The following is a 72,089-nucleotide window of genomic DNA, read 5'->3' as shown; positions in this document are numbered from 1 at the left end:
GTGACGCCTTGAGGGTATCCCTGAAGTACTTCCTCTGTCCAACTGGGGCTCACCTGCTGTTTCGGAGCTGAGAGGAGAGCACCTGCTTGGGGAGCCTTGTGTCAGTCATGGGGACGATGTACCCAGCCCATCGCAGCAGATTGGGGGCAGGGGGGTCAGTGCCTCAATACTGGGCATGTTGACCTAGTCGAGGACACTGGTGTTGGTGTATCTGTCTTCCCAGCGGATTCACAGGATCTTACACAGGCAGCGTTGGTGGTTCTGCTCCAGCACCTTGAGATCCCTGCTGTACACAGTCCGTGTCTCAGAGACATACAGGAGGGTGGAAACCACCACAGCTCTGTATACCATGAGCTAGGGGCTGGAGCTGATGTTGTTATCCTCGAACACCCTTTCCCTCAAATGGCTGAAAGCTGTGCTAGTACACTGGAGGCAGTTCTGGATCTCTTCATCAATATCCGCTTATGTCAACAGGACATTCCTGGAGGGATTGGAAGGTCCAAGGCTTCCCCATGGACATTGATGATCGGGGGGTTGCTCTGCAATGCCGGGCCGGGGGGGGGGCTTCATCTTGTGGATGTTCAGGGGAGACCCATTCTCTCACATGCCTCCAAAAAGGTACTGATGATGGTCTGGAGTTCATACGCTGGGATTGTATACTCACAAACACCATCCATGTCCTGCAGCCCCATGACACTGGGTTGCGGTGAGTTTGGTTTTGGTTTGAAGGCGGGGCGGTGGTAGGTTGACTAATTTCCTGCTGGTTCTGGAGGTTAGCCCGACTCCAGCAGGGAGCTTGTCAGTGGGGAGGTGAAGCATTGCAGTGAGTTAGATTGGGAACAGTGTTGGAGCAATGACACAGCTCTGTCTGATCCCGGTCCAAGCAGAGAATGGGTCGGTGATGGAGCCATTGTCATTACCACGACTTCCATGTCATCATGGAGCAGGTGAAGATTGGGGACAAACTTCACGGTGTAGCCAAAGCTGAGATGGACACCTTATAATGTTTTCCGGTTGATGGTGTGAAAGACCTTTGTAAGATTGAAGGTGGACCTGGACACGGGGAGGTTCTGTTCTCTGCATTCTCCTGCAGCTGTCACATGGTGAAAATCAAGTCCATTGTGCCCCTCCACAGCCGGAAGCCACACTGCGATTCTGGGAGGAGTTCCTCAGTTTCAGCGGGGAGATGATTGAGGAGGACCTTGGCGATGACCTTTCCATAAATCTGCAGCAAGTCCAACTTAGAAATGTAAGTTGCTTGTCCCAATTTTTCAACACAGTCCAACTGTAGAATTGGATATGCATCAGTCTTTGTAACGGTGTTGACTTTGCGATAATCCACACGTAACCGTTGGGTACCATCTGGCTTTGGCACCATGACAATGGGTGAGCTCCAGTCACTGTCACTCACTTCGATTGTGCCGTTTTGGAGCATGCGCTCTATCTCCTGAACCTGCGCCAACTTTAGAGGGTTGTGCATATCAGGATGTTACTTAATCAGAACAGCATCCCCTTCATCTACATCGTGCACAATTAGGTCAGTACTTAGAAAAAGAAAAGTACAGCACAGAACAGGCCCTTTGGCCCACGATATTGTGCTGAGGGTTAATCCTAACGTAAAATAAAATCACTTAACCTACACACCCCTCAACTCACCGCTATCCATGTGAATGTCCAGCAGTCGCTTAAATGTTCCCAATGACTCTGCTTCCACCACCACCGCTGGCAACACATTCCATGCATTCACAACTCTCTGCGTAAAGAACCTACCTCTGATGTCTCCTCTATACCTTCCTCCTAATATCTTCAAACTGTGACCCCTCATACCAGTCAATCATGCCCTGGAGAAATGTCTCTGGTTATTGACTCTATCCATGCCTCTCATTACCTTGTATACCTCGATCGAGTCTTCTCTCTTCCTCCTCCTCTCCAGAGAAAAAAGTCTGAGATTAGTCAACCTTTCTTCATATAGCAAGCCCTCCAGTCCAGGCAGCATCCGGTAAACCTTCTTTGCACCTTCTTCAAAGCCTCTGTATCTTTCCTATAGTAGGGCAACCAGAACTGGGCACAATATTCTAAGTGATGTCTCACCAGGGGCTTGTAGAGCTGCAGTAAACCCTCGCGGCTCTTAAACCTGATCCCCCTGTTAATGAAAGCCAAAACACCATATGCTTTCTTAACAACCCTGTCCACTTGGTTGGCGACTTTGAGGGATCTATGTACTTGCACACCCAGATCCCTCTGTTCCTCCACAATGCCAAGAATCCTGTCTTTAATCCTATATTCAGCATTCAAACTCAGCCTTCCAAAATGCATCACTTCACATTTATCCATCTGCCATTTCTCAGCCCAGCTCTGCATCCTGCCTATACCGCACTGCAGCCTGCAATAGCCCTTGATACTATCAACAGCACCTCCAACCTTTGTGTCATCAGCAAATTTACTATATCAACCCTCAACCTCCTCATCCAAGTCATTTTTAAAAACTACAAAGAGCAGAGGCCCAAGAACAGAGCTCTGAGGGACCCCACTCAACACTGACCTCCGGACAGAAAACTTTCCATCTACAACCATTCTCTGCCTTCTGTCAGCCAACCAATTCTGAATCCAGATAGCCAAATCTCCCTGTATCCCATACTTCCTGACTTCATGAATAAGCCTACCGTGTGGAACCCTATCAAATACCTTGCTGAAATCCATAGAAACGACATCCACTGCTCGACCCTTGTCAACCTGTCTTGTCACCTCCTCAAAAAATTCAATAAGTTTTGTGAGGCATGACCTGCCCTTCCCAAAGCCATGCTGACTGCCTTTAACCACGTTAAAAATCACACACCAACAGGTTTAATTGGAAGCACTAGCTTTCGGAGCACTGCTCCTTCATCAGGTGATTGTGGAGTACACAATTGTAAGACACAGAATTTATCGCAAAAGTTTACAGTGTAATGTAACTGAAATTATACATTGAAAAATATCTTGATTGTTGAGTCTTTCATCTGTTAGAATACCATGATAGTTTCACGTCTTTCATCTGTAAATCACAAAACATTTTTTAAAAGCTACATTCTCAGGTTAACTGTAACAATTGGTGTCAGCCAGATAATATGTTGAAGGTGTTAGCCCCCTGTGTTCCCTGTCTGTGCCATAATGTTTAGACTGATTCTAATCTAAAAAGTGAGTTAACAGTCTTACTTGGAAACATGCAGTTTTTGAGCAAAATACAATGTAACTCTGCAAGTACAAATTCACCCCACAAACGTCTATGTGTATGTGTGCATGTGGGGTTTTTGTGTGTGTCTGCCTGGGGTGGGGGATTGTGAGTGTGAGAGAGAGTGTATATGTGTGTGTATGTGACTGTAAAGTGTCTAAGTCTGTGAGAGGATGCATGTATGTGTGTGTCTGTAGGAGCGTGTGTGTGTGTCTGGGGTGGGGGATTGTGAGTGTCTGTGAGAGAGATTGTATATGTGTATGTGAGTGTAAAGTGGTCTAAGTCTGTGAGAGGGTGCATGTGTGAGTGTGGGAGTGTGTTCATGTCCACACTCTGACACGTCTTGCAGTGCCTACCGCAACAAGGTTACGGTACCATGTACCATGCCACCATGTACATTGTCTATCTTGTACGCTGTGAGTGCTTGTGTGCATATCTGTGTACACATGTATCCGTGTGTGTGTGTGTAGGAGTATCTGTGTGTGTGTATAGTGCAATGGTGATCACCTGTAATGTGACATGACCCCAAGGTCCCGTTGAGGCCCTCCCTATGGGTACCGAACTTAGCTATCAGTCTCTGCTCGGCCACTTTTTGCTGCTGCCTGTCCCGAAGTCTGCCTTGGAGGATGGTCACCCGAAGGTCCGAGGCTGAATGTCCTGAACCACTGAAGTGTTCCTCAACTGGGAGGGAACCCTCCTGTCTGTTGATTGTTGTGCGGTGCCCATTCATCCGTTGTCGTAGCCTTTGCTCGGTTTCCCCAATGTACCATGCCTCCAGGCATCCCTGCCTGCTGCGTATAAGATAGACAATGTTGGCTGAGTCACACGACTACCTGCCACGTACATGGTGGGAGGTGTCCCCACGTGTAATGGTGGTATCCATGTCCACACTCTGACACGTCTTGCAGCACCTACCGTGACAGGGTTATGGTACCATGTACCATGCCACCATGTACTTGGTGGGTACTCATGTGACAGGCAGCATCGAAAAGTGGGGCTCCGAAAGCTAGTGCTTCCAATTAAACCTATTGGACTCTAACCTGGTGTTGTGTGATTTTTAACTTTGTCCACCCCAGTCCAACACCGGCATCTCCAAATCATGCCTTTAATCACGCTATGCTTTGTCAAATAGTCATAAATCCTAGCCCTCAGACTTCTTTCCAAAACTTTGCTGACCACAGACTTAAGACTGACTGGTCTGTAATTGCCAGCGATTTCCCTATTCCCCTTCTTGAAAAGAGGAACAACATTCGCCTCCTTCCAATCCCCCGGTACGACTCCCGTGGAGAGTGAAGAAGTAAAGGTTCTCGCCAGCAGCTTAGCAACCTATTTTGTCACTTCCCGGAGCAGCCTACTTCCTAGTTTATTTCCACATATCTCCCCATGTGATAGTAATAACTCTTTTGGGTCATTTCGATTTTCATGTGGAAGGCAACTCAATACTTTATCCCAATTTTTGACAACCTCCTCATTGTCCAATTTGATTTAAGGAATGTCCAGTTCAGAACCCTCTGAACCTGGTCCTTCCTTCTGTGCTGTAATCAGTAACACCTTCTCCTCTTGCTTTCCTTCCCGATCAAAATACCTTTTGAGCATATTCACATGACACACTCTGTAAGGTTTCTTCCTGTCTGGAGACCCTATAAAGTAGTTCACCTCACTCAATCTCTTCTCGATGTGATACGGTCCACTAAACCTTGCTTTTAAAGGCTCACCTCTTACCGTAAGAAACACCAATAACTTCTCCCCAATTGCAAAATTGTGAATTTGTGATTTCTTATCTGCTTCCTGTTTCGTTGTACTCTGTGATACTTTTAAATACTGTCTGGCCAACACTCCACCTCTATTTAATCGTTCTCTAAACTTTGACACATGGTCCAATGGGTGGTCTCTGAATTCTGAATATTAACTTCTCCTGAATCAGTTTTAACGGCCCTCTTACTTCATGGCCCAATTGCAAAAAGTACAAATGGAACTCCCTTACCCCAGTCAGCTGGATAATCCTGACCATACGCCATTAACGTGGTCTTCACTGTTTGATGCCATCTCTCTCGTGCTCCCTGCGATTCTGGATGGTACGCAGCAGATTTGAATTGCTTTATTCCCAAGTTATCCATAACCTCCTTAAATAGTTTGGATGTGAAGTTTAAACCTTGATCTGACTGGATCTATATTGGCAATCTGTATCAAGTCAAAATTTAAGTAATTCTTCTACAACCCTTTATCTGTGATGTTGTGTAATGCGATTGCCTCTGGAAATCTAGTTGACACATCCATTATTGTTAATAAATATTTATTCCCACCTTTTTGTTTGAGTTAGAGGACTTATGCAATCAATCAAGACTCTTGTGAAAGGTTTCTCATATGCTGGAATCGGTATTGAAGGTACAGGTTTTATTACTGACTGTGGTTTTCCGATTAACTGACATGTGTGATACATACAACATAGAACATAGAACAGTACAGCACAGAACAGGCCCTTCAGCCCACGATGTTGTGCTGACTACTGATCCTCATGTATGCGCCCGCAAATTTCTGTGACCATTTGAATGTCCAGTAGTCTCTTAAATGTCCCCAAAGACCTTGCTTCCACAACTGCTGCTGGCAAAGCATTCCATGCTCTCACAACTCTCTGTGTAAAGAACCCGCCTCTGACATACCCTCTATACTTTCCTCCAACCAGCTTAAAACTATGACCCCTCGTGTTAGTCATTTCTGCCCTGGGAAATAGTCTCTGGCTATCGACTCTATCTATGCCTCTCATTACCTTGTATACCTCAATTAGGTCCCCTCTCCTCCTCCTTTTCTCCAATGAGAAAAGTCCGAGCTCAGTCAACCTCTCTTCATAAGATAAGCCTTCCAGTCCAGGCAGCATCCTGGTAAACCTCCTCTGAACCCAAAACACCATATGCTTTCTTAACAACCCTGTCCACTTGGGTGGCCATTTTAAGGGATCTATGTACCTGCAAACCAAGATCCCTCTGTTCCTCCACACTGCCAAGAATCATATCCTTAATCCTTTAAAAGCAAGGTTTAGTGGACCGTATCACATCGAGAAGAGATTGAGTGAGGTGAAAGTACTCAGCTTTCAAATTTGACCTTCCAAAATGCATCACCTCGCATTTATCCAGGTTGAACTCCATCTGCTACCTCTCAGCCCATCTCTGCATCCTGTCAATGTCCCAATGCAGCCTACAACAGCCCTCTGTACTGTCAACGACACCTCCAATCTTTGTATCGTCTGCAAACTTGCTGACCCATCCTTCAATCCCCTCATCTAAGTCATTAATAAAAATTACAAACAATAGAGGCCCAAGGACAGAGCCCTGTGGAACACCACTCACCACTGACTTCCAGGCAGAATATTTTCCTTCTACTACCACTCGCTGTCTCCTATTGGCCAGCTAATTCTGTATCCAGACAGCTATGTTCCCCTGAATCCCATTCCTCTTGACCTTCTGAATGAGCCTACCATGGGGAACCTTATCAAATGCCTTGCTAAAGTCCATATACACCACATCCACAACTTGATCCTCATCAATGTTTCTAGTCACATCCTCAAAGAACTCGATAAGGTTTGTGAGGCATGACCTACCCCTTACAAAGCCGTGTTGACTGCCTTTAATCAAGCCATGCTCTTCCAGATGGTCATAAATCCTATCCCTCAGAATCCTTTCTAACACCTTGCAGACGACAGAGTGAGACTGACTGGTCTGTAATTGCAGGGGATTTCCCTATTTCCTTTCTTGAAGACAGGAATTACATTTGCCTCCCTCCAGTCCTCAGGTACGACTCCAGGGGAGAGCGAGGATGCAAAGATCTTCGCAAGTGGCGAAGCAATTGCATTTCTCATTTCCCAAAGCAGCTGAGGACAAATCTGGTCCAGGCCTGACGACTTGTCAATCTTAATGTTTGACAAAATTTTCAGCATGGTAAAAACAATGACTGCAGATGCTGGAAACCAGATTCTGGATTAGTGGTACTGGAAGAGCACAACAATTCAGGCAGCATCCGAGGACAGGCAAAACCGAAGTTTCGGACAAAAGCCCTTCATCAGGAATAAAGGCAGAGAGCCTGAAGCATGAAGAGATAAGCTAGAGGAGGGTGGGGGTGGGGATAGAGTAGCATAGAGTACAATAGGTCAGTGGGGGAGGAAATGAAGGTGGTAGGTCAGGGAGGAGAGGGTGGAGTGGATAGGTGGAAAAGGAGCTGGGCAGGTTGCAAAAGTCCGGACAAGACAAGGGGACAGTGTTGAGCTGAAGGTTAGAAACTAGGATGAGGTGGGGGAAGGGGAAATGAGGAAACTGTTGAAGTCCACATTGATGCCCTGGGGTTGAAATGTTCCGAGGCGGAAGATGAGGCGTTCTTCCTCCAGGCGTCTGGTGGTGAGGGAGCGGCGGTGAAGGAGGTCCAGCACCTCCATATCCTCGGCAGAGTGGGAGGGGGAGTTGAAATGTTGGGCACGGGGGACATCAGCTTCCTCTACCTCTATCCATTCCAGCATGCACACCTGCTCTTCAAAGGTTTCATTCACTACAAAGATTGTTTCTTTCGTAAAGACAGAATCAAAAAACTCATTTAGGGCTTCCCCTCCCTCCTCAGACTCCACACACAAATTCTCTATGCTATCCCTGATCGGCCCTACTCTTTCTTTGACCATTCTCTTATTCCTCACATAAGTGTAAAATGCCTTTGTGTTCTCCCTAATCCGTTCTGCCAAGCCTTTCTCGTGCCCCCTCCTGGCTCTCTTTAGACCATTTTTGAGCTCCTTCCTCGCCTGCCTGTAATCCTCTAGAGCTGAGCTTGACCCTAGCTTCCTCCACCTTATGTAAGCTACCTTCTTCCTTTTGACAAGAAGCTCCACTGCTCTCGTCATCCAAGGTTCCTTTGTCTTACCCCTTCTTGCCTGTCTCAGAGGGACATATTTATTCATCACTTGCAACAACTGTTCCTTAAACAGTCTCCACATGTCTGTAGTCTGACAAAATTCAACTACATCTTTGTGTAATATAGGCAAGTAAAAATGCCTTTGTATTTTTACCTGTGCTTTTCTCACCCCCAAATGACCTCCAAATGGTAGCACATGCACCACTCGCTGTACCTCCTTTCTGTACCTTACTGGCAAAACAGTTTGATGAATCTCTGCTTATTTTTCATCTGATTGATTGTGTGATATTCTCCATTTTCTCATTAAGACATCATTTGCTAAGTAACATGCAGAAGTGCATTCAATTTCTTTCTTTGTAAATGTCTTTTGAAATAACTGTTTTAACTCCTCATCTTTCTGCTGTATTTCAATCAGTTTAATAGAGCTAAAGATGCTGGCATGTTTACCTATTTGCTCCTTCTCTGTCCCACTTATCTGGTCAAAAAAGGTTTCGGATAACACTATGTCAGTTTCCTTATCTGTGCCTTTTGATCTCTCCTGCTTCAACTTGTGCCTCTGATCTTGTGATCACACAATCTGGGAAAATTCCTGGATAAACATACTCCATGTCTTCAGTTGCCTGCGTCTCCACTGGCTTTTCAACTAGAGTAGGCAGCACACCTACCAGTGAATTAGCTATATTATTTACAAGGACAAATTGTATTCCTAGAGCTGAGAGTTTGTGCAGTACTCCAGTTTTCCACTCCTCTCTGGACTCTCTAGCCTCGCTTTAGATAACTGAGCACTTCGTCTCTCACCATGAATTCCTGTTACCAGTACCTTTTCTGGTAATAGTCCCTCAAGAGTACATATTTCCTCATCCCTCAGCATATTTATTGACAATAATGGATGTGTCGACTAGATTTCCAGAGGCATTCTCTCAGACTGAGAGGATCCTGTGTCCCTTAATATTGTAACCTTCTTACCTATTACTTCTGGCCTATGTGAATAAACTTTACCCTTGCATGTACATTTTTAAGCAGATCTGGCACTTCCCCCTTAACCAACCTTAGATCATCTTGTACACTCTGAGGCAGTTGTCTAACTTCCCTTGTTCTTTTTGTTACTAGTCCAACAAAACTCCCAGGCATGTCTGGTTTTCCTACACCTGGCTTTCTCCTAGCCCACCAACACTGTGATTTCCTGTGGCCCACTTTATTACATGAAAACACCGGAGCCTTTTATCTTCTTTGTCTCCCTCAAGAGTTTCTTTTTTCCCCTGTGGTAAATTATCCTTATGATCTTCACTGAGATCTACCATTCCCTTTCCACGTGGGGATTTGTCTTTGCCCCAATTTCTCTCCCTCATGGACTGACATTGATTCTTGAAGCCAAAATGAGTTTTATGGACCAGCTCATAATCTTCAGCCCCTTCAGCTGCTAACCTTGCTGTTTTAACTCCCTGCTCTTCCACATGAGTTTGCACTGCTTCAGGCAGTGAATTGTTGAATTTGTCCAAAATAATTACCTCTCTAAGGGCATCACAGGTTGCTCGATTTTTAAAGCTCTTATCCATCTATTGAAATTACTCTGTTTGATCTTTTCAAACTCAATATAGGTTTGACCAGGGCCCCTCCTTAGATTCCTGAAACATTGTCTCTATGCTTCTGGTATAAGCTCATATGCACTTAAAATGGCTTTTCTCACCTCCTCATACTCCCCAGATATCTCCTCTGATAAGGATGCAAATATCTCAGTAGCTCTACCTGCAAGTTTCGTTTGGATCAACAAAACCCACATTGCCACTGGCCACTGCGTTTGTTTAGCCACCTTTTCAAATGAGATGAAAAAGACTGCCACATCCTTCTCATCAAATTTAGGCAATGCTTGAACATACTTAATCAGTTTCTCACTCGGCTTCTGATTACCAGGGGCTTGCTCATCCTCACTCTCTTCCTCACTGAGCCTACCCTCAGTCTTTATTTCCAGCCTTTTAAGCTGACATTCCTTTTCAAGTGTCAGTTTTTGAAGTTCAAAAACTCTCTTTTTTTCCCCTCTCTTCTGCTTCTAATCATATCCCAAACTGTTTCATTTCTGCTGCCCCTTTCCTTATCTCTCACCTCTAATTCAAGCTGCTTCATTTACAATTGAATTCTTGCCTTCTCTATAGATTCTGATGGTTTCTCCAGCAAGTGTAAATGCTGTGCTACTGCTGTAATCATCTCTCCTTTCCTCACAGAAGCAGGCAGTTCCAATTCCAGCTTCTCTGTTAATTCCTGCAATTTGGTCTTAGTCACTTTTGGCAAAACTTCCAAAGTCACTGCATCCACATCCAGAAAACTCTTGGTGACTGAAAGAGCCCATTCCTATCCCAAACTTTGTCTCCCCAACCAAACCAACACCTGAAATAAAGACACGAGCACCTACCACTCCCTGTTTAAAATCCCGCAAAGAGCCCCCGATCTGTTATGGACCATTCCAGACCACTCAAAACATTCTTGAGCAGGCAGCCCTAGACCTAACTTTGCAATTTGCTTCAGTAAGTGTGCAGTGAAAATTATCCAGAGTAAGATAGCTAGGTTGATTACTATATTTTAAAACAGACAAATAATTTATTCACAAAATACAAAGAACAGAATAAAGAACACAACCGGTCCAAGTAGACTCAATAATGCTGTTCCGAATACACACAACAGCCCCAATAAGCAAACTCCCTTTAAAACCCAGTAGAAATGGAACACATCCAAACAGGTTGAAGTTGAAGAGCAGAAAAGAGAGAGTTTTCACACAGCTCCCTGTTGAACTTCCCAGTTCAAGACTCAACTAAAAACAGCTCAGCTCAGCTAGAGAGCTGACCACTCCCCTTTCATTATACAGGTCACTTCTAAAGCATGATCACTTTGGCCTGAAGTCTCATCTTGATTAGATTAGAATCCCTGCAGAGTGGAAATAGGCCCTTCGGCCGAACAAGTCCACACTGACCCTCCGTAGAGCAACCCACCCAGACCCAATCCCCTAACTAATGCTCCTAACACTACGGGCAATTTAGCATGGCCAGTTCACCTAACCTGCACATCTTTGGACTGTGGGAGGTAGCCGGAGCACACGGAGGAAACCCACACAGACACGTGGAGAATGTGCAAACTCCACACAGACAGTCACCTGAGGCGGGAATAGAACCCGGGTCCCTGGCGCAGTGAGGCAGCAGTGCTAACCACTGAGCCACTGTGCCACCCTATATAAAGAAAAACCTCTCAAAATACTTTTCATCTCTGTACCAAACCAAACTGATTGGAGCCCGGCCTGGTTTATTGCCCCTCTGAGAAAAATCATGGACAGAGTCTCCTTGAGCCAAGGAACAGCTTTTAGAAAAAAAGGGACCAGCTCTGTGACACCAGTAGAGTGCCACAAAGATCGATGCTGGGCCCTCTAATTTTTGTCATTTATATTGATGATTTGGATGTGAGCATAAGAGGTACAGATGGTAAGTTTGCAGATGACACCAAAATTGGAGGTGGAGTGGATAGTGAAGAATGTTACCTCAGATTACAACAGGATCTGGACCAGATATGCCAATGGGCTGAGAAGTGGCAGATGGAGTTTAATTCAGATAAATGCGAGGTGCTGCATTTTGGGAAAGTAAATCTTAGCAGGACTTACACACTTAATGGTAAGGTCCTAGGGAGTGTTGCTGAACAAGGAGACCTTGGAGTGCAGGTTCATAGCTCCTTGAAAGTGGAGTTGCAGGTAGATAGGATAGTGAAGAAGGCGTTTGGTATGCTTTCCTTTATTGGTCAGAGTATTGAGTACAGGAGTTGGGAGATCATGTTGTGGCTGTACAGGACATTTGTTAGGTCACTGTTGGAATATTGCGTGCAATTCTGGTCTCCTTCCTATCTGAAAGATGTTGTGAAACTTGAAAGGGTTCAGAAAAGATTTACAAGGATGTTGCCAGGGTTGGAGGATCTGAGCTACAGGGAGAGGCTGAACAGGCTGGGGCTGTTTTCCCTGGAACGTTAGAATCTGAAGGGTGACCTTATAGAGGTTTATAAAATCATGAGGGGCATGGATAGGGTAAATAGATAAAGTATTTTCCCTGGGGTCGGGGAGTCCAGAACTGGAGTGCATAGGTTTAGTGTGAGAGGGGAAAGATATAAAAGAGACCTAAGGGGCAACTTTTTCACGCAGAAGGTTGGACGTGTATGGAATGAGCTGCCAGAGGATGTGGTGGAGGCTGGTACAATTGCAACATTTAAAAGGCATCTGGATGGGTATATGAATAGGAAGGGTTTGGAGGGATATGGGCCGGGTGCTGGCAGGTGGGATTAGATTGGGATATCTGGGTTGGGATATCTGGTCGGCATGGACAGGTTGGACTAAAGGGTCTGTTTCCATGCTGTACATCTCTATGACTGTACATTATCATATCACTAGAGTGGATTGTGAGCAGGTAAATAAGCAGTTAAAAGGCTGCCTTGTCGCTGTCAGAGCAACAAAATGTGATGTTGATTGAGACGGCTAAAACAGTGCAGCAAAGATCTTGAGAGAGCGGAACAAATCCCAGCTCAACTTGCCCGTCGCTTGACAGCAGTGCAACATAAAAATGAAAGTCAGGTGCAACAATGGCAGGTTGATTGCATGGAAGTGTTTGGGTTATCAACATTAGATTAAAACAAAAATTATTGGAATTGCACATATGGTATTCATCGGACTGTGAAGATGAGTGGATTGAGGGGGAAGGACAGGGTGATGAGCTGGACAATGAATTAGCATCCAGCTCGTAATAAATAACAAAGCAAATCATCAGGGAAATCCTCCTGCACAGTACACACGTACTGTGTGAGACTATTCAATGACCAAGTTACACAACATGGGCAATAGAGATAGACAGCAGCTCAGCCAATCGTTAGTAACATGGGTATGTCATTGTGGGATCATGGAGCCGCTAACATCCAGATAACTGCAGAGAAATTGAAAAATATGAGGCAGCTGAGTACAGATCTTCAAATTAACAATGTCACTCAGAATACTCACAGTAATGCAAATTTGTTATGAAATGTGCAGTGGCAATTCAATACCAGCATCAATCAAACATGGATTGGGAAATGGGCTCTTTTTCCTGGATCGCTACACAGGAGAGTATAACTAAATTGAGGAAATTGGCTGCACAAACAGAGATATATAATCAAGACTTTCAGGGGCGCAATCAGGATGCACTTATAACAAGGATGAGAAGTTGGCTCGTAAGGTTCGGAACTCCACATTGGAGCATTTCACAACGCTTTGTTGACATTGTTGCGACAGCCCAAGGTCGACTAGTGGGAGAGGTAGTTTTGTTACTTGGACAATTAGAGGATGTGGAAAAATGAAAGGTGCCTGAGGGAATGAGAAAGTTGGAACACAGAGGGGGAGAGCCCTGAGGTGGTACTGGGCTTGCAAAGTGATGAGCAGACAGGGTATGTTTCTTTTTTTCATTATTTATTCATTTGTGGAATGTGGGTGTCGCTGACTGGACAGCAGTTATTGCCTGCCCCTGTTGCCCTTGAGAATGTGATGGTGAGCTGCTTTCTTGAGCTGCTGCATTCCAACTCCTGTGCATTGACCCACAATTCCAATAGGGAGAGAATTCCAGGATTTTGACCCGGTAACAGAGAAGTAAAGTCAGGATGGTGAGTTGCTTGGCAGGGAATTTGAAGATGGTATTCCCACATATCTGTTGCCCTTGTCTTTCTACATGGAAATGATGGTGGGTTTGGAAGGTGTTGCTTGTGGATCTTTGGTGATTTTTGCAGTGAATCTTGTAGATAATACATACTGCTGCTACTGAGTATCGGTGATGGAAGGAGTGGATTCTTGTGGATGTCATGCCAAGCAAACAGGCTGCTTTGTCCTGGATGGTGTCAAGCTTCTTGAGTGTTGCTGGGGTTCCATTCATCCAGTCAAGTGGGGAGTATTCCATCACACTTTTGACTTGCGCCTTGTAGATGGTGGACAGGTTTTGGGTAGTCAGGAGGCATGTCATTCACCACAGTATTCCAGTGTCTCCAACCTTGTCTTGATATCATGTGCAGTGAATCAAATTGGCTGAAGACTAGTACCTGTAATCCTAGGGATCACTGGAGGAGACCGAGATGGATCATCTACTGAACACTTCTGGCTGAAGAGTGGTGCAAAGCTTCAGCCTCAGTTATTGCACTGATGTACTGGGCTCTTCCACCATTGATGGGAATATTTATGGAGCCAGTAAGCTGTTTAATCGTCCACCATTCACGACGGGATGTGGCATAATTGCATTGCTTTGACTTGATCTGTTGGTTGTGAGATTCCTTAGCTCTTTCTATCACTTGCTGCTTCTGCTCTTTGACATGCAAGTCATTCTGTTTGGTCGCTTCACCAGATTGACACCTCATCTTCAGGTGTGCCTGGTGCTGCTCCTGGCATGCCCTCCTGCACTCTCCGTTGAACCAGGGTTGATCCCCTGGCTTGATGATAAGGTTTGAGTAGGGGATATGACTGGGGCCATGAGATGACAGATTGTGCTGGAGAGCAATTCTGTTGCTGTTGATGGTCGACAATGCCTCATGTCTGTCCAGATTTGAGCTGCTTAATCTGTTAGAAGTCTGACCCATTTAGCATGGCGATGTGACGACACAACATGATGGATGTTATTCTCAACATGAAGGCAGGACTTAGTCCTTGAGGAGACAATGTGGTGGTCACTCTTACTGATACTGCCATGGGCAGATGCATCTGCAGCTGATAGATTGGGAAGGATGAAGCCAAGTATGTTTTTCCCATTTATTGGTTCACTAACCACTTGCTGCAAACCCGGTCTGGCAACAATATGCTTTAGGACTGGACCAGTTCGATCAGTTGTACTGCTACAGAACCACTCTTGGTGGTGAACACTGAAATCCTTAACTCTTGCTATCTTCAAATCTTGCTATCCTCAGTGCTTCCTCTCAGTATTGTTCAAATGGAGAAGTACCGATTCATCGGCTGAGGGAGGATGGTTTTTGATAATCAGCAGGAGTTTCCTTGTCCCTGTACAAGCTGAAACCATAAGACTTCATTGGATTGAGTCAATGTTGAGGACTCCCAGGACAATGATACACCACTGTGCTGCCGCCTTTGCTGGGTCTGTGTAACTGATGGACAGGACAGATCTAGAGATGGTGATCGCAGTGTCTGAAACATTGTCTGTAAGATATAATTGCTATTGTAGGCTGTTGTTTGACTAGTCTGTGAGACAGCTCTCTCTATTTGGGTTCTAGCCCCCAGATGTTATTTGAACAGCACTTTGCAGGGTCGACAGGGCTGCTTCTGCTATGGTCTTTTCCATTGCCTGCGCTAATGCCATATGATCCATTTGATTTCATTTCTGTGAGACTTTGTAGCGATTGGTGCAACTGAATCGCTTGCCAGATGAAGGGCTTTTGCCTGAAACATCGATTTTCCTGTTCCTCGGATGCTGCCTGACCTGTTGGGCTTTTCCAACACCACTCTGATCTAAAGACTATTTCAGAGGGCAATTGATAGTCAACCACATTGCTGTGGATCGGGAGTCACATGTAGACCAGACCAGGTAAGGATGGCAGATTTCAATCCTGGAATATATATTAATATTAATAGTATAGAAGATGGTATTAGTAATAACATTAGCAAATTTGCTGATTATACTAAGCTGGGTGGCAGGGTGAAATGTGAGGAGGATGTTAGGAGATTACAGGGTGACCTGGACAGGTTAGGTGAGTGGTCAGATGCATGGCAGATGCAGTTTAATGTGGATAAATGTATGGTTATCCACTTTGGTGGCAAGAACAGGAAGGCAGATTACTACCTAAATGGAATCAATTTAGGTAAAGGGGCAATACAAAGAGGTCTGGGTGTTCTTGTACACCAGTCAATGAAGGTAAGCATGCAGGTACAGCAGGTAGTGAAGAAGGCTAATAGCATGCTGGCCTTCATAACAAGAGGGATTGAGTATAGAAGCAAAGAGGTTCTTCTGCAGCTGTACAGGGCCCTGGTGAGACCACACCTGGAGTATTGTGTGCAGTTCTGGTCTCCAAATTTGAGGAAAGACATTCTGGCTATTGAGGGAGTGCAGCGTAGGTTCACGAGGTCAATTCCTGGAATGGCAGGACTACCTTACACTGAAAGACTGAAGCAACTGGGCTTGTGTACCCTTGAGTTTAGAAGACTGAGAGGGGATCTGATTGAGACATATAAGATTATTAAAGGATTGGACACTCTGGAGGCAGGAAGCATGTTTCCACTGATGGGTGAGTGCTGAACCAGAGGACACAGCTTAAAAATACGGGGTAGACCATTTAGGACAGAGATAAGGAGAAACTTCTTCACCCAGAGAGTGGTGGCTGTGTGGAATGCTCTGCCCCAGAGGGGAGTGGAGGCCCAGTCTCTGGATTCATTTAAGAAAGAGTTGGATAGAGTTCTCAAGGATAGTGGAATCAAGGGTTATGGAGATTAGGCAGGAACAGGATACTGATTAAGGATGATCAGCCATGATCATATTGAATGGTGGTGCAGGCTCGAAGGGCTGAATGGCCTACTCCTGCACCTATTGTCTATTGCCTATTGTCATAATGATATTAGTGAACCAGATGGATTTTTCAGATAACTAACAATGATTACATGCTTAATTCCAGATTTTTTTGTTGAATTTAAATTCCAGCATTTGCCTCAGTGGGAATCGAATGCAGGTTCCCAAAATATAACCTGGATCTTGGGATTAATAGTTTAGCAATAATACTAATAATATCTCGGCCATCCCCTTTTCATGGTTTTCTGTGCTTTTCTGAGCTGGGGTTGACAAGACAGATTTTGATTGAACTCCATTAATCATTTGTATACTCTGGAAGAAATATTGTGCTCCAAATGGAGATGAGGTGGCAGGGAAATCACAAGTGAGAGAATTACAGTCGGACACTGAAAAGACTGGGGAGGTTATAGGAAGTTTAACTTGCTTTCCTGAAGCTACACAGTATTCCCTACACAGTATTCCCTACACAGTATTCCCTACACAGTATTCCATACACAGTATTCCCTACACAGTATTCCCTACACAGTATTCCCTACGCGAGTGGAGGAAAACACATAATGGCAAGTGCGTAATCCCATTGTCTTGGGGTGGGCCGCATCTCCAGAATCTTTATGTGGAAAGTCCCAAACGTGATTCCGAGAGACCTATGGGTACTCTGATAACAGTGGACTGGATGGGCGGTAATAGACAGCCAGAAATTACATTTTTGGATATTAATGTTGAAAGATATAATGTTATGGACATCTCCTTTGATATGGAAAAATCAAAAAGTGCCCAGCAGAAATCCATCAACAGACAGTAGCTAGAACAGTTATCTCGCAAGACCTTGAGAATGTAGCTGACAGCATTTTCTCTTTTCCACCCCTGTGCAGTGAGACAAAGCCAGTGTGTAATGCCTCCCAGGGGTTATAAGGGTGTAAAAAGAAGTATCCCTATGCTTAATTTAGGAAGCGACCCTCTCCCACAGTGACGTAAAAGACTCCTTTGTGAAAGTTGGAATAGATTCAGAGTTCCCATTACAGTTGTAAGGAGAACATCGCTGATATTCGCCTGAACTTAGTATGAAAACAACAAGTCATGCAAAAGCACAATGATTTGAAGACTTTCATATCTGATATGATTGCAATTTTTTAATATTTCTAAAGCTGTTGTAGAAATGATGTTGTGAAAATAGTTTAGCTTATTCCTAAAACATGGATAAACCATTTTCGAAGACATCCAATTTAAACTCCAAACTTGGAATGAGAAATACTTTGTCAATATACTGTATAGTTCTATTTGATTGCGGTCTTAAACGTAAAAGCTAGCAAAGAGCTAATTCAGACAATACAGATTTAAAATGCCATTTGAGATGACCAGGAGATTTTTTGACAGTATTTTAAACTGAAAACATGAATGTATGACATGATGGTACATGGTGACTCAGACACTGTCCCTTCTGAAATCAGCAGAGTTAATTGTTCCTGCTGCGAGTTTTAAATCTTCCCACACACCTTTGGTGTGGTGAAATGTGTGATACTGGGTATAATTAAGCCACTGTGCTTCTTGCAGTGTTTTTTTTCTGATCACGTTTCAAGAACAAGATTTCCAGCAAGGGAGTTGGATGTCTTGTAAATACAAAGTTTTGAAGACAGAAGAAACCTGAACTAATGACAAGTATTTGAATCTCCAACATAAGGACATGAGAAAAACAAAAGCTACCAATCCTGAATAGAATTGTTTTTGCAATAGTGATTGAGAAATAATTGATACAAAGTGGCTACTTCAAAAATGCAATAGGAAATTCAACTGCAATTTTATTCATGGAATTCCCACAGTGTGGATACAGGACATTCAGTCCAACAAGTCCACACCGACTCTCTGAACAGCATCCCACCCTGAATCACTGCCTATTCTATCCCTATAACCCTGCGGTCCTGTTGTCTGATGCACTTTCTCTGCATATCCCCGGACACTAAACGACAATTTACTACTGAGCTTAAAAATGTGTTGCTGGAAAAGCGCAGCAGGTCAGGGAGCATCCAAGGAGCAGGAGAATTGACGTTCTGGGCATAAGCCCTTCGATTCTCCTGTTCCTTGGATGCTGCCTGACCTGCTGCGCTTTTCCAGCAACACATTTTTCAGCTCTGATCTCCAGCATCTGCAGTCCTCACTTTCTCCTAGACAATTTACTATCGCCAATCAACCTAACATCCATATATTTGGGCTGTGGAAGTAAACTGGAATTGAACTCAGTTCCTTCACGTTGTGAGACAGTAGTATAAAGCACTGATTCACCACGTAATTCCATGTCGCTGTGTCAAATGTTAAAGGGCAAATAAATTTGGATCCTTAAATTTTAATCTAAAATAACAGCTGTTAGAACAAGGCTGCATGGTTTGAAAAAAAAAGGGAAAAACATCATCAGGAAGAACTAAGAGTCCCCTAATAACTGCCAGCCCCTCAACACCACAGGGGATGGATACAAAAGAAGCTTGAGCCAACTGTTTTCAATTTCAAATTTGGAACAATTTTAAAGAAGAAAGTCAGGTATAATTTTAATAGTTACATTTCAGAAAATTGTGTTCACTTTTTTTGTAAGAAAGACCAACAAGTAATAATTGGTAATACTTGAAACCACACAATCATAAAGCTGGTTAATATATTATAACCTAAGATAAAATGAAATAACATAATAGTGAAATGAGGGCTGTATTTAGAATAACAGAATAGTGACAGGGAAAAAGTGACACAACATCAAATAGCAATGGGAACGATTGACCTTGGGTGCAATTAAATGGAATGTATCAAATGAAATCAAAGCAGTGATACAATAGATTATCATCATAGGATTCCTATCATGCAGAAACAGGCCCAACAAGTCCACACTGACCCTCAGAGTATCCCAGCCCATTCCCCATTACTGTACATTTACCCCTATCTAATGCACCTAACCTACACATCCCTGAACACTACGGGCAATTTAGCATGGTCAATTCACCTAATCTGCACATCTTTGGATTGTGGGAGGAAATCCACACAGACATGGGGAGAATGTGAAAACTCCACACAGCCAGTCACCCAAGGCGTGAATCGAACCTGGGCCCCAGCACTGTGAGGCAGCAGTGCTAACCACTGAACAACTGTGCTGCCACATTAACAGTTTTCACTTGCAGATACGTATGCCTTTGCCTGACAATTATTTTTTAAAGCAAACTGAATTGGCTAGTTTGGCCACCATCTAAGTGTGTAAAAGTGATCCTCACATCTGAAGTAATTAACATGTAAGCCGGCATGGCGAAAGTGCACCAAGGAATGGATCTTGGACATATATACCTACTTGACAAAATGTTTATTTTGGCTGCAAGCACACAAAAAAGTATCATCATTTGAATGATAAGGCATTCACACATAAACAGTCAGGAAATGGCTTTTAGTATGTGTGAAAAAAACATAACAAACAAAACAGAAAAAGGTGACTGGCTGTTCATTCAGGAAATTGACAATGTTGAATGGAAGTGAAGGAAGAGCTGGAGAAACCTTTTAAGTTCATGCAAACCCTGTGACCGATGAAACATGAGCTAATGTTAAATTCTATCGTATGCATAATCACCTTGCAACTGTTGAACAACATGTATGTGCTTTCTCAAGGCTTTAATTAACTGTCATTTATTGCATCTGTTGCTCCCGATGCAAACCCTTCTACATTGGGGAGACTGGACGCCTTCTTGCAGAGTGCTTCAGAGAACATCTCCGGGACACCCACACCAATCAACCCCACCGCCCCGTGGCCCAACATTTCAACTCCCCCTCTCACTCTACCGAGGACAGGCAGGTTCTGGGCCTCCTCCACCGGCATTCCCTCACCACCTGACGCCTGGAGGAAGAACGCCTCATCTTCTGTCTCGGGACCCTTCAAGCCCAGGGCATCAATGTGGACTTCACCAGTTTGCTCATTTCCCCTCCCCCCATCTTACCCCAGGTCCAACCTTCCAGCTCAGCACTGTCCCCATGACCTGTCCTACCTGCCTATCTCCCTTTCCACCTATCCGCTCCACCCTCCTCTCTGACCTATCACCTTCACCCCCACCTCCATCCACCAATTGCACTCTCAGCTACCTTCCCCACCCCCGTCTCATTTATCTCTCCACCCCCAAGGCTCTCACCTCATTCCTGATGAAGGGACCCTACCCGAAACATTGATCTTCCTGCTGCTCGGATGCTGCCTGACCTGCTGTACATTTCCCACACCGCACTCTCGACTCTGATCTCTAGCATTTGCAGTCCTCCCTGTTATTTGGACATGTCTATAACCAATTGAAGGCAAGTGGAAATTTATTGATGCAAAACAGTTGATTGGGCTGCCTGGGAATCGCGTGAAACGTGGTGCATGGTTTTCCGGCCATTGGAGTATCTACCAAAGTAGTGAAAGCAGCCAGAGCAGTGTAAATATCAGGAGCTGTGCAACACTTGCTGGATTCCACCTCGGACTGAGATCATGACTGGTGTGAGGAAACCCGAGTTCTCCAGACCAGCCATCGTGAAGTGTGATTCTGGTTGGTCAGAACGCAGTGAGACTCATTGTTCAATGTTTTGACTCTGTCTAAAGTTTGTATATGTTTCCAAAATATCGAAACTAGATTATAGATTCTTACCAAATATATTGACTGCTGTATATGTATATATGTATATTTATCTTCTGCTCTGCATGAATACTTCTCAATGTGTTAATTTATATATAATGAATTACTAAAATAAACTTAAATAGAATAATTTGACTCATTGAGTGTCTTTTTACATCCAAAGGAATCCATTATTTAACCATAAAACCTACTGCTTTGTTTCTCGTTTATTATTGGATTAATCAGAAATAATAAAATGAAGAAACAGGTCTGGCTGGAACACGGCAGGGAGCAAGGAATGCCTGTTGGATTAACTTGCAGCTACTTCAATTCAAGAGGGCTGACAGGTAAGGCCGATGAACTCAGGACATGGATAGGTCGATGAGACTGTAATATAGTAGCCATTACAGAAACAGTTGAGGGAGGGAGGGACAAGACCAGCAGTTTAATGCACCAGGGTACAGGTACTTTAGGCAGGACAGAGGTGATAGAAGGAGGGGAGGGGGAGTTGCACTTTTCGATGAAAGCAAGGATCGCCACAATAATCAGAGATGAAATAACTGGAGAAACATCCAGTTAGGCTTTGTGGGAGGGGTGAAGAAATAAGAAGGGGATGGTGATGTTATTCGGGCTATACTATATGCTCCAAATAGTCAATGGCAATTTGACCAATAAATATGCAGAGAGATTGAGGAGACTCGAAGGAGCAATAGAACACAGAACACAACAGCGCAGTACCCTCGATGTTGCGCCAACCTGTCATATCAATCTGAAGCCCATCTAACCTACACTATTCCATGTACGTCCATATGCTTGTCCAATGACACCTTAAATGTACTTGAAGTTGGCGAATCTACTACTATTGCAGGCAAAGCATTCCATACCCTTACTACTCTCTGAGTAAAGAAACTACCCCTGACATCTGTTCTATATCTATCACCCCTCAATTTAAAGTTATGCCCCCTTGTGCTCACCGTCACCATTCTTGGAAAAAGGCTCTCCCTGTCCACCCTATCTAACCGTCTGACTATCTTATAGGTCTCGATGAAGTCCCCTCTCAACCTTCTTCTCTCTAACGAAAACAGCCTCAAATCCCTCAGCCTTTCCTTGTAAGACCTTCCCTCCATACCAGGCAACATCCTAGTAAATCTCCTCTGCACCCTTTCCAAAGCTTCCACATCCTTCTTATAATGTAGTGACCAAAACTGTACACAGTACTCCAAATGCGGCCGTGCTAGAGTTTTGTACAGCTGTAGCATAACCTCATGGTTCTGGAACTCAATCCCTCTATTAACAAAAGCTAAAACATTGTATGTCTTCTTAACAACCCTGTCAACCTGGGTGGCAACTTTCAAGGAGCTGTATACCTGGACACCGAGATCTCTCTGCTCACCTACACTACCAAGAATCTTACCATTAGCCCAGTACTTTGCTTTCAGGTTACTCCGACCAAAGTGAATCACCTCACACTTGTCCACATTAAACTCCATTTGCCACGTCTCAGCCCAGCTCTGCAGCTTATCTATGTCTCTCTATGACCTACAACATCCTTCATCACTATCCACAACTCCACCAACCTTAGTGTCATCTACAAATTTACTAACCCATCTTTCTACGCCCTCATCCAGGTCATTTATAAAAATGATGAATAGCAGTGGACCCAACACCGACCCTTGCGGTACACCACTGGTATCTGGACTCCAGGATGAACATTTCTCATCAACCACCACCCTCTGTCTTCTTTCAGCAAGCCAATTACTGTTCCAAACTGCAATATCTCCTACAATCCCGTTCCTCCGCATTTTGTACAATAGCCTATTGTGGGGAACCTTATCGAACGCCTTGCTGAAATCCATATACACAACCAGTTTACTCTCATCTACCTGTTTGGTCACCTTCTCAAAGAATTCAATAAGGTTTGTGAGGCACAACCAACCCTTCACAAAATCGTGCTGACTATCCCTAATCAAATAATTCTTTTCTAGAAGATTATAAATCCTATCTCATAGCCTTTTCCAACACTTTACCAACAACTGAAGTAAGGCTCACTGGTCAATAATTACCAGGGTTGTCTCTACTCCCCTTCTTGAACAGGGGAACCACATTTGCTATCCTCCAGTCTTCTGGCACTATTCCTGTAGACAATGACGATTTAAAGATCAATGCCAAAGGCTCGGCAATCTCCTCCCTGGCTTCCCAAAGGATCCTAGGATAAATCCCATCCGGCCCAGGGGACTTCTCTATTTTCACGCTCTGCAGGATTTCTAATACCTCCTCCTTGTGAACCTCAATCCCACCTAGTCTAGTAGCCTGTACCTCAGTAATCTCCTCGACAACATTGTCATTTTCTAGAGTGAATACTGTTGAAAAATATTCATTTAGTGCTTCCCCTATCTCCTCTGACTCCACACACAACACTACTATCCTTGATTGGCCCTAATCTTACTCTCGTCATTCTTTTATTCCTTAAATACCTACAGAAAGCCTTAGGGTTTACCCTGATCCTATCCGCCAACAATTTCTCATGTCTCCTCCTGGCTCTTACATAGAACATAGAACATAGAACAGTACAGCACAGAACAGGCCCTTCAGCCCATGATGTTGTGCAGAACACTGATCCTATGTATGCACCCTCAAATTTCTGTGACCATATGCATGTCCAGTAGACTCTTAAATGTCCCCAATGACCCTGCCTCCACAGCTGCTGCTGGCAACGCATTCCATGCTCTCACAACTCTCTGTGTAAAGAACCCACCTCTGACATCCCCTCTATACTTTCCTCCAACCAGCTTAAACTATGACCCCTCGTGTTAGTCATTTCTGCCCTGAGAAATAGTCTCTGGCTATCAACTCTATCTATGCCTCTCATTATCTTGTATACCTCAATTAGGTCCCCTCTCCTCCTCCTTTTCTCCAATGAAAAAAGTCCAAGCTCAGTCAACCTCTCTTCATAAGATCAGCCCTCCAGTCCAGGCAGCATCCTGGTAAACCTCCTCTGAACCCTCTCCAAAGCATCCACATCTTTCCTATAATGTCTACAGGAATGGTGCCAGAAGACTGGAGGATAGCAAATGTGGTTCCCTTGTTCAAGAAGGGGAGTAGGGATAATTTTAGTAACTATAGGCCGGTGAGTCTCACTTCTGTTGTGGGCAAAGTCTTAGAGAGAATTGTAAGGGATAGGATTTATGAACATCTGGATAGGAATAATGTTATCAAGGATAGTCAGCATGGTCGTGCCTCACAAACCTTATTGAGTTCTTTGAGAAGGTGACTAAGGAGGTGGACGAGGGTAAAGCAGTAGATGTGGTGTATATGGATTTTAGTAAGGCATTTGATAAGGTTCCCCATGGTAGGCTACTGCAAAAAATACGGAGGTATGGCATTGAGGGTGAGTTGGAGGTTTGGATTAGGAGTTGGCTGGCTGGAAGAAGACAGAGGGTAGTAGTTGATGGCAAAGGTTAATCTTGGAGTGCCGTCACTAGCGGTGTTCCGCAAGGATCTGTTTTGGGACCATTGCTGTTTGACATTTTTATAAATGACCTGGAGGAGGGGCTAGAAGATTGGGTGAGCAAGTTTGCGGATGATACGAAAGTCGGTGGAGTTGTTGACAGTGAGGAAGGATGTGGCAGGTTACAATGGGATATAGATAAGCTGCAGAGCTGGGCAGAAAGGTGGCAAATGGAGTTCAATGTAGGTAAGTGTGAGGTGATTCACTTTGGTAAGAGTAACAAGAAGATGGGGTACTGGGCTAATGGTCGGATACTTGGTAGTGTGGATGAGCAGAGGGATCTTGGTGTCCATGTACACAGATCTCTGAAAGTTGCCACCCAGGTAAATAGTGCGGTGAAGAAGGCATATGACGTACTGGCTTTTATTGGTAGAGGAATTGAGTTCTGGAGCCCTGAGGTCATGTTGCAGTTGTATAAGACTCTGGTGCGGCCATATCTGTAGTATTGTGTGCAGTTTTGGTCGCCATATTATAGGAAGGATGTGGAGGCACTGGAACGGGTGCAGAAGAGGTTTACCAGGATGTTGCCTGGTATGGTAGGAAGATCGTATGAGGAAAGGCTGAGGCACTTGGGGTTGTTTTCATTGGAGAAAAGAAGGTTTAGGGGTGGCTTGATAGAGGTGTACAAGATGATTCGGGGTTTAGATAGGGTTGACCGTGAGAACCTTTTTCCACGTATGGAGTCAGCTATTATGAGGGGGCATAGCTTTAAATTAAGGGGGGGTAGGTATAGAACAGATGTTAGGGGTAGGTTCTTTACTCAGCGAGTCGTGAGTTCATGGAATGCCCTGCCAGTAGCAGTGGTGGACTCTCCATCTTTATGGGCATTTAAACGGGCATTGGATAGGCATATGGAGGATAGTGGGCTAGTGTAGGTTAGGTGGGCTTGGATCAGTGCAACATTGAGGGCCAAAGAGCCTGTACTGCGCTGTATTTTTCTATGTTCTATGTTCTATGTTCTATGTTCTAATAGGGCGACCAGAACTGGACGCAGTATTTCAAGTGCGGTCTAACCAAAGTTTTATAGAGCTGCAACAAGGTCTCATGACTCTTCTGAGCTCTCTCTTTAGGTCTTTCCTGGCTATCTTGTAATCCTCAAGTGCCCTAACTGAGCCTTCACACCTCATCCTAACATAAGCCTTCTTCTTCCTCTTGACCAGAGATTCCACTTCCTTCATAAACCAGGGCTCCTGCGCTCCACAGCTTCCTCCCTGTCTGACAGGTACATACTTATTTAGGACACACAGTAGCTTTTCCTTGAATAAGCTCCACATTTCTAATGCGCCCATCCCCTGCTGTTTCCTTCCCCTTCTTATGCTTCCTAAATCTTGCCTAATTGCATCGTAATTGCTTTTCCCCAGTTGTAACTCTTGCCCAGTGGTATACACCTATCCCTATCACTAGAGTAAACATAACAGAATTGTGATCGCTATCACCAAAGTGCTCACCGACTTCCAAGTTCATTACCCAGTACCAAATCTAATGTGGCTTCGCGGAGGAAGTGAGGACTGCAGATGCTGGAGATCAGAGCTGAAAAATGTGTTGCTGGAAAAGTGCAGCAGGTCAGGCAGCATCCAAGAAGCAGGAAAATTGACATTTCGGGCATAAGCCCTTTTTCAGGAATGAGGAAGGTGTGCCAAGCAGGCTAACATAAAAGGTAGGGAGGAGGGACTTGGGGGAGGGGTGTTGGGAATGCGATAGGTGGAAGGAGGTTAAGGTGAGGGTGATAGGCCAGAGAGGGGGTGGGGGCGGAGAGCTCCCCAAAACATCCTTTCTGCAACTGTAATACTGTCCTTGACCAACAATGCCACACCTCCCCCTCTTTTACCATCTTGTCTGTTCTTACTGAAACATCTAAAACCTGGAATCTGCAAAACCATTCCTGTCCCTGCTCTACCCATGTCTCCGTAATGGCCACAACATCGAAGTCCCAGGTACCAACACACGCTGCAAGTTCACCCACCTTATTCCGGATGCACCTGGCGTTGAAGTAGACAAACTTCAAACCAACTTCTTGCTTGCCGGTGCCATCTTGCGCCCTTGAAACTTGATTTTGGATCTCCCTGCTCTCAACCTTTTGTAGAACATAGAACAGTACAGCACAGAACAGGCCCTTCAGCCCACGATGTTGTGCCGACCATTGATCCTCATGTGAGGTAAATCTAATGTACGAACTCTCAAATTGCTGTGACCATATGCATGTCCAGTAGTCTCTTAAACATCCTCAATGACCTTGCTTCCACAACTGCTGCTGGCTACACATTCCATGCTCTCACAACTCTCTGCATAAAGAACCCGCCTCTGACATCCCCGCTATACTTTCCGCCAAACAGCTTAAAACTCTGACCCCTCGAGTTAACAATTTCTGCCCTGGGAAATAGTCTCTGGCTATCAACTCTATCTATGCCTCTCATTATCTTGTATACCTCAATTAGGTCCCCTCTCCTCCTCCTTTTCTCCAACGAGCTCAGTCAACATCTTTTCATAAGATAAGCCCTCCAGTCCAGGCAGCATCCTGGTAAACCTCCTCTGAACCCTCTCCAAAACATCCACATCCTTCCTATAATAGGGCAACCAGAACTGGACGCAGTATTCCAAGTGCGGTCTAACCAAAGTTTTATAGAGCTGCAACAAGATCTCACAACTCTTAAACTCAATCCCCCTGTTAATGAAAGCCAAAACACCATATGCTTTCTTAACAATCCTGTCCACTTGGCTGGCCATTTTAAGGGATCTATGTGCCTGCAAACCAAGATCCCTCTGTTCCTCCACACTGCCAAGAATCCTATCCTTAATCCTGTACTCAGCTTTCAAATTCGACCTTCCAAAATGCATCACCTCGCATTTATCTAGGTTGAACTCCATCTGCCACCTTTCAGCCCATCTCTGCATCCTGTCAATGTTATGCTGCAGCCTACAACAGCCCTCTGTACTGTCAATGACACCTCCAACCTCTGTGTCGTCTGCAAACTTGCTGACCCATCCTTCAATCCCCTCATTCAAGTCATTAATAAAAATTACAACCAGTAGAGGCCCAAGGACAGATCTCTGTGGAACACCACTCACCACAGACTTCCAGGCAGAATATTTTCCTTCCACTACCACTCGCTGTCTTCTGTTGGCCAGCCAATTCTGTATCCAGACAGCTAAGTTCCCCTGTATCCCATTCCTCCTGACCTTCTGAATGAGCCTACCATGGGGAACCTTATCAAATGCCTTACTAAAGTCCATATACACAACATCCACCGCTCGACCCTCATCAACTTGTCTAGTAACATCCTCAAAGAACTCGATAAGGTTTGTGAGGCATGACCTGCCCCTCACAAAGCCGTGCTGACTGCCTTTAATCAAGCCATGCTCTTCCAGATGGTCATAAATCCTATCCCTCAGAATCCTTTCTAACACCTTGCAGACGACAGACGTGAGACTTACTGGTCTGTAATTGCAGGGGAATTCCCTATTTCCTTTCTTGAAGAGAGGAATTACATTTGTTGTGGTTCTGTTCGCCGAGCTGGGAATTTGTGTTGCAAACGTTTCGTCTCCTGTCTAGGTGACATCCTCAGTGCTTGGGAGCCTCCTGTGAAGCGCTTCTGTGGTGTTTCCTCCGGCATTTATAGTGGCCTGTCCCTGCCGCTTCCGGTTGTCAGTTTCAGCTGTCCGCTGTAGTGGCCGGTATATTGGGTCCAGGTCGATGTGTTTGTTGATGGAGTTTGTGGATGAGTGCCATGCTTCTAGGAATTCCCTGGCTGTTCTTTGTTTCGCTTGCCCTATAATGGTAGTGTTGTCCCAGTCGAATTCATGTTGCTTGTCGTCTGCGTGTGTGGCTATTAGGGATAGCTGGTCGTGTCGTTTCGTGGCTAGTTGATGTTCATGGATGTGGATCGTTAGCTGTCTTCCTGTTTGTCCAATATAGTGTTTTGTGCAGTCCTTGCATGGGATTTTGTACACGACATTAGTTTTGCTCATGTTGGGTATCGGGTCCTTCGTTCTGGTGAGTTGTTGTCGGAGAGTGGCTGTTGGTTTGTGTGCTGTTATAAGTCCTAGTGGTCGCAGTAGTCTGGCTGTCAGTTCTGAAATGTTCTTGATGTATGACCTTATACACCCGATCGGAGACATCCCAGACCCTGGCACCAGGGAGGCAACATACCCTCCGGGAATCCCGATCCTGACCACAAAATCTCCTATCGATTCCCCTAACTATCGAGTCCCCTACCACGAGTACTTTTCTATTCTGCCCCCTTCCCTTCTTTGCCACAATGTCAGGCTCAGTGCCAGAGAACTGACTGTTATGGCTTTCCTCTGGTAGGTCATCCCCCCCAGCAGTATCCAAAATGGTATACTTATTGCTGAGGGGAATGTCCACAGGGGATTTCTGCACTGTCTGTCTGTCCCCTTTCCTCCCCCTAACTGTAACCCATCTATCCTTGTCCTGAGCCTTAGGAGTGACCAACTCCCGGTAACTCCTCTCAATTACCCCCTCAGCCTCCCGAATGATCCGTAGTTCATCCAGCTCCAGCTCCAATTCCCTAACACGGTTTCCAAGGAACTGGAGTTGGGTGCACTTCCCGCAGATGTAGCCAGCGGAGACATGTGTCATGTCTCCCACCTGCCACATTCTGCAGGAGGAGCAAGCAACTGCCCTAGCATCCATACCCGGCTTATCTGAACACCCACTCAGTACTAAACAAGAAAGCTTAATTCAATTGCTATAAAATCAAGCAATAAACTTATATTCAATAAAGGAAGTTTAGAAATGAACTGTACCTTATTAACTTGGTTAGAGGAGGAGGGCGGGTGGGAGACACTGCACTTGTAGTGCTTCGGGTTTAGCCGCCTTGTAATACATATGGTCAAAAGGTCGCTGGCGTCGAAGGGTAAGTACTTATACTCACTCGTTTCCTTCCTGGCAACCCCTTTGGTCCGCGTCACCTCCGCAGCTGCTCCCACTCCTTCTGTGGAGGGAAAATACCTCTGGTCACTACCGGTAAGTAATTTTTAAAAATCCCCCTTACCTTAGCTGTCGCCTTCCTAGTTCGCATTACCTCCACTGCTGCTCCCACTCAAAAAAATGTTTCTATACTCGAACAACAATTTTGGTTCCCATCCCCCTGCTGGATTAGTTTAAACCCACCCCAATAGCCTTAGTGAATTTCCCCTCCAGGATATTGGTACCCCTCTGGTTCAGATGAAGACCATCCTGCTTGTAGAGGTCGCACCTACCCTAGAAAGAGCCCCAATTATCCAAGAATCCAAAACCCTCTCTCCTGCACCATCCCTGTAGTCACGTGTTCAACTCCTCTCTCTCCCTATCTCTCGCCTCACTAGCACGTGGCACGGGCAACAAACCAGAGACAACAACTCTGTTCGTCCTAGCTCTAAGCTTCCATCCTAGCTCCCTGAATTTCTGCCTTAAATCCCCATCTCTCTTCCTACCTATGTCGTTGGTGCCAATGTGGACCATGACTTGGGGCTGCTCCCCCTCCCCCTTAAGGATCCCAAAAACACGATCAGAGATACCACGAACCCTGGCACCCGGGAGGCAACACACCAACTGTGAGTCTCTCTCATTCCCACAGAACCTCCTAACTGTCCCCCCAACTATGGAGTCCCCAATGACTACTGCTCTGCTCCTCTTCCCCCTTCCCTTCTGAACAGCAGGGACAGATTCTGTGCCAGAGCCCTGTGCCCCATTGCTTAACCCTGGTAAGTCCTCCCCCGCAAAATGGTATACTTATTGTTGAGGAGAATGGCCACCGGGGATCCCTGCACTGCCTGCCAGTTCCCTTTCTGTCCCCTGACTGTCACCTTTTTCTTGTACCTGAGGAGTGACTACCTCCCTGTAACTCCTCTCAATAACTCCCTCTGCCTTCCGAATGATCTGAAGTTCATCCAGCTCCAGCTCCATTTCCCTAACACGGTTTTTGAGGAGCTGGAGTTGGGTGCACTTCCCGCTGATGTAGTCAGCAGGGACACTAGTGGTGACCCTTACCTCCCACATTTTGCAGGAGGAACATTCAACTGCCCTAACCTCCATTCCCACTATACTAAATTCCCAAAGAGACTGTTGTAAAACAAAATAGGCTTGTCATAGTAGGGACATAAATATTCCTAACATAAACTGGACTGCCAGAGCATTAAGGGCTTAGATGGGGTGGAATTTAAGTCTGTTCAGGAAAGTTTACTCAAAAAATGTATGGAGGGTGCTCCTGCGGAATGGGCAAAACTCGACCTGCTTTTGGGAAATAGGGCAGCAGATATGGTGGAGATGACAGTTCTGGGGCTGAGCTTTGGGACCAGTGATCATAGTTCTATTAATTTTAAAGTCTTTATGGAAAGAGACAAAAATGGTCCAGAGGTTCAAGTTCTAAAATGGGACAAGTCAAATTTTGATGTAATTGGGAGCTTGCAGCGGTTGACTGGAGTGATCTGTTTATAGACAAGGGATCTTCAGCAAGTGGAAGACTTTTAAATTGTGAAAGCTCGAGTTCAAAGTTTAGATGTTCCTGTGAGGGTGAAGGGCAAGGTGGGCAGGAATAGGGAACACTAGATGACAAGAGATATTAAGGATTTGACCAGAAAATAAGGAGGTATGGCTCAGGTATGGACAGGCGGGATCAAGGGAATCCTGGAAGGTATAGAGGAGATACAGGAGTTTACTAAAGGAGGACATCAGGAGAGTGAAAAGGGGGCATGAGATAGCCTTGGCAGAGAATATTAGCCTGAATCCAATGAGCTCATTTAAGTATGTTAAATGAAAAAGAATAACTCGAGAAAATTGGATCCGTCAAGGACCAAAGTGGGCATATACATGTCGAACCACAGAGGTGGGTGAGGTCCTAAATGAATATCTGTTCTGTGTTTACTGTGGAGAAAGACTTGAAGACATGGGAATTTGGGAAATTAGTGGTGATATGTTGGGCACAGTCTATATCACAGCAGAGGAGGTGTTGGATGTATTAGAATGTATGATGGTGGATAAATCTCCTGGTCCTGACCAGATATATCCAAAAACACTGCAAGAGGCTGAAGAGGAAATGGTGGGGACCCTTTTGCATCATTGTTAGCCACTGGTGAGGCCCTGGAAGACTGGAGGTTAATGAATGTTGTGTCATTATTCAAGAAGGGCTGCAAAGTAAAACCTGGGCACTATAGACCAGTCAGCCTAACATCTGTGGTGGGTAAGTTACTTGAGAAGATTCTGAGATAAGATTTACATGCATCTTGAAAGACAGGGTTTGATTAGGAATAGTGAGCATGGCTTTGCACATGGGAGATCATGTCTCACAAACCTTTTAGAGTTCTTTGATGAATTGACCACGATGGTTGACGAGGGCAGGGCAGTAGATACAATCTACAAGGATTTCATTAGGGTCTTTGATGATGTTCCACATGGTAAGGTTAGATCACGTTGAATTCAGTGGGAGCTGGTAAATTGGATACACAGTTGCCTTGATGGTAGCAAGCAGAGGGTAATAGTGGAAGAATGGGCGGCACGGTGGCACAGTGGTTAGCACTGCTGCCTCGCAGCGCCAGAGACCCGGGTTCAATTCCCGACTCTGGCGACTGACTGTGTGGAGTTTGCACATTCTCCCCGTGTCTGCGTGGGTTTCCTCCGGGTGCTCCGGTTTCCTCCCACAATCCAAAGATGTGCAGGTCAGGTGAATTGGCCTTGCTAAATTGCCCGTAGTGTTAGGTAAGGGGCAAATGTAGGGGTATGGGTGGGTTACGCTTCAGCGGGTCGGTGTGGACTTGTTGGGCCGAAGGGCCTGTTTCCACACTGTAATCTAATCTAATCTAATCTAATGCTTGACAAACTGGAGGCCTGTGACTTGTGGTGTGCCTCAGGGTTCGGAGCTGGACTTGTTGTTGTTTGTTATCTATGCCAATGATTTGGATGGTAATATCCAAGGGCATGATAAATTTGCAGATTACACTAAAATAGGAGATATCGTGGACAGTGAGGAAAGTTGTCAAAAATTGCAGCAAGGCCTTGGTCAGCTGGGAAGTGGGCCAAGAAATAGACAATCTCATTTTATTTCCCCAGGGCTTTAAAATCCTTCCTCAGATAAAGTTCTGAGCACAATACTCCAAATATAGCATCACCTCCTTGCTTTTATACTCTATACCACTACTTATAAACCCAAGGGTCTTCTGAGCCTTCTTAACTGCTGTTTTAACTGCCACGCATAATTTCCTGTATTCTGCATTGCTTTCTACTTAAACAGGGGTGTAACATTTACCAGTCCTCTCGGCCTCCAGTGATCCCTGAAAGATCACCAGCAATGTCTCCACAATCTCTTCAACTAACTTTTAGTATTATTAGATGTGGGTGATTTAGCCAACATCAGACCTGTCAGCTTCTCCAGCACCTTCTCCTTAGTAATGGTCACCACACTCACCTCCTCCGCCTGACTCCTTTAATGTTCTGGCAGGTTTCTGGTATCTGCTACCATGATGACTGATGCAAAGTACCATTCAATTCCTCTGCCATTTCTTTGTTTCACATAATGACATCTTTCCAGCAGTGCAATGTTAGCTCTTGCCTCTTGTTTATCTTTTATATATCAAAAGCATCTCGCAGTCTTCTTTTTTACTATTAACTAGCTTACCATCATATTTCCCAGCAAAAGAGAAAACGCTGGAAAATCTCAGCAGGTCTGGCAGCATCTGTAAGGAGAGAAAAGAGCTGACGTTTCGAGTCTAACTGACCCTTTGTCAAAGCACCATCATTTTTTTTACCATCATAGAACATAGAACATAGAAGAATACAGCGCAGTACAGGCCCTTCGGCCCTCGATGTTGCGCCGATCCAAGCCCACCTAACCTACACTAGCCCACTATCCTCCATATGCCTATCCAATGCCCGCTTAAATGCCCATAATGAGGGAGAGTCCACCACCGCTACTGGCAGGGCATTCCATGAACTCACGACTCGCTGAGTAAAGAACCTACCCCTAACATCTGTCCTATACCTACCCCCCCTTAATTTAAAGCTATGCCCCCTTGTAATAGCTGACTCCATACGAGGAAAAAGATTCTCACTGTCGACCCTATCTAAACCCCTAATCATCTTATACACCTCTATCAAGTCACCCCTAAACCTTCTTTTCTCCAATGAAAACAACCCCAAGTGCCTCAGCCTTTCCTCATACGATCTTTCTACCATACCAGGCAACATCCTGGTAAACCTCCTCTGCACCCGTTCATATTTCATCTTTTTTGTTTCAGCTGGTTTTTAAAGGTTTCCTAATTCCTTACATTCCCAATAATCTTCACCACGTTGTATGTTTTTTTCATTTGCTTTTCTACTGTCCATGATTTCCCTTGTCAGCTACGGTTGCCTTGTCCTCCTCTGAGAGGGATGAGTTTCAGCTGTGCCTCCTAATTATTACCAGATAGTCCTCCCATTACTGCCCCATCGTCTTCCTAACTAATCTTCCATTTCAATTAACACTTCCTCCCTCAAGTCTTTATAGTTTTTTGCTACTCAGTTATAACCGCATCACATCCAAAAGTGAACAATATTTCTAAACTGAAAGAGGGAGTTTTGAGAGATGGGACACGGAGAATGAGTGGAGTATTTATTAACTGTTGTATGTGTGTGTGTGTGTGCGTGTGAGTGAGAGAGAGAATATAGATGAGGAGATGTCAAAGTTGTGAAAACTAGATTATTGACAGAAATAGATGTACTTCTCTATTTGTTTTGTTGAAATAAGTTGAGACACCGGAATAAGGAATTTATAGTACACATACTGATAAGAATGATAAACTACAGCAGGGAAATCCAGAGAGGGGAATTCCTTGAGAAAAGAGGAATATAACACCTCAGTTAAGGATCAAACATTTTTATAAAGTTTCCACATCATATGCAGTATTTTCTTAACTGTATCTCTGTTGTTAAATCCGAATATCTTGTGCACATATGAACAATCTTACCTGCAGGCACAAACACACAAACTGAACATTGTATAAAATCACTTTCCCTCCATTCCATTTAAAATGTTTTGTTAACATTGTCACTCAATATTCCTTCCTCTTGATATATTCTGCTTCTTTTTCTGCATTTGTTCTATTCCGTCTATCAGGACAAATATTGGTGACGGGGTGGGGGGACATCATTTACTCCTCTTCTATTAATAAGAGAGTTCTTTCGAATGTGTTATCCCACTGTATCAGCAGCAGCTCCATCCTCAACATGATTGGGATCAACAGTTCAAGAGAGAGGTAGGGGAGAGATCACAATCTGACAATAACAGACTGGAATGTCCCAACAATGGGCAGCACGGTGGCACAGTGGTTAGCACTGCTGCCTCACAGCGCCAGAGACCCGGGTTCAATTCCCGCCTCAGGCAACTGTCTGTGTGGAGTTTGCACATTCTCCCTGTGTCTGCGTGGGTTTCCTCCGGGTGCTCTGGTTTCCTCCCACAGTCCAACAATGTGCAGGTCAGGTGAACTGGCCATGGTAAATTGCCTGTGGTGTTAGGGGAACGGGTCTGGGCGGGTTGCGGGTCGATGTGGACTTGTTGGGCTGAAGGGCCTGTTTCCACACTGTAAGTAATCTAATCTAATGGATCAGAATTGGAGTACAATAGATTGGAAAGTTCCAACAATGGATAGGGGTTTATCCCACGGTCTTTACTGGCTTTTTCATGAAAATGCAACATTATCAAAGTGGATAGAATCCGTTTTGATGATTATTCAGGCAGGTTACTATCCCTTCCTCACTCTGGTTGGTGCTCCTGGTAAGTCTGCCTCTGACTCTTTATTAGTTCTGTAAACCATCGTGAACATCACTGTTATTTCTGTTTTTTATATTTGGCAAAGATGTCAACTATTTTTTTCTATTTATTTTTGTTTAACGTGTGACTGGTAAAAACTTTTCTTCACTTTTTTATTTATCGAAGGTAAGACTAAGTTAAGCTTAATGCTAAAAATGGCAGGAGATTCCAGAGCCGTGTTATGCTCCTCTTGCTCAATGTGGGAGCTCAGGGACATGGCTGATGAGCCTGACTCCATCACATGTAGGAAGTGTGTCCAGCTGCAGCTCCTGTTAAACTGCATGGCAGCTCTGGAGCTGTGGATGGACTCACTTTGGAGCATCCATGATGCTGAGGGGGTCGTGGATAGTATGTTTAGTGAATTGGTCACACCGCAGGTTAGGATTGCTGAGGGAGAAAGGGAATGGGTGACCAAAAGGCAGAGAAAGGGTAGGAAGGCAGTGCAGGTGTCCCCCATGGTCATCTCCCTCCAAAACAGGCATACCGTTTTGGATACTGTTGGGGAGATGACTCACCAGGGGAAGGCAGCAGTAGCCAGGTTAATGACACCGCAGTTGGCTCTGCTGTTCAGAAGGGCAGGAAAAAGTGTGGAAGGGTTATAGTGGTAGAGGATTCAGTTGCAAGGGGAGTAGATAGGTGGTTCTGTAGTTGAAAACGAGACTCTGGAATGGTAAGTCAGGGATGTCCCAGATCGGCTGAAGAGCATTCTCAAGGGGGAGGGTGAACAGCCAGTTGTCATGATGCATGTGGGCACAAATGATAATTGGTAAAAACAGGATGAGGTCCTACAAGCAGAATTTGGTGAGTTAGGAGCCAAGTTAAAACGTAAGCCCTCAGAGGTAGTAATCTCAGGATTGCTACCAGTGCAGCATGTGAGTTAGAGTAAGAATGATAGAATAGGCAGGATGAATGCTTGGCTTGAGAGATGGTGCAGGAGGAAGGGGTTCAGATTTTTGGGTATTGGGACTGGCTCTGAGGGAGGTGGGACTATTACAAATTGGATGGTCTACACCTGGGCTGGACTAGAACCAATGTCTTCTGGGGTGGCTTTTGCTAACGCTGTGGGGGAGGAGTTAAACTAATGTGGCAGGGGTTGGGAACCACCTGAGGTTAGTGGACAGTAAGGAAACAGTAACTAAAGCCTGTAAGGAACTAGATAGTGAAGTCAGTGTGACTAAGGGGAAGAGTAGGCAGGGAACAGATGATGAAGGCAAAGACACTGGTGGGCTGAGGTGCATTTGTTTTAATGCAACAAGTATAGTAGGTATGATAGATGAACTCAGGGCTTGGTTTAGTACCTGGGAGTATGATGTTATTGCTATAACTGAGACTTGGTTGAGGGAAGGGCATGATTGGCAACTAAATATCCCAGGATATCGATGCTTCTCGCAGGATAGAGAGGGAGGTAAAAGGGGTGGAGGAGTTGCATTACTGGTCAGAGAGGATATCCCAGCTGTGCTGAAGGAGGGCACTATGGAGGACTTGAACAGTGAGGCAATATGGGCAGAGCTCAGAAATAGGAAGGGTGTGGTAACAATGTTGGGGTTCCCAACAGCGAGTGTCAGATAGAGGTACAAATATGTAAACAGATTGTGGAAAGATGTAGGAGCAACAGGGTTGTGGCAATAGGAGATTTTAGTTTTCCCAACATTGACTGGGATTCACTTAGTGTTTGAGGTCCAGATGGAGCAGGTTTTTCAGGAGCATCCAGGAGGATTTTCTAGAGCAATGTGTAAATAGTCCAACTCGTGAAGGGGCCATAATGTGTTGGGGCATGAGCCCAGCCAGGTGGCCTGGTGTTGGGCTTAGTCTGACCTGGCCTGGTTTCAGGTGGTTAAAGTTTCAGTAGGGGATTACTTTGGAAATAGTGATCACAAATCTGTAAGTTTTAGAATACTCACGGACAAAGATGAGAGTGGTCCTAAAGGAAGAGGGCTAAACTGAGGGAAATAGCAAAGTTTGGCAGGAGCTGGGGGATTTAGATTGGGAGCAGCTGTTTGAAGGTAAATCCACTTCTGATATGTGGGAGGCTTTCAAAGATAGGTTGATTACAGCTCCGGAGTGTCCCTGTGAAAATGAAGTCAAGGACTGATTCGGGATAGTCAACATGGCTTTGTGCATGGGAAATCATGTCTCACAAACTTGACTGAGTTTTTTGAAGAAGTAACAAAGAAGATTGATGAGGGCAGAGCGATAGATATGATCTATATGGACTTCAGTAAGGTGTTCGACAAGGTTCCCCATGGGAGACTGATTAGCAAGGTTAGATCTCATGGAATACAGGGAGATCGAGCCATTTGGATACAGAACTGGCTCAAAGGTAGAAGACAGAGGGTGGTGGTGGAGGGTTGTTTTTCAGACTGGAGGTCTGTGACCAATGGAGTGCCACAAGGATTGGTGCTGGGTCCTCTACTTTTTGTCATAGACATAAATGATTTGGATGAGAGCATAAGAGGTACAGTTAGTAAGTTTACAGATGACACCAAAATTGGAGGTGTAGTGGACAGCGAAGAGGATTACCTCAGATTACAACAGGATCTGGACCAGATGGGCCAATGGGCTGAGAAGTGGCAGATGGAGTTTAATTCAGATAAATGTCAGGTGCTGCATTTTGGGAAAGCAAATCTTAGCAGGACTTATACACTTAATGGTAAGGTCCTAGGGAGTGTTGCTGAACAAAGAGACCTTGGAGTGCAGGTTCATAGCTCCTTGAAAGTGGAGTCACAGGTAGATAGGATAGTGAAGAAGGCATTTGGTATGCTTTCCTTTATTGGTCAGAGTATTGAGTACAGGAGTTGGGAGGTCATGTTGCAGCTATACAGGACACTGGTTAGGCCACTGTTGGAATATTGTGTGCAATTCTGGTCTCCTTCCTATCAGAAAGATGTTGTGAAACTTGAAAGGGTTCAGAAAAGATTTACATGGATGTTGCCAGGGTTGGAGGATTTGAGCTAAAGGGAGAGGCTGAACAGGCTGGGGCTGTTTTCCCTGGAGTGTCGGAGGCTGAGGGGTGACCTTATAAAGGTTTACAAAATTATGAGGGGCATGGATAAGATAATCTTTTCCCAGTGGGGGGGGGGGGGGGGGAGTCCAGAACTATAGGGCATAGGTTTAGGGTGAGAGGGGAAAGATATAAAAGACATCTAAGGGGCAATGTTTTCACACAGAGGGTGGTACGTGTGTGGAATGAGCTGCCAGAAGAAGTGGTGAAGACTGGTACAATTGCAACATTTAAGAGGCATTTGGATGGGTATATGAATAGGAAGGGTTTGGAGGGATATGGGCCAGGTGCTGGCAGGTGTGACTAGATTGGGTTGGGATATCTGGTCGGCATAGATGGATTGGAATGAAGAGTCTGTTTCCATGCTGTACATCTCGGTGACTCCATGACTCTAAATGGCCAGATTAGGGAACCATGGATGACAGGTAAAATTGTGAGACTAGCTCAGAGGTAAAAGGTAAGATGTAAAAAGAAGAATCGACTGGGACAACACATCCATCCTAGGACAAGCCAAACAAAGAAGTGCACGAAAATTCCTAGAAGCATGGCATTCCAACTGGAACTCTGTCAACAAACACATTGAGTTAGACCCCATCTACCATCCCTTGAGAAAAATAACAGGAAATTACATCACCACAGGAAATGACATTGCCAACCCAAACATATAACTAGAAAGCAGGAATCATGAACAATGCTTTGCCCGCAAGCTTACTAAAGATGTTACCTCATAGGGTGAGGAAACATCTGGAAATTAACCTTCCAGCTCAGCGAGCAAACCTATATCCAGGTAAAAGGAAGCATACGTAAGGACTAGGCAACTGAAGACAGATGAAGCTTTGGAAGCATATCGAGAATGTAGGACCAATCTAAAAAAAACAATTAAGAGGGCTGAAAGGGGTCATGAAAAATCTTTAGCAAACAGGCTTAAGAAAAATCCCAAAGCCTTTTATTCATATTTAAGGAGCAAGAGGGTAACTTGGGAAACAGTTGGTCCACTCAAGGACAAAGGAGGAAAGAAGTGCATGGAGTCAGAGAAAATGGTTGAGATTCTTAACAAGTACTTTGCATCAGTATTCACCGAGGAGAGGGATGAGGTTAGGGATAGATGTTTGATTACTCCAGGTTAAATCAGCATAAGGAGGGAGGATGTGTTGCGTATTCTAAAAGGCATTAAGGCGGTCAAGTCCTCACGTCCGGATGGGATCTATCCCATGTTACTGAGGGATGTGAGAGAGAGGAAATGGTTGGGGTTTTAGCAGATATCTTTGCAGCATCCCTGAACACGGGGGAGATTCTGGAGGACCGGGAATTGCTAATGTTGTCCCCTTATTTCAGAAGGGTAGCAGGGATAATCCAGGTAATTATAGACCGGTGAGCCTGATGTCAGTGATAGGGAAACTGCTGGAGAAGATGCTGAGAGATAGGATGTATACCCTTTTGGAAGAAAATGGGGTTATCAGTGATAGAACATAGAACATCGAACAATACAGCACAGATCAGGCCCTTTTCAGCCCTCGATGTTGCGCCGACCTGTGAACTATTCTCAGCTCGTCCCCCTACACTATCACAAAATCATCCATGAGCTTATCTAAGGACTGTTTAAATCTCCCTAATGTGGCTGAGTTGACTACCTTAGCAGGTAGGGCATTCCACACCCTTACCACACTCTGAGTAAAGAACCTGCCTCTGACATCTGTCTTAAATCTATCACCCCTCAATTTGTAGTTATGCCCCCTCATACAAGCTGACGCCATCGTCCTAGGAAAACATCTTTCTCTGTCTACCCTATCTAATCCTCTGATCATCTTGTATGTCTCTATCAAATCCCCTCTTCGCCTTCTTCTTTCCAATGAGAACAGACCCAAGTCTTTCAGCCATTCCTCATAAGACATTTCCTCCAGACCAGGCAACAACCTGGTAAGTTTTCCTATCTTTTCCAATGCTTCCATATCCTTTTCGTAATGGGGCGACGAGAACTGTACACAGTATTTCAAATGTGGCTGCACCAGCGTTTTGTCTATTTGCAGCATGATATTGCGGTTCCGGAACTCAATCTCTCTTCCAATGAAACATAACACACCATATTCCTTCTTAACAGCACAATCCACCTGGGTGGCAACTTTCAGGGATCTATGCAGATGAACTCCAAGATCCCTCTGCACATCCACACTACCAAGAATTTTTCCATCGACCCAGTACTCTGCCTTCCTGATATTCCTCTCAAAATCAATCACCTCACATTTATCTGCATTGAACTCCATTTGCCACCTCTCAGCCCAATTCTGCAGTTTATCCAAGTCTCCCTGCAACCTGTAACATTCTTCCACACTGTCCACTACTCCACCAACTTTAGTGTCGTCTGCAAATTTACTAATCCATCCACCTATGCCTGCGTCTCAGTCATTTCTTAAAATGACAAACAGCAGTGGTCCCAAAACAGATCCTTGTGGCGCACCACTAGTAACCGGACTCCAGACTGAATATTTTCCATCAACCACCACTCGCTGCCTTCTTTCAGAAAGCCAGTTTCTAATCCAAACTGCAAAAACACCTTCAATCCCATGCCTCTGCATTTTCTCCATCAGCCTCCCATGTGGAACCTTATCAAAGGTTTTACTGAAGTCCATGTATACCATGTCAACTGCCCTACCATCATCTACATGCTTGGTCACCTTCTCAAAAAACTCAATGAGGTTTGTGAGACACGACCTACCCTTGACGAAACCAGGTTGTCTATCTGAAATCATATTGTTGCTTGCTACATGATTATAAATCTCATCTCTTATAATCCTTTCCAAACCTTTCCTACAACAGAAGCAAGGCTCACTGGTCTATAATTACCTGGGTAATCTCTGCTGCCCTTCTTGAACAAGGGCACAACATTTGCAATCCTCCAGTCCTCTGGTTCTAAACCGGTAGACAATGACAACTCAAATATCAAAGCCAAAGGCTCTGCTATCTCCTCCCTAGTTCCCAGAGAATCCTCGGATAAATCCCATCTGGCCCAGGGGACTTGTCTACTTTCACTCCTTCTAGAATTGATAACACCTGTTCGTAACTAACCTCAATCCTTTCTAGTCTAATATCTCGTACCTCATTCTTCTCCTCTCCAATACTCTCCTTTTCCTGAGTGAAAACCAACGAGAAATGTTTGTTTAGTACCTCTCCAATCTCCACAGGGTCCACATTCAACTTCCCACTTCTGTCTTTGATTGGCTGTATTCCTACCTTAATTATCCTTTTATTCCTCACATACCTATAAAAAGCTTTAGGGTTCTCCTTTAATCTATTTGCTAAAGACTGCTCGTGTCCTCTCTTTGCTCTTTTTAAGTCTCTCTTTAAATCTTTCCTAGCTGATCTGTAACTCTCCATCACCTCATCTGTACCATCTTGCCTCATCAACACATAAGCCTCCTTCTTCTTTGTACCAAGAGATGCAATTTCTGTCGTAAACCATGGTTCCCTTACTTTATCACTTCCTCCCTGCCTGACAGGGACATACCTATCAAGGACACGCAATATCTGTTCCTTAAACCAGCTCCACATTTCCATTGTCTGCATCCCCTGCATTTTGCTACCCCATTCAATGCATCCTAATTCTTGTCTAATCACATTATAATTGCCCTTGCCTCATCGATAACTCCTGACCTGTGGCATGTACCTATCCCTTTCCATCGCTAAACTAAACATAACTGAATTATGGTCACTCTCTCGAAAGTACTCACCTACAACTAAATCAAACACCTGGCCTGGTTCATTACCAAGCATCAGATCCAGTGTGGCCTCCCCTCTTGTCGGCCCTTCGACATACTGTGTCAGGAAACCCTCCTGTACACATTGGACAAATACTGATCCATCTGACGTATAGAGTTATAGCATTTCCAATCAATGTTGGGGAAGTTAAAGTCCCCCATAATGACCACCCTGTTCCTTTCACTCCTACTCAGGATAATGTTGCTAATCCTCTCCTCCACCTCCCTGGAACTCTGCGGAGACCTATAAAAAACTCCAAGAAGTGTGACCTCTCCTCTCCTGCTTCTAACCTCAGCCCACACTACCTCAGTAGACGAGTCCTCGTCAAAAGGTCTCTCAGCCACCGTTATACTGTCCTTGACTGACAAGGCCACACCTCCCCCTCTTTTACCACCTTGCCTGTTTTTAATGAAAGATCTAAACCCTGGAACCTGCAACATCCATCCCTCACCCTGCTCTATCCATGTCTTTGAAATAGCCACAACATTGAAGTCAGCATGGTTTTGTGCAGGGAAGGTCATGTCTTACCAGCTTAATAGAAATCTTTGATGAAATTACAAAATTGATTGATGAGGGAAGGGCTGTAGATATCATATACATGGACTTCAGTAAGGTGTTTGATGGTTTCCCCATGGTAGACTAATGGAGAAAGTGAAGTCGCATGGGGTTCAGGTTGTACTAGCTAGATGGATAAAGAACTGACTGGGCAGCAGGAGACAGAGGAGTGTGGAAGGGAGATTCTCAAAATGGAGACCTGAGACCAGTGGTGTTCCACAGGGACCATGCTGGGACCACTGTTGCTTGTGATATATATTAATGATCTGGAGCAAGTTATACGTGGTCCAATTAGCAAGTTTGCAGATGACACTAAGATTGGTGGAGTGGCAGATGTTGAAGGGGACTGTCAGAGAATACAGCAGAAGGTAGATAGATTGGAGAATTGTTCCGAGAAATGGCAGATGGAGTTCAATTCGGGAAAAATGCGAGGTGATGCCGTTTGGATGATCCAATTCAAGAGCGAACTATACAGTAAATGGAAAAGTCTGGGGAAAATTGTTGTACAGAGAGATCTGGGTGTTCAGGTTCATTGTTCCCTGAAGGTGGCAACACAGGTCAATAGAGTGATCAAGAAGGCATACGGCATGCTTTCCTTCATCGGACGGGGTATTGAGTACAAGAGCTGGCAGGTCATGTTACAGTTGTATAAGACTTTCATTCGGCCACATTTCGAATACTCTGTACAGTTCTGGTCACCACATTACCACAAGGATGTGGATGCTTTGGAGAGGGTGCAGAGGAGGTTCACCAGGATGTTGCCTGGAATGGAGGGTGCTAGCTATGAGGAGAGGTTGAGTAGGTTAGATTTTTTTCACTAGAAAGATGCAGGTTGAGAGGGGATCTGACTGAGGTTTACAAAATCATGAGAGGTATAGACATGGTGGATATCAGGAAGCTTTTTTCCAGAGTGGGAGATACAGTTACCAGAGATCACGAGTTCAAGGTGAGAGGGGAAAAGTTTTTAGAGGAGAAATGCGTGGAAAGTTCTTTACGGCGAAGGTGATGGGTGCCTGGAACGCGTTGATAGCGGAGGTGTTAGAAGTGGGAACGATAGCGTCATTTAAGATGTATCTGGACAGATACATGAATAGGCAGGGGGCAGAGGAATACAGATCCTTAGAAAATAGGTGACAGGTTTAGAGAGAGGATCTGGACCGGCACAGGCTTGGAGGGCCGAAGGGCCGGGTTCCTGTGCTGTAATTTTCTCTATTCTTTTGTTGTATTGCATTCACTTTCAATCACAAACTCCATCCCTATCCCATGAATTTCATATCCTTCACTTACAAACCTGAGGGGGAACAAAAGTGTTCATAACCAAAAATACTCCATTTTGTCATGAGCTGATGTATATCTCAATATTCTCTCTATCACCAAACCTGTCCACTGCCTTCTCCATAATATCCCCAGTCTTTACTCCTGGCTCAGTGCTGTTTCTGAGTAAACCATCATCTACAAACTTTTGGTTTCAGTTCTCTTCCTGTCACTCTTCCAGTTACAAATATTTTGATAGCAAACTTACTCTTGTCTCAACCTGGAGCAAAGTGAAGCCGGACTGATGCTATAACGAGGTGGTAACAGTTTTGTGTCACCTCTTTCAGCATAACCTGTAGCTTCACAAGAGGGAGAGGACTGTTCTGTCATTGACCATGAAGTATCATGTGCTCCAAGATGCAATCAAAATGTCATCATTTTACCATTTCAATACCTGTGATCACATCCTTCCATGATGCTGTCTCTCAATCTCTTCATCTGTATATGCCAAAACCCTCCCATTTGTTCGTATTTAAACTTGTAGCTCAAAATCTCCCTCTGGCAGTGATTTTGACATCCACAGCACCAGTTGTACTGGCACAATGGAGATATGGAGCTGTAAATGGATGGGAGCTCGACATCCAGTCACTCCCAGCCCGGGCTGCAAGGTTCCCCACGCTGGGCAGTGATCTAATGCAGTGTTACTGAGCAATGAACTGAGGTGGTGTACACAGGTCTATGTGCTGGGGGAATAACTGATTTATAGATCAATGCATTGTTGTCTTCTGCACAGTTTTCCACTCTGGACAGAGTGTCAGGTTGTAGATATCCGTACAGTGGCCTGGTCTGCACAGAGCTCCGAGCTGCACTGCTATCTCAGCCAGATTTATGGTGTCTGGGATGGTTCTGGGGTGGACTGAGAATGTGAAATAACTAACAAGTTCAGCTGATCTGACAATGTCTTTATTTTATGCTCTCATTCATATGATTGAACCATCCAAAGTCTGATTCCTTTGGCTTGTTCCATTCCACTGAAGAAACCCATATTTCTGTAACTTGTTGCCCGGTTAGTCATGGCAACAGTTACGAAAACTGTTCTCTCTGACAGAGGTACTTGCCTGTAGCCTCTGAGTAAGCCCAACTTAGAAATGTAAGTTACTTGTCCCACTTTTTGACACAGTCCTCTAACTGCGGAATTGGTTATGCATCAGTCTTTGTAACAGCGTTGACTTTGCAATAGTCTCCACATAACTGTTGGGTACCATCTGGCTTTGGCACCATGACTATGGGTGAGCTCCAGTCACTGTAACTCACTTCGATTATGCCATCTTGGAACATGCAGTAGAGGGATATGCCTTAATCGGAACAACATCTCCTCTATCTACATCATGTACAATTAGGTTCATACTTCCCAGTTTATTTCTGCATATCTTCCCATGTGATAGTAATAACTCTTTCAAGTCATTTCGATTTTCTTGTGCAAGGTAACTCAATAATTTATCCCAATTTTTGACAACTTCCTCATTGTCCAATTTGATTTGAGGAATGTCCAGTTCAGAACCCTCTGAACATGGTTCTTCCTTTTGTGCTGTAATCATTAACACCTTCTCCTCTTGCTTTCATTCCCCATCAAAATACCTTTTGAGCATATTCACATGACACACTCTGTGAGATTTCTTCCTGTCTGGAGTTCTTAGCGAGTAGTTCGCCTCACTCAATTTCCTCTCAAATTGATACGGTCCACTAAACCTTGCTTTTAAAGGCTCACCTGTTACTGTAAGTAACACCAATACCTTATCCCCAAGTTTAATATTGCAAATTTGTGATTTCTTATCCACTTCCTGTTTCATTGTATGCTGTGATACTTTTAAATGTTGTCTAGCCAACTCTCCAGCTCTGTTTAATCGTTCTCTAAAATTTGACACATCGTCCAAATGGGTGGTCACTGAGTTCTGACATATTATTCTTCCTTAATTAATTTTAACAGTCCTGTTACTTCATGCCCCCAAATTAATTCAAATTGACTAAACTTGGTTGATTCATTCGGTGCAACTCTAATCACAAAAGGGATAAACGGAACTCCCTTATCCCAGTCATCTGGATAATCCTGACCATAAGCCCTCAACATGGTCTTTAGTGTATGCTGCCATCTCTTTAGCTCTTCCTGCGATTCCAGATGGTACGTGTTAGATTTGAATTGCTTTATTCCCAAGTTATCCATAACCTCCTTGAATAGTTTGGATGTGAAGTTTGATTCTGACTGGATTTCTATTGGTAATCCGTATCTAGTAAATATTTAAGTAATTCTTTTACAACCCTTTCAGCTGTGATGTTGCATAATGGGATTGTCTCTGGAAATCTAGTCAACACATCCATTAATGTTAATAAATACTTATTTCCAATTTTTGTTTGAGTTAGAGGACTTATGCAATCAATCAAGACTCTTGTGAAAGGTTCCCCAAATGCTGGAATAGGTATTAAAGGTGAAGATTTTATTGCTGCCTGTGGCTTTCCGATGTGCAGGTTAGGTGAATTGACCATGCTAAATTGCTCATAGTGTTAGATGCATTAATCAGAGGGAAATGGGTGTGGGTGGGTTACTCTTCGGTGGGTCAGTGTGGAGTGGTTGGGCCGAAGGGCCTGTTTCCACACTGTAGGGAATCTAATCTTACCGAAACAAATTGCAAACTTAAGGTCTGAGCTGCCTGCTTAAGAATGTTTTGAGTGGTCTGGCCTAGTCCATAACAGATTGGGGGCTTTTTGCGGGATTTTAAACAGCGAATGGTAGGTGCTAGTGTCTTTATTTTGGGTGTTGGTTTGGTTGGGTAGACAAAGCTTGGGATAGGAGTAACTCTTTTAGTTGCCAAATGTTTTCTGGATGTGGATGCGGTGACCTTGGAAGTTTTGCAAAAAGTGACTAAGCCCAAGTTGCAAGAATTAGCAGAGAAGCTGGAATTGGAACTGTGTGAGGAGAAGAGAGATAATTACAGCAGTAGCTCAGCATTTACACTTACTGGAGAAATCATCAGAATCTATAGAGAAGGCAAGAATTCAGTTGTAAATGAAGCAGCTTGAGTTAGAGGTGAGAGATAAGGAAAGGGCAGCAGAAATGAAACAGTTTGAGTTCCAATGAAAAGCAGAAGAGGGGGAAAAAGAGAGAGCGTTTGAACTTCAAAAACTGATACTTAAAAAGGAAAATCAGCTTAAAAGGCTGGAGATAAAGGCTGAAGATAACCTTAGTGAGGAAGTATTGCAAACTCATGTGAAAGAGCAGAGGGTTAAAACAGCAAGGTTAGCAGCTAAAGGGGCTGATGATTATGAGCTGGTCCATGATGGATTGAAATTGGGGCAAAGAGAAATCCTCACGAGGAAAGGGAAAGGTGGATCTTAGTGAAGATCATAAGGATAATTTACCACAGGGTAAAAAATAAACTCTTGAGGGAGACAAAGAAGTTAAAAAGTTCTGATGTTTTCATTGTAATAAAGTGGGCCACATGAAATCACTGTGTTGGTGGGCTAGGAGAAAGCCAGGTGGAGGAAGACCAGACAAGCCTGGGAGTTTTGTTGGACTAGTAACAAAAAGCACAAGGGAAGTTAGACAACTGCCTCAGAGTGTACAAGATGATCAGAGGTTGGTTAAGGAGGAAGTGCCAGATCTGCTTAAAAAATATACCTGTAAGGGTAAAGTTTATTCATATAGGCCAGGAGTAATAGGTAAGGAGGTTACAATATTAAAAGACACAGGATCCACTTAGTCTGTGATGCTGAAGGATGAGGAGATATATACTCCTGAGGGACTATTGACAGAAAAGGTACTGGTCACACAAATTCACGGTTGGACAAAAAGTGCTCAGTTATGTAAAGTGAGGCTAGAGAGTCCAGAGAACAGTGGAGAATTTGTGGTAGGAGTACTGGACAAACTCTCAGCTCCAGGAATACAATTTACCCTTGTAAATAATATCGCTGATTCACTGGTAGGCGTGCTGCCTACTCTAGTTGAAAAGCCAGTGGAGACGCAGGCAACTGAAGACCTGGAGAATGCTTATCCAGGAAGTTTCCCAGATTGTGTGATCACAAGATCACAGAGGCACAAGTTGAAGCAGGAGAAACCAAAAGACACAGAAAAGGAAGCTGATGTCGTGTAATTGAAAACTTTCTTTGATCAAATAGGTGAAACAACGAATGAGCAAAGAGGTTAACATGCCAGCATCTTTAGCTCTGCTAAGCTGGTTTAATTCTTCATCTTTCTGCTGTAATTCAAACAGTGATATCAAAAGGCATTTACTGATAAAGAAAGTGAATACATCCCTGTGTGTAATTACTTAACAAATGATGTTTTAATGAGGAAATGAGGAAATGAGCTAATGTAGTCAACTCAGCCAAATTAGGGAGATTTAAAAAATCCTTAGATAAGCACATGGCTGATTTTGAGATAGCGTAGGGGACGAGCTGAGAATAGTTCACAGGTCGGCGTAACATCAAGGGCCCAAGGGCCTGTTCTGCGCTGTATTGTTCTATGTTCTATGTTCTCGCATATAATCAAGCAGATGAGAAATGGGCAGAGAGTCATCAAATTGTTTTGCTGCTTGTGGCTTTCCGATTAGCTGACATGTGCGACACATCTGACAAAATTCAACTACATCTTTGTGTCATCCAGGAGAGTAAAAATGTCTTTGTATTTTAGCCCATGTTTATCTCACCCCTAAATGACCTCCAAGTGTTAGCTCATGCGCCACTTGCTGCACCTCCTTTCCGGAGGAAACCCACGCAGACACAAGGAGAATGTGCAAACTGCCAATAGACAGTCACCCGAGGCTGGAATTGAATCTGGGACCCCAGTGCTTTGAGGTAGCAGTGTTAACCACTGAGCCACCATGCCACCCACAACCATAGAGTGAAAATCACCTGGATTAAGTTAACCAGGTTGACAACTAGATTTTAAAACAGACACAAATTTATTCACATAATTATGCAATGAAACACAAAGAACAGAATTAAGAACTCCTACAGAACTCAATGTTAAAATTAGAGTGGTGCTGGAAAAGCACAGCATGTCAGGCAGCATCCGAGGATCAGAAAAATCGTGCCTCAGGGAAAAGACTAACCAATGATACTTAATTATGCTGTCCCGAATATACACAATAGTCCCAATAGGCAAACTCCCTTTAAAACCCAGTATAAATGGAACACATGCTGACAGATAGACGTTGAAGAACAGAAAGAGAGAGAGAGAGTTTCCACACAGCTCCCTGTTGAACATCCAACCAGCTCAAGATTGAATTAAAAACTGCTCAGCTCAGCTAGAGAGCTGGCCACTCCCCTTTCATTATACAGGTCACTTCTAAAGCATGACCACTTTGGCCTGAAGTCTCATCTGTTTACACTTAAACAAAAGGCCTCTCAAAATCCTTTTCATCTCTGTACCAAACCAGACTGATCGAAGCCTGGTCCAGTGTATTACCCCTTTGAAAAAAATCAAGGACAGAGCTTCACTGAGCCATACAACAGCTTTTAGAAAAAAAATGGGAGTAGCTTTGTGACAGTAGTTACAGCACCTGGGTCTGCAATATGACCAACAAATGGAGCAGAGGCTGCAGAGTTGGGATTCTTTGTAAAATGGAGTGAGTGAAGTCACAGTCAGATCAGCCGCGGTCTTAGTGAATAGGAGCAGGATTGAATGGCCCACTCCTGCAAACTATTCATATGTTTCTGTTAGTAACAAGCCAATTCCCCTTCTCTCCCAGTGTATCATAGTGAGAGGGAATGAGTCACCTCCTCCTGCTACTGTCTAATAGGATCCTTGGGAACTCACTGGCCTCCAGGTTTTCCGGTGTACCATAGAGTCATAGAGATGTACAGCACGGAAACAGACCCTTCGGTCCAACCTGTCCATGCCGACCAGATATCCCAACCCAATCTAGTCCCACCTGCCAGCAACCGGCCCATATTCCTCCAAACCCTTCCTATTCATATACCCATCCAAATGCCTCTTAAATGTTGCAATTGTACCAGCCTCTACCACTTCCTGTCTCTCAGGATTCCCTCTAACAACTTGCCCACCACCGATATCAGTCTCGCTGGTCTATAGTTCCCTGGCTTGTCCTTACCGCCCTTCTTAAACAGTGGCACCACGTTAGCCAACCTCCAGTCTTCTGGCACCTCACCTGTGACTATCGATGATACAAATATATCAGCAAGAGGCCCAGCAATCACTTCTCTAGCTTCCCACAGAGTTCTCAGGTACACCTGATCAGGTCTTGGGAATTTATCCACTTTTATGCGTTTCAAGACATCCAGCACTTCCTCCTCTGTAATGTGGACATTTTGCAAGATATCACCATCTATTTCCCTACAGTCAATATCTTCCATATCCTTTTCCACAGTAAATACTGATGCAAAATACTCATTCAGTATCTCCCCCATTTTCTGTGGCTCCACACAAAGGCCACCTTGCTAATCTTTGAGGGGCTCTATTCTCTCCCTAGTTACCCTTTTGTCCTTAATGTATTTGTAAAAACTCTTTGGATTCTCCTTAATTCTATTTGCCAAGGCAATCTCATGTCCCCGTTTGCCCTCCTGATTTCCCTCTTAAGTATATTCCCACTTCCTTTATACTCTTCTAAGGATTCACTCGATTTATCCTGTCTGTCCCTGACATATGCTTCCTTCTTTTTCTTAACCAAACCCTCAATTTCTTTAGTCATCCAGCATTTCCTATACCTACCAGCCTTTCCTTTCCCCCTGACAGGAATATACTTTCTCTGGATTCTTGTTATCTCATTTCTGAAGGCTTCCCATTTTCTGGCCGTCCCTTTACCTGCGAACATCTGCCTCCAATCAGCTTTCAAAAGTTCTTGCCTAATACCGTCAAAATTGGCCTTTCTCCAATTTAGAACTTCAACTTTTAGATCTGGTCTATCCTTTTCCATCATTATTTTAAATCTAACAGAATTATGGTCACTGGCCCCTAAGTGCTCCCCCACTGACACCTCAGTCTCCTGCCCTGCCTTATTTTCCAAGAAGGTCAAGTTTTGCACCTTCTCTAATAGGTACATCCACATACTGAATCAGAAAATTTTCTTGTACACAGTGAACAAATTCATCTCCATCTAAAACCTTAACACTATGGAAGTCCCAGTCTAGATTAGGTTAGATTCCTTATGGTGTGGAAACAGGCCCTTCAGCCCAACAAGTCCACACCGATCCTCCGAAGAGTAACCCACCCAGACTCATTTCCCTCTGACTAATGAACCTAATACTATGGACAATTTAGCATGGCCAATTCACCTAACCTGCACATCTTTGGACAATGGGCGGAAACCGAAGCACCTGGAGGAAACCCACGCAGACACAGGGAGAATATGCAAACTCCACACAGACAATTGCCCGAGGCTGGAATCGAACCTGGGATCCTGGTGCTGTGAGGCAGCAGTGCTAACCACTGAACCACCGTGATGCCCCGTCTATGTTTGGAAAGTTAAAATCCCCGACCATAACCATCATATTTTTCTGACAGATAAATGAGATCTCCTTACAAGTTTTTTTCTCAATTTCCCTCTGACTATTAGGGGGTCTATAATACAATCCCAATAAGGTGATCATCCCTTTCTTATTTCTCAGTTCCACCCAAATAACTTCCATTTAATAATTAGAGGGCATAATTTTACGTTCAGAAGGGAAAGAGTAAAAGGGAACCTGAGGGGCAACTTCTTTACAGAGAGGTGTTATGAAATGAGCTGCCAATGGAAATGGTTGAGGCAGGTACATTAATAACAAATGGCCTATCATTGTGCTGTCGGACCCTATGACTCTGTGACTTTACAACTGTCCCAAAATAGTAACATCCTATAAACACATCCCTTGGCAAAAAGGAACATTCAGACACAGATTCTCACATGCAATTCTCCAATCCAGGATGGGGGAAATATCAAGAGGACATTCAGAGAGAGTGGAAGCCAAGAGACGTTCACTGAAACTTTCAACTCTGCTGAGACCCCAATAGCTTCTGATGTCACTGAAAAACCCAGAACCCAGAAATCATAATCTGGGAGAGCCGGCCACCCCCATTCAGGCTGTAATTAAACAAAATGCAAGGCATCCCAAGCTGTTTACTCAAGTGGTCTGAACTATCCAGCTCGGTACCGCTCGTTCAATCCATCTCTTAAAAGAAAGCAGAGCAAAATAACCTCTTAAAGCTATATTATTTTCATACTAGTTAACAGATCAAGCTGTTAAACAGGAACCAGGGCAATCCAATCAGGTTCTTAGCGCTGGCATTGCCGCTTAGCATGGGTGACAAGAGCAGGTTAGAAACACAGTGAAGTAACTCACCTCCTGGCCCCTAAGTATTTGTCCACAATCTACAAGACACAAGAAGGGATTGTGCTGGGATAATACTCACTTGCCTGGATGAGTGTGGCTTCAATAACAGTCAGGAAGCTCAGCACGATCCAGAACAAAGGAACGTGCTTGATTGACATCCCATACAACATGTGCCAAAAACTTTGCTTTGAACTCAACAGTTTTCTTTCAATTCAGACCAGATGGAAGCGTTTTCATGCTGAGTCTCACAACCCAGAAAAGTTTAAAACCACTGCATACTTTTATATGATCAGATTTTATTATTGGTTTTCCTTTAATTATGTAATTACGGATTGTAGAATTACTTTTGAATTTTAGTCACGATGCATATTTCTGGAGACATTGGGAATCTGAGGTAGTATGAGGTAGTAGCAGTTAATTTCAATTAAGCAGTTTTCATATTCAGGAGGAGGATGAAGAGCTTTTGATCGAAACGTTGACTCTCCTGCTCCTCAGATGCTGCCTGACCAGCTGTGCTTTTCCAGCACCACACGTTTTGGCCAATCTCCAACATCTGTTACTACAGTTGCTATGGGGGATTTCAACATGCAGGTGGCCTGGGAGAATCAGGATGGTATTGGGCCTCAAGAAAGAGACTTTGTGGAGTGCCTCCGAGATGGATTCTTAGAGCAGCTGGTGCTGGAGCCGACCAGGGAGAAGGCAATTCTGGATCTGGTATTGTGCAACGAACCAGAATTGGTCAGAGACCTCGAAGTGAAGGAGCCATTGGGAAGTAGTGACCATAATACAATAAGCTTCAATCTGCAATTTGAGAGGGAGAGGGTACAATCGGAAGTGACAATTTTTCAGTTGAATAAATGGAACTATGGAGCTATGAGGGAGGAGCTGGCCAAAGTTCAATGGTGCAATACCTTAGCAGGGATGACCGTGGAGGAACAATGGCAGATATTTCTGTGTATAATGCAGAAGATGCAGGATCAGTTCATTCCAAAAAGGAAGAAAGATCCCAGGAGGAGGCATGGGCGGCCGTGGCTGACGAGGGAAGTAAAGAAACATACAAAGTTAAAAGAGAAAAAGTATAACATAGCAAAGATAAATGGGAAAACGGAGGACTGGGAAGCTTTTAAAGAACAACAGAGGATTACCAAGAAGGAAATACGCAGAGAAAAAAATGAGGTACGAAGGTAAACTGGCCAATAATATACAGGAGTATAGTAAAAGTTTTTTTTAGGTATGTGCAAGGCAAATAAATGGTTAAAACTAAAATTGAGCCCTTGAAGACAGAAACAGGGGAATATATTACGGGGAACAAAGAAATGGCAGAAGAATTGAATTGGTACTTCAGATCTGTGTTCACTGGGTAAAACACAAGCAATCTCCCTGAGGTAACAGTGGCTGAAGGACCTGAACTGAAGGGAATTTATATTAGACAGGAATTGGTGTTGGAGAGACTGTTAGGTCTGAAGGTTGATAAGTCCCCGGGGCCTGATGGTCTACATTCCAGGGTACTGAAGGAGGTGGCTCGAGAAATCGTGGATGCGTTGGTGATTATTTTCCAGAGTTCGAGAGATTCGGGATCAGTTCCTGCGGATTGGAGGGTGGCTAATGTTGTGCCACTTTTTAAGAAAGGTGGGAGAGAGAAAGCAGGAAATTATAGTCTAGTTACTCTGACCTGAGTGGTGGGAAAGATGCTGGAGTCTATTATAAAGGATGAAATTATGACACATCTGGATAGTAGTAACAGGATAGGTCAGAGTCAGCATGGATTTATGAAGGGGAAATCATGCTTGACTAATCTTTTTTTAGATTACATTACAGTGTGGAAACAGGCCCTTCGGCCCAACAAGTCCACACCGCCTCGCCGAAGCGAACCCACCCATACCCCTACATTTACCCCTTACCTAACACTACGGGCAATTTAGTATGGCCAATTCACCTGACCCTGCACATCTTTGGACTGTGGGAGGAAACCGGAGCACCCGGAGGAAACCCACGCAGACACGGGGGGAACGTGCAAATTCCACACAGTCAGTCGCCTGAGGCGGGAAGTGAACCCGGGTCTCTGGCGCTGTGAGGCAACAGTGCTAACCACTGTGCCACCGTGCCGCCCACCAATCTTCTGGAATTTTTTGAGGTGGTACCAGGGGACTGGAGAGTGGCGAATGTTGTGCCCCTGTTCAAAAAAGGGAATAGGGATAACCCCGGGAATTACAGGCCAGTTAGTCTTACTTCGGTGGTAGGCAAAGTAATGGAAAGGGTACTGAGGGATAGGATTTATGAGTATCTGGAAAGACACTGCTTGATTAGGGACAGCCAGCACAGATTTGTGAAGGGTAGGTCTTGCCTTACAAGTCTTATTGAATTCTTTGAGGAGGTGACCAAGCATGTGGATGAGGGTAGAGCAGTGGATGTAGTGTACATGGATTTTAGTAAGGCATTTGATAAGGTTCCCCATGGTAGGCTTATGCGGAAAGTCAGGAGGCATGGGATAGAGGGAAATTTGGCCAATTGGATAGAAAACTGGCTAACCGGTCGAAGTCAGAGAGTGGTGGTAGATGGTAAATATTCAGCCTGGAGCCCAGTTACAAGTGGAGTTCCGCAGGGATCAGTTCTGGGTCCTCTGCTGTTTGTAATTTTTATTAATGACTTAGAAGAGGGAGTCGAAGGGTGGGTCAGTAAATTTGTAGATGATACGAAGATTGGTGGAGTTGTGGACAGTGAGGAGGGCAGTTGTTGGCTGCAAAGGGACTTGGATATGATGCAGAGCTGGGCTGAGGAGTGGCAGATGGAGTTCAACCCTGCCAAGTGTGAGGTTGTCCATTTTGGAAGGACAAATAAGAATGTGGAATACAGGGTTAACGGTAGGGTTCTTAGTAAGGTGGAGGAGCAGAGGGATCTTGGGGTCTATGTTCATAGATCTTTGAAAGTTGCCACTCAGGTGGATAGAGCTTGTAAGAAGGCCTATGGTGTATTATCGTTCATTAGCAGAGGGATTGAATTCAAGAGTCGAAGTGATGTTGCAACTGTACAGGACTTTGGTTAGGCCACATTTGGAGTACTGTGTGCAGTTCTGGTCGCCTCACTTTAGGAAAGATGAGGAAGCTTTGGAGAGGGTGCAGAGAAGATTTACCAGGATGTTGCCTGGAATGGAGAGGAAGTCGTACGAGGATAGGTTGAGAGTTCTCGGCCTTTTCTCGTTGGAACGGCGAAGGATGAGGGGTGACTTGATAGAGGTTTATAAGATGATCAGAGCGATAGATAGGGTAGACAATCAGAAACTTTTTCCCCGGTTACAACAGAGTGTTACAAGGGGACATAAATTTAAGGTGAAGGGTGGAAGGTATAGGGGAGATGTCAGGGGTGGGTTCCTTACCCAGAGAGTGGTGGGGGCATGGAATGCGCTGCCTGTGGGAGTGGAAGAGTCAGAATCATTGGCGAAATTTAAGTGGCAATTGGATAGGTACATGGATGGGTGCTTAAGCTAGGACAAATGTTCGGCACAACATCGTGGGCCGAAGGGCCTGTTCTGTGCTGTATTGTTCTATGTTCTATATATTCTATGTTCTATGTAACTCTGAAGATGGACAAGGGAGATCCAGTAGATGTAGTGTACCTGGAATTTCAGAAAGCTTTTGATAAAGTCCCACAGAGGAGGTTAGTGAGCAAAATTAGGACGCATGGCATTGGGGGCAAAGTACTAGATTGGATTGAAAATTGGTTGGATGACAGGAAACAAAGGGTAGTGATAAACGGCTCCCTTTCAGAATGGCAGGCAGTGACCAGTGGGGTACCACAGGGATCAGTGCTGGGACGGCAGCTTTTTACAATATATGTTAATGATATAGAAGATGGTATTAATAATAACATTAGCAAATTTGCTGATGATACTAAGCTGGGTGGCAGGGTGAAATGTGATGAGGATGTTAGGAGATTACAGGGTGACCTGGACAGGTTAGGTGACTGGGCAGAGGCATGGCAGATGCAGTTTAATGTGGATAAATGTATGGTTATCCACTTTGGTGGCAAGAACAGGAAGGCAGATTACTACCTAAATGGAATCAATTTAGGTAAAGGGGCAGTACAGAAACATCTGGGTGTTCTTGTACACCAGTCAATGAAGGTAAGCATGCAGGTACAGCAGGTAGTGAAGAAGGCTAATAGCATGCTGGCCTTCATAACAAGAGGGATTGAGTATAGAAGCAAAGAGGTTCTTCTGCAGCTGTACAGGGCCCTGGTGACACCTGTAATTGTGTGCCGTTCTGGTCTCCAAATTTGAGGAAAGACATTCTAGCTATTGAGGGAGTGCAGCGTAGGTTCATGAGGTCAATTCCTGGAATGGCAGGACTACCTTACACTGAAAGATTGGAGTGACTGGGCTTGTATACCCTTGAGTTTAGAAGACTGAGAGGGGATCTGATTGAGACATATAAGATTATAAAAGGATTGGACACTCTGTAGGCAGGAAACATGTTTCCGCTGATGGGTGAGTCCCGAACCAGAGGACACAGCTTAAAAATACGGGTTAGACCATTTAGGACAGAGATGAGGAGAAACTTCTTCACCCAGAGAGTGGTGGCTGTGTGGAATGCTCTGCCCCAGAGGGCAGTGGAGGCCCAGTTTCTGGATTCATTTAAGAAAGAGTTGGATAGAGCTCTCAAGGATAGTGGAATCAAGGGTTATGGGGATAAGGCAGGAACAGGATACTGATTAAGGATGATCAGCCATGATCATATTGAATGGTGGTGCAGGCTCGAAGGGCAGAATGGCCTACTCCTGCACCAATTGTCTATTGTCTGATATCTGTAGTCCTCACTCCCTCCCAGAGAAAAAAAAGATCGTTTGGCTTTTCAAATTGATGCCTATCAAAGACAACCACCTAACTATTCTGAGGCCAACATGGGCACTTTATCCATTGCTTTGTGTGATTTTACATTGTGTCCAAATACTTCTTAAATATTATGAAGGTTTTAGCCTCTACCAGCAGAGCGGGGTCAATCTGCTCTCCGCAGGGTCAGTGATACATACGCAATGGGGTCAGACTGCTTTCGTCGGGATCAGTGATAAAGACGCAGTGTGGTCTGTCTGCACTTCCCGGGGTCAGTGAGATGGCACAGTTGGAAATGTCTGTTCGCTACAGACGCAGTGTGGTCAGTCTGCACTCCTGTTGTCAGTGATATACACACAGTGGGGTCAGACTGTTCTCTCCCCGGGCTGTTTGATCCACACACAGTGGGGAAAGTCTGCTCACTCACTGGTTGTCAGTGAGACACACACATTTGGGTAGAGTGAAAAAGTGGAGAGAGATTGGGGTGTGAGAGAGAAAAGGAGAGGTGGGAGAGAGAGGGGGCAGTGTGACAGGGAGAGACAGAGAGGGGAAAAGAGAGATAGGACAGAGAGAGAGGATAGTTCTAAAGGGTGTCAGGGAAGGGGAAAGAGAAAGGGGGAGAGACAGACGTGGAGAGATGGGAACAGAGATGGCGAGTGAGAGGGATAGAGAGCATAAGGGGTAAGAAGGGAGAGAGGAGTGTTGAGTGAGAGCAAGAGAAAGGGTGGGAGAGAGAGGGTGAGATGGAGTATGAGAGGGAGAGCGTGAAGGAGGAGAGAGAGAGAGGGTTGGGATAGGAGAGTGGGATGGAGAGAGAGGATGAGATTATGGAAGAGTGAGAGGGGAGAAACAGAAAGGGAGAATGAGTGTGGGAGGGGAGGTGTGAGAGAGGGCAGAAGAGAGAGTGAGAAATCAGGATAGGGTGAGAGAGACTGCAAAAGCGGAGATAGAGTGACGGGAGAGAAATAGGGGGAATAGAGAAAGGATAGAAATAGAGAAAGGGTGTTGAGAGAACAGAATAAAGATGGGGGGGAAGATGATGAGTGAGTGAGATAGTGAGATGGGTGTAGAAAGATGGAGGGAGAGAGAGAGGGAGAGATGGGAGAGTGAGAGAGGAGAAGAAGTTGGAGAGAGATGAGGAGGGACAGGGAGAGGGAAAGTGGTCAAGAAGAAAGAGACAATGAGAAGGATGAGAGTTGAGGAGGAGGGGAGACGGTCGAGAGAGGGAAGAGAGAGTGGAGGTGGAGGATGAGGTGGAGTATGGGAGAGTGAGGAGGAGAGAGGAGGGGGAAGAGGGGTGGGTGGATAGACACAGATGGAAGGGAGCAGTGACAGCCTGAGAGAGATGGTTACAGAGAGAGAGCGAGGCAGGAGAGAGAGGGAGGAGAGGGGCAGAGAGGGAGGGTGGGGCTGGGGGGAAGCAAGAGCGAGGGAGGGGAGAAATAGAGTGGAAGAGAGGAATTGATGGAAAGAAAGAGAAGGGGACGGGGAGCATGGGGGTATGTGGGGACAAAGAGTTGTGAGGAGAGCAAATGGGTGTGGGGAGAGGGAAATGAAAAAGATGAATAGAGAAATGGAATGCGAGAATGAGAGGGAATGGGGAGGAAGAGGGAGAATGGAGAGATTGGGAGGGGGCTGATCGGGTGGAGAGAGATGAGTGAATCGAGAGATGGGGGAGAGGGAGATATGGGAGAGAGGGAAAGAGAAAGACGAAGACAGGAGGACAGCAATGGAGGTAGAGAGACACACGTGGAGAGAAAGAGAGTGCGAATAAAGAGACAGAAAGGGGGTGAGAGAGAGGGAGAAGAGAAAGGGAAAGAGGGAGAGAGAGTGAGGGGGAGAGAGAGAGAGAATGGGGAGAGAGAGTGGGGTGAGAGATGGAAAGGCAGAAGAGACAGAGGGGGTGTGAGATAGAGAGATGGAGAGAGACAGAATGGAAAGAGAGGAACTGAGAGAGAGTTTGGAGCGAGATACTGAGAGAATGTGGGAGAGACAGAGATGGAGGATGGACAGAGAGGGGCAAGAGAGGGAAATAAGAGGAAGAGAGCGCTGAGAGGGAGAGATGGTAAAGTAAGAAATAGAGAGAGAGGGAGAGAGTAGATGAGATAGATTGGAGAGAGAAGGACAGAGAGAGGGCAGAGAGAGTGAGATTAGATTAGATTAGATTAGATTAGATTAGATTAGATTACTTACAGTGTGGAAACAGTCCCTTCGGCCCAGCAAGTCCACACCGACCCGCCGAACAGCAACCCACCCAGACCCAATCCTCTACATTTACCCCTTCACCTAACACTATGGGCAATTTAGCATGGCCATTTCACCTAACCTGCCCATTTTTGGATTGTGAGAGGAAACCGGAGCACCCAGAGGAAACCCACGCAGACACGGGGAGAATGTGCAAACTCCACACAGTCAGTCGCCTGAGGTGGGAATTGAACCCGGGTCTCAGGCGCTGTGAGGCAGCAGTGCTAACCACTGTGCCACCGTGCCACCCACATGGAGAGATGGGGAGGGCGCTGATCAGGTGGAGAGAGATGAGTGCATCGACAGATGGGGGAGAGGGAGATATGGGAGAGAGGGAGAGGAAAAGATGAAGACAGGAGGACAGCAATGGAGGTAGAGAGACACAGGTGGAGAGAAAGAGAGAGCGAATAACGAGACAGAAAGGGGGTGAGAGAGAAAGGGAAAGAGGGAGAGAGAGTGAGGGAGGGGAGAGACAGTGAGATTAGATTAGATTAGATTAGATTACTTACAGTGTGGAAACAGGCCCTTCGGCCGAGCAAGTCCACACCGACCCTCCAAAGAGCAACCCACCCAGACCCATTCTCCTACATTTACCCCTTCACCAAACACTACGGGCAATTTAGTGTGGCCAATTCATCTAACCTGCCCATTTTTGGATTGTGGGAGGAATCTGGAGCACCCAGAGGAAACCCACGCAGACACGGGGAGAATGTGCAAACTCCACACAGACAGTCGCCTGAGACGGGGGAGAGAAAGATAGAGAAAGAGTGATGTGAAGAGAAAGAGAGACAGTGGGACAGAGGAGAGGAGAGAGAGGACAGAAAGAGTGAGGGTGGAGTGAAAGAGAGAGAGAGTTCATGAAGGGCGAGAGAGAGGGGAAGAGAGAGGAGACGGAGGAGAGCAAGACAGAGAGACAGAGCGAAAGAGAGGGAGGCTGAAAAACAGAGAAAAAGAGACTGAGAAGATGGGAAGAGATTAAAAAATTGGGAAAGAGGGATGTGGGAGAGTGCGAGGCTGGAGAGAAGGAGAGAAAGCAAGAGAGGGTGAGACATAGAAAGAGGAGGAGAATGAGGTGGGAGAGAGAAGGGGCAGAGAGAAAATGGAGAGAGACAGCAAGAGGTTTGAGAGAATAAGAGGGTGAGGGGAAGGGAATATGAGAGAGAGGGTGAAGAGAGAGTGGAGGGGGAGAGAGGAGGGGCAAGAGAGATTTAGGAGAGAGGGAGAAAGAGAAAGGGAACGAAAGTTGGGGAGAAATGGAGGATGGTGAAGGAAAGAGGAGGAGAGAGCAAGGGGAAGAGAGAGGGAGAAAGGGATGGAGACAGAAGAGAAGAGAAAGAATGAGGGAAGAAAGAAATAGAGAGACAGTACTGGAGAGAAGAAGGGGAAGTGAGTGAAGGGAAGAGAGAGGTTGGTGAGAGAGAGATAGGGGAGAGAGTGGAAAGAAACTGGAAGAGAAAGAAAGAAAGAGGGTGGGGTGAGAGGGAGAGGAGTAAAGAGAGATGTGGGTGAAAGGGAAGAGAGAGAGAGAGAGGGTGAGCAAGGATAGACAGAGATGTGGGAGAGAGGGAGTGAGAAAGAGATAGAGAGGAGGAGAGAAATAGATGGGGTGAGGAAAAGAAGGGAGAGGGAGAATTGGGGAGAGATTCACAGAGTGGGGGAGAAATACAGAGGGACAGAGAAAGAGGGAGAGAATGTAAGGGACAGAGAGATGGGGCCAAGGGAAAGGAGATGGAAACAGGAAAGAGTGAAAGAGAGAGGGAGAAAAAGACATCCAAGGCAGTGACAGAGAGGAGGAGAGACGGGAAGAAGGAGAGGAGGAGAGAGAAAATAAGGAAGAAAGAGCAAAGGGCGGAGGGAGTGAAGGGTAGAAAGAAAGAAGGGGGAGGCACTGAATGGTGGATGAAAACAGAGAGAGCGTGAGAAGAAGAGGTAGGGAGAGAGAGAGAGAGACAAAGGGGATGCAGAGAAAGAGGGGGGAGAGAAAGAGCAAGGAAGAGAGAGGGAGAGTGAAAGTGGTGGGCAGGGAGAGGGGGACAGAGAAATACATAAGAGAAAGAGAGAGAGAGAGCAAGAGGTGATGGCAACAGGGAGAGGGGGGAGACAGAAAAAGAAAGGGAGGAGAGGGAACCGGGAGAGAGTGAGAGTGGAAAGGGAAATAGGGGAGGCTAAGAGAGAGGATGAGTGGTGGTGGAGAACATAGAACATAGAACACAGAACATAGAACAATACAGCACACAACAGGCCCTTCGGCCCACGATGTTGTGCCGAACATTTGTCCTGGCTTAAGCACCCATCCATGTACCTATCCAATTGCCACTTAAATTTCGCCAATGATTCTGACTCTTCCACTCCCACAGGCAACGCATTCCATGCCCCCACCACTCTCTGGGTAAAGAACCTACCCCTGACATCCCCCTATACCTTCCACCCTTCACCTTAAATCTATGTCCCCTTGTAACACTCTGCTGTACCCGGGGAAAAAGTTTCTGACTGGAAAAGAGAGATTGGTGGAGAGAGAGAATTGGGGGAGAGAGATGTGGGAGAGAGAGATAGAGGAGAGAAGGAGAGAATTAGTAAGTGAGAGGGAGAGGGAGACAGAAAGAGAGTGTGGGAACAAACAAAGAGAAGGGAGAGAAAGTGGTGGAGAGAGAGAAAGAGAGAGATTGAGAGAGGGAAGGGGAGAGGGAGAGAGAGGATAGGGTAAAATGGAGGGAGAGAGAAGGTGAGAAAGAGAAGGTGGAATGGGAGAGAAAGCGAGGAGGGTAGAGAGAGGGAACAGAAATTGAGGAGTGAGAGATTGGTGAGAAAGAAAGAGGGTGAGATGGGGAGAGAGGAGAGTGGGAAGAGAGAAAAGAACATGGGGAGAGGAGAGGGTGAGAAAGAGAGAGACATGCAGAGAAGGGGAGGGAAAGAGAGAGTGAAAGAGGAGGATAGAGAGGGGTGGAGACTGAGAGATGGCGAGTGAGAGATATAGTGAGCAGGAAAAGAGATGAAGAAGGAGGGAGGAGGCAGAGCGGGCTGGGAAAGAGAGAGTGTGGGGTACAGAGGTAGGTGGTAGAGGGAGAGGATTGAGAGGAAAGAAGAAGAGGGGGCAGAAAGACTGTGATAGAGAGAAGGGATAAGGAGCAGAAGAGAGAGGGGGTCAGAGAAAGACCGGACACAGGGAGAGAGACATGCCTAGTGAGAGAAATAGTGAGGAAGAAGGATAGAGAGTGTGGGAGAGACAGTGTCAGGTGGGGGAGAGAGATTGGGGCAAAGAGAGAGAGGAGTTGGGAGTGCAAGAAATGGGGATAGTGGGAAATGGGAGAGAAGGAAATAGGGAAGCTAAAGCAAGGACTGAGAGTGAATGGGGGGATGGAGAGAGAGATGGGCGAGAGAGAGGAGTGTGAAGGGGGAGAGAAATAATGGTAGAGAGAGGAATAAAGAGAGGGGACAGTGGAGGCAGGATGGGGAGAGAGAGGAGGAGAGGGGTGGAGAGAGAGAGAGAGAGAGAGGGGAGGGGAGAGAGAGTGAGAGAGAGTGAGAAAACAAGAGGGGGAAGACAAAGAGTGACAGAGGTTAACAGAATTAGAGAGGGGGAGAGAGAGAGAGTGGTGAGGGCAAGAAAGAGTGAGAATGGGGAGAGTGTGAGGGAGAGAGAGAGAGAGAGAGGTGGAGGATAGAGAGAGGAGAGAGTGGGCAAGAGAGAATTAGAGAGAGACTTGAGAAGAAGAACAGAGAGTAACAACTCTGTTCAGTAAGAACAAAGAAAATGCTAAAAGAGGGTATGGTGTGACACCGTTAATCAAGGATGTTTGAGAAAGGACATTTGAGGACTCGTCAACTGAAGTAGTATGGGCTGAGGTTAGAAGCAGGAATGGAGTGGTTACCCTATTGGGGGTTTTCTACAGGCCTCCAAATAGTTCCAGAGATGTAGAGGAACAGATAGCAAACACGATCCTTGATAGGAGCGAGAGTGACAGGGTAGTTGTTATGGATAACTTTGACTTTCCAAGTATTGACTGGGAATACGAGAGTTCAAGCACTTTAGATGGGTCAGGTTTAGTCTAAGGAGGGTTTCCTGACACAGTATGTGCCAGTCTGACACACATAGAACATGATAGCACAGTACAGGCCCTTAGACCCTCGATGATGCACCGACCTGTGGAACCAATCTGAAGCCGATCTATCCTACAATATCCCATTCTCATCCATATATTTATCCAATGATCATTTAAATGCCCTTAAAGTTGGCGAGTCTACTACTGCTGCAGGCAGTGTGTTCCATGCCCCTACTACTCTGAGTAAAGAAACTACCTCTGACATCTGTCCTATATCTATCATCCCTCAATTTAAAGCTATGCCCCCTCGTGCTAACTATCACCATCTGAAGAAAAAGGCTCTCCCTGTCCACCCTATCTAACCCTCTGATTATCTTATATGTCTCAATTAAGTCACCTCTCAACCTTCTTCTCTCTAACGAAAACAGCCTCAAGTCCCTCAGCCTTTCCTTGTAAGACCTTCCCTCCATACCAGGCAACATCCCAGTAAATCTTCGCTGAATCCTTTCCAAAGCTTCCACATCCTTCTCATAATGTGGTGACCAGAACTGTACACAATACTCCAAGTGTGGCTGCGCCAGAGTTTTGTAAAGCTGCAGCATGACCTCATGGTTCTGAAACTCAGTCCCTTTACCAATAAAACCTAACACACTATACGCCTTCTTAACAACCTTATCAACCTGGGTGCCAACTTTCAGAAATCTGTGTACCTGGACACCGAGGTCCTTCTGCTCATCTACGCTACCAAGAATCTAACCATTAGCCCAGTACTCAGCATTCCTGTTATCCCTTCCAAAGTGAAGCACCTCACATGTTTCCACACTAAACTCCATTCACCATATATCAGCCCAACACTGCACTTATCTATGTCCCTCTGTAACCTACAACATCTTTCAAAATTATCTACAACTCTACTGACCTAAGTGTCATCTGAAAATTTACTAACCCATCCTTCTATGCCCTCATCCAGGTCATTTATAAAAATGACAAAAGGCAGTGGACTCAAAACAGATCCTTACGGTACACCACAAGTAGCTAAACTCCGGGATGAACATTTTACATCAGTCACCACCCTCTGCCTTCTTTCAGATAGACAATTTCTGAATGTAGGTTTGCTCGCTGAGCTGAAAGGTTCATTACCAGATATTTCATTACCCTGCTAGGTAACATCTTTAGTGGGCCTCAGGCGAAGCAATGCTGAAAATTCCAGCTTTCTATTTATATGTTTGGGTTTCTTTGGGTTGGTGATGTCATTTCCTGTGGTGATATTTATTTCCTGTGGTGAAGTCACTTCCTGTTCCTTTTCTCAGGGGGTGGTAGGTGGGGTCTAACTCGATGTGTTTGTTGATAGAGTTCCGGTTGGAATGTCATGTTTCCAGGGATTCTTCTGCCAGTCTTTGTTTGTCCGGTCCTAGGATGGATGTGTTGTCCCAGTCATAGAGTCGTGGAGTCATAGAGTTGTACAGCATGAAAACAGACTCTTCGGTCCAACCCGTCTATGCCGACCAGATATCCCAACCCAATCGAGTCCCACCTGCCAGCACCCAGACCATATCCCTCCAAACCCTTCCTTTTCATATACCCATCCAAATGCCTCTTAAATGTTGCAATTGTACCAGCCTCCACCACATCCTCTGGCAGCTCATTCCATACACATACCATCCTCTGTGTGAAAACGTTGCCCCTTAGGTCTCATTCATATCTTTCCTCTCTCACCCTAAATCCACGTCCTCTAGTTCTGGACTCCCTGATCCCAGGGAAGAGACTTTGTCTATTTATCTTATCCATGCCCCTCATAATTTTGTAAACCTCTATAAGGCCACCCCTCAGCCTCCAAAACTCCAGGGAAAACAGCCCCAGCCTGTTCAACCTCTACCTATAGCTCAAAATCTCCAAGCTTGGCAACATCCTTGTAAATCTTTTCTGAACTCTTTCATGTTTCACAACATCCTTCCAATAGGAAGGAGACGAGAATTGCACGCAATATTCCAACAGTGGCCTAACCAATGTCCTGTACAGCCGCAACATGACCTCCCAAGTCTTGTACACAATACTCTGATCAATAAAGGAAAGCATACCAAACGCCTTCTTCATTATCCTATCTACCTGCGACTCCACTTTATAGGAACTATGAACCTGCACTCCAAGGTCTCTTTGTTCAGCAACACTCCCTAGGATCTTACCATTAAGTGTATAAGTCCTGCTAAGATTTTCTTTCCCAAAATGCACAACCTTGCATTTATCTGAATAATACTCCATGTGCCACTCCTCAGCCCATTGACCCATCTGGTCCAGATCCTGTTGTAATCTGAGGTAATCCTCTTCACTGTCTGCTACATCTCCAATTTTGGTGTTATCTGCAAACTTACTAACTGTACCACTTATGCTCGCATCCAAATCATTTATGTAAATGACAAAAAGTAGAGGACCCAGCACCAATCCTTGTGGCACTCCACTGGTCACAGGCCTTCAGTCTGAAAAACAATCCTCCACCACCACCACCCTCTATCTTCTACCTTTGAGCCAGTTCTGTATCCAAATGGCTAGTTCTCCCTGTATTGCGTGAGATCTAACCTTGCTAATCAGTCTCCCATGGGGAACCTTGTCGAACCCTGAAGTCCATATAGATCACATCTACTGCACTGCCTTTATCAATTCTCTTTGTTACTCCTTCAAAAAACTCAATCAGGTTTGTGAGACATGATTTCCCACGCATAAAGCCATGTTGACTATCCCGAATAAGTCTTTGCCTTTCCAAATACATGTACATCCTGTCCCTCAGGATTGCCTCCAACAACTTGCCCACCACCGAGGACAGGCCCACTGGTTTATAGTTCCCTGGATTGTCCTTGCCACCCTTCTTAAACAGTGGCACCACATTTGCCAACCTCCAGTCTTCCGGCACCTCACATGTAACTATCGATGATACAAATATCTCAGCAAGAGGCCCAGCAATTACTTCTCTAGCTTCCCACAGAGTTCTCGGGTACACCTGATCAAGTCCTGGGATTTATCCACCTTTACCCATTTCAAAACATCCAGCACTTCCTCCTCTGTAATCTGGACATTTTGCAAGATGTCACCATCAATTTCCCTACAGTCAATATATTCCATATCCTTTTCCACAGCAAATACTCATACAATATACTCATTTACTATCTCCCCCATTTTCTGTGGCTCCACAGAAAGGCCGCCTTACTGATCTTTGAAGAGCCCTACTCTCTCCCTAGTTACTCTTTTGTCCTTAATGTATTTGTAAAAACCCTTTGGATTCTCCTTAATTCTATTTGCCAAAGCTATCTCATATCCCCCTTTTGCCCTCCTGATTTCCCTCTTAAGTATTCTCCTACTCCCTTTAACTTCTTGCTTCCTTCTTTTTGTTAACCAAACCCTCAATTTCTTTCATCATCCAGCATTCCCTATACCCACCAGCCTTTTCTTTCACCCTGACAGGAATATACTTTCTCTGGATTCTCGTTATCTCATTTCTGAAGGCTTCCCATTTTCCAGCCGTCCCTTTACCTGTGAACATCTGCCTCCAATCAGCTTTCAAAAGTTCTTGCCTAATGCCGTCAAAATTGGCCTTCCTCCAATTTAGAATTTCAACTTTTAGATCTGGTCTATCCTTTTCCATCACTATTTTAAATCTAATAGAATTATGGTCGCTGGCCCCAATGTGCTCCCTCAGTCACTTGCCCTGCCTTATTTGCAAAGAGTAGATCATGTTTTGCACCTTCTCTAGGAGGCACATCCACATATTGAATCAGAAAGTTGTCTTGTATGCACCTAACAAATTCTTCTCCATCTAAACCCTTAACACTATGGCAGTCCCAGTCTATATTTGGAAAGTAAAAATCCCCGACCATAACCACCCTATTATTCTTACAGATAGCTGAGATCTCCTTGCAAATTTGTTTCTCAATTTCCCTCTGACTACTGGGGGGTCTATAATACAATCCCAATAAGGTGATCATCCCTTTCTTATTTCTCAGTTCCACCCAAATAACTTCCCTGGATGTATTTCCGGGAATACCCTCCCTCAGCACAGCTGTAATGCTATTCCTTATGAAAAATGCCAATCCCCCTCCTCCTCTCTTACCTCCCTTTCTATCCTTCCTGTAGCATTTGTATCCTGGAACATTAAGCTGCCAGTCCTGCCCATCCCTGAGCCATGTTTCTGTATTTGCTATGATATCCCAGTCCCATGTTTCTAACCATCGCCTGAGTTCATCTGCCTTCCCTGTTCGGCCCCTTGCATTGAAATAAATGCAGTTTAATTTATTAGTCCTACCTTGTCCCTGCCTGCTCTGACCTTTTGACTCATTTCTGTTCCCAACTGTACCAGTCTCAGATTGATCTCTTTCCTCACTATTTCCCTTGGTCCCCCCCACCCCCACCTTACTAGTTTAAATCCTCCCGAGCAGCTCCAACAAATCTCCCTGCCAGTATATTAGTCTCCTTCCAATTCAGGTGCAATCCGTCCTTCTTGTACAGGTCACTTCTACCCCAAAAGAGATTCCAATGATCCAAAAATGTGAATCCTTCTCCCATACACCAGCTCCTCAGCCATGCATACATCTGCTCTATCCTCCTATTCCTGCCCTCACTAGCTCATAGCACTGGGAGTAATCCAGATACTACTACTCTCGAGGACCTCCTTTTTAAATTTCTGCCTAACTCCCTGTAATCTCCCTTCAGAATCTCAACCTTTTCCCTTCCAATGTCGTTGGTTCCAATGTGGACAATGACCTCCTGCTGGCCCCTCTCCCCCGTGAGAACATTCTGCACCCTCTCTGAGACATCCTTGATCCTGGCACCAGGGAAACAACGCACCATTCTGCTTTTTCTCTGCTGGCCACAGAAACATCTGTCTGTACCTTGGACTACAGAATTCCCAACACAATTGATCTCTTGGAAGCCGACGTACCCCTCATTGCATTAGAACCAGTCTCAATATCTGAAACTTGGCTGTTTACGCTACATTCCCTTGAGAATCCATCACCCCCTACATTTCCCAAAACAGCATAACTGTTTGAAATGGATATATCCACAAAAGACTCCTGCACCAGCTGCCTACTTCTCTTACCTTTTCTGGAGTTAACCCATCTATGTGACTGTATCTGAGACTTTCCCCCTCCTTTAACTGCCATCCATCACATGCTGTTGCTGTTGCAAATTCCTCATCGCTTCTATCTCTCTCTAACCGATCCATTCGATCGTATCCAACAGCATTTATGGCAGTAACCCTTAAACTCTCTTTAAACTCCCACGTCTGACAAGAAGTACATATCACTCTACCAAAGGCCATTTTTGCTCCTTCACAATCTACAGACCCAGAAAATAATACCGTCTTATTCCTCTACAAAACACTGCCCCAGGCTAAATTAATAGTTATTGCTTATATTTTAAGTTTAATCAAGAGGCATATCTCCAAAAACATATAATCAAGAAAGAACCCACTGTACTCACTACTGCAGCCTTTCTGTTGAACACATTTAATACAACAATTAACTTATCTGATTCTGTGCTGTGAACTTCACCCAAACCGGTTCCTCCAAGATTAGTTGTGAAATTCACTGTTTGTCAATTTTCCCAGATGCACTCCGATGTCCAGCGACACATGAATTCAAAAGCAGCAAAGGCAGTAACTGTGCTGGTCCTCTCTCTCTCTCTCTCTCTCTCTCTCTCTCTCTCCTGCACTGTCCACCAGTCAAAGTGGTGTCCTTCCTCATCTATATGTGAGGATACTAGTGAGAGAGGGTCATGTCTTTTTGTGGCGAGTTGGTGTTGATGTATCCTGGTGGCTAGTTTTCTGCCTGTTTGTCCAATGTAGTGTTTTGTAAATGACATTAGTTTTGCTCATTGTCTGCATAGGGTCTTTCAAGTTCATTAGCTGCTGTTTTAGTGTTAATTTTAGTTTTAGACTAAAAAAGATAAAAACATTGTTATCCTACCTGCAGACAAAGGATGTTTGACAGTCATTTTAAATCAAAGAGACTATATTGAGAAAGCAAATGCACTACTTACAGATACCAACACTTACCAACAAGTGGCGTCAGACCCGACCCCACAAGTAGAGAACCGAATCACAGTCCTACTCAAAAAACTTCAGAAATCTGGAGAAATAAATAAGACCGACTTTCAAAAAATGAAACCAGACGGATCCAACACACCATGCTTCTACGGATTACCCAAAATTCACAAACCAGGAGCCCCCCTTAGACCTATAGTCTCGCCACCTGGAACACCAACTTACAGATTGGCCAAGGAACTGCACCAAAGACTAAAACACTTAGTAGAAGACTCACGCCACTCCATCCACTTCACCCAAGAATTCCTAAAGACCAAAGACACTAAAATAGAAGAGGATGAAATAATGGTGAACTTTGATGCAACAGCCCTGGTTACATCAATCATCATTAACCTGACCAAGGAAACACTGACTACACTATTAGACCCAAAGGCACATACACCAAACACCACCAACTTCATCAGCAAGGACAGTATCATCAAGCTAGTGGATCTATGCCTTACCACCCACTTCACTTTCAACAACAAAAGCTACAGACAAACCAGTGGAACACCCATGGGATCTCCGATATCAGGGTTCTTAGCAGAGGCAGTAATGCAGAGAGTCGAACACACAGCTCTGCCAACTATCCAACCCAAACTCTGGGTCCGCTATGTGGATGACACCGTTGTCATTACTAAATGAAACAAATTAGAGGAAACCTTCAAGACCATCAATAATAACTTTACTGGCAAAAAGTTCATGAAACAGGAGGAAAACAACAACAAACTGCCATTCCTAGATGTCATAGTAGAGCGAACAGCCAATGGGTAACTTCAAACTAGTGTCTACAGGAAAACAACGCATACAGACCAAATATTGAACGACAGAAGCAATCATTCTAACACCCACAAACGAAGCTGCATTAGAACATTATTTCAATGAGCCAACACACTGCAGCACAGAGGAACTACACAGAGCAGAGAAAAATCACCTATACAGTGTATTCAAAAAGAATGTGTACCCAATGAACACAGTCCGCCGATTTCTCAGCAACAAACCAAAACAATCAGATAAAACATACCCAGAAAACTTAGCCACTCTCCCCTACATCAAAGACATGTCTGAAATGACTGCCAAACTACTCAGACCCCTTGACATCATGGTAGCCCACAAACCCACCAACACACTAAAACAGCAGCTAATGAACTTGAAACACCCTATACAGACAATGAGCAAACTAATGTTATTTACAAAATATCGTGCAAGAACTGTAACAAACATTACATTGGAAAAACAGGCAGAAAACTAGGCACCAGGATTCATGAACACCAACTATCCACAAAAAGACATGACCCTCTCTCACTAGTATCCTCACATACGGATGAGGAAGGACACCACTTTGACTGGGACAACACATCCATCCTAGAACAAGCCAAACAGAGACACGCAAAGAATTCCTGGAGTCATGACATTCCAACTGGAACTCTATCAACAAACACATCAGATTAGACCCCATCTACCACCCCCTGAGAAAAGGAACAGGAAGTGACTGACAGGAAATGACATCATCAAAGGAAATGACATCACCAACCCAAAGAAACCCAAACACATAAATAGTAAGCAGGAATTTTCAGCATTGCTTCGTCTGAGGCCCACTGAAGATATTACCTAGTAGGGTAACAAAACATCTGGAAAAGAACCTTTCAGCTCCGTGAGGAAACCTACATCCAAAACCCCAACCTGAGCTACAAATCTTCTCAAAACTCGCTAAGACAATTTCTGATCCAACTGCTAAATCACTCTCAATCTCATGCCTCTATATTTTGTGCAATCACCTATAGTGAGAATCCTTATTAAATGCTTTACTGAAATCGATGTACACCACATGAACCATTTTATCCTTATCTACCTGTTTGGCCACTATCTCAAAGAACTCAATAAAGTTTGTGAGGCACAACGTACCCTTCACAAAGCTGTGCTGACTATCCTGAATTAACTTATTCCTTTCTAGATGATTAAAAATCCTATCTCTTAAAACCTTTTCCAACACTTTTCCCACAACCGAAGTAAGGTTCAGAGGTCTACAATTTCCAGGGTTATCTCTACACCCTTTTTGGAACAAGGGAACAATATTTGCTATCCTCGAGTTATCTGGCACTATTCCTGTAGACAATGATGACATAAAGATCAAAGCCAAAGGCTCTGCAATCTCCTCCCTGGCTTCCCAGATAAATCCAAGGATATATCTGATCTGGCCCAGGGGACTTATCTATTTTCACACTCTCCAAACACCTCCTCCTTATGAACATCAATCTCATCTAGGATCAGTGGTGCTGGAAGAGCACAGCAATTCAGGCAGCATCTGACGAGCAGCAAAATGGGCGGCACGGTGGCCCAGTGGTTAGCACTGCTGCCTCACAGCGCCAGAGACCCGGGTTCAATTCCCGCCTCAGGCGACTGACTGTGTGGAGTTTGCACATTCTCCCCGTGTCTGTGTGGGTTTCCTCCGGGTGCTCCGGTTTCCTCCCACGGTCCAAAGATGTGCAGGTTAGGTGAATTG

General features: G+C 44.9%; 1 pseudogene; it reads left to right on the top strand.

Moving 5' to 3' along the window:
• Nucleotides 1-32,063: 32,063 nt before the first annotated feature.
• Nucleotides 32,064-70,471, top strand: LOC148146814 (uncharacterized; annotated as a pseudogene).
• The last annotated feature ends 1,618 nt before the right edge of the window (nt 70,472-72,089 follow it).

Source organism: Chiloscyllium plagiosum, unplaced genomic scaffold (assembly GCF_037043375.1).
Source record: "Chiloscyllium plagiosum isolate Xiang-an unplaced genomic scaffold, Cpla_swu_hap1 HiC_scaffold_19, whole genome shotgun sequence".
NCBI classification, from domain to species: Eukaryota; Metazoa; Chordata; class Chondrichthyes; order Orectolobiformes; family Hemiscylliidae; genus Chiloscyllium; species Chiloscyllium plagiosum.
Note: the sequence above shows the minus strand (reverse complement) of the source record. Positions and strands in the feature narration are given on the sequence as shown.